The sequence below is a fragment of the Gouania willdenowi genome, chromosome 12 (genome assembly GCF_900634775.1).
Source record: "Gouania willdenowi chromosome 12, fGouWil2.1, whole genome shotgun sequence".
In the NCBI taxonomy this organism is placed as follows: domain Eukaryota; kingdom Metazoa; phylum Chordata; class Actinopteri; order Blenniiformes; family Gobiesocidae; genus Gouania; species Gouania willdenowi.
The window spans coordinates 20,097,046-20,148,106 of record NC_041055.1 but is presented as its reverse complement, the minus strand read 5'-3'; the positions used below and the strand labels follow the sequence as shown (position 1 = coordinate 20,148,106).

Sequence of the window (51,061 nt, the reverse complement as noted above, 5' to 3'; positions counted from 1 at the left end):
TTTTAAACGTTACTTACTACAACAACATTCATGCATCAGCAAAGGTGGCATGTGCATCCACTTTTGTAATGTAACTGACATCACATAATTTCCCACAATTTCTACGTCACGCACCAACATCCGTCTAGTTTAAAGGGACTTATAAGGAAATTTCATTTATTTAACCTTGAGGACTCTTGGTTGTAGGATATTCCTTTATCTAACCTGGTTTGATTGACACATATCAGGGAAAGGTTTCACTATACAGATTAAATCTATGATATTGGTCCTCATAGCATTACAAACACCTGGATGAAACACATGCAGATGCACACACCCACATGCACACAGGTATAAAGGTAAGCGATTGTGGAAGTACCTCAGTCTAGAGACGACTCCAGTTACCTGAACGGTTCTCGGCTCTTTACTTGTGGCAAAATGACTGAAGAGTTTTCCAATCATGGACAATCTTCCTATTTTGGATTTGAGACTTTTAAAAGTAGATCGATGAACAACACTACTGTGGCCCTGAACAATCCAGCTGATATCTCTGTTATTGTCATTTACTTTGTGGTTGTCTTAGCTGTTGGAATATGGGTAAGTTGTCCCTTTTTTTATTCAAACTTTTACTTTTTTCTTCTATTAATATTATCAATAACTTGCTGTTGTTCAACTTGTTTGAGTATTTCCATTAGAGCATTAGTTGCATAATGAATTATTAGTTAGCAGAAAGAAATGTACTTGATTTATTTATGCCTATAGTATGTGTCACTGTCATTTTTATGGTAACAGATGGAACAGTTGTGTGAAAGTGTTGTGCACAGTGTTACAGCTTTTTTTTCCTGGTCACCAGGCTATGGTACGAACCAACCGATCCACTGTGGGTGGCTTCTTTCTGGCAGGCAGGAGCATGGTGTGGTGGCCGGTGGGTGTCACACACGTTCACCTTCTTTATCGCTGACGCTCAGATCTGACTCACTATCAGCAGTCTACCTGCATTTGGAGACACACCGATAAGGATTTACTGTTTGTGGAATAATGAGAAACATAAAATATGAGACAGTGGTTTTATTCATTGACAGGGTTTCATTAGTCACCAGCTGTAAATCTTCATAATTACATTTTAAAGTTTGAATGTGAAATCAGCTGGAAAGCTAAATACAGACTTCTCTTTTAACCCTTCGATTATACATTTTGACCCCATTCAATGTTTATCATTCAAAAAACAATAGTTTGCTTCATATTTCATGGCTTTTCCTCATTTGATTTGTACATTTGATTAAGCACAACATTATCATGATTATATTTGTTCCTCGCACTGAACACATATTGCACACACAGGTGTTCTTCTGGGGTCAAATTGACCCCAAGCTGTTTTAGCTGTGTAAAACTTCTGTCTGTGTATTGCAATCTGCATAATCTCGCTCTCTCTTTTGCAACAGCTCTTTCACAGTGAAAGTGACATAGAGGAGAATGTGTCTGAAACTTTATAGAGAATAGCTGCAAATATGTTGCAAAAATATATATATATTTAGAATAATTAAATAAATAAATTCATAAGAGGAAAGGGGTGGTTGTCACCAACATCAATCAATATGGTTCATTCTGTGAGAGTCATGAATGTGCACCCCAAGTTAGAAAAGATTTGGTGGAATATTTTCAAGATTCGCTCTCTAAAACTGAACGTATGTAAGTTAGTTAGTTAATTAAAACAACATGCTAATAGAAAATACATCACTGATAGACGTATTTAACTTTTCATAGATTGGAGCGTCACTGTTTGCCAGTAACATAGGCAGCGGCCACTTTGTGGGCATCGCTGGAACCGCAGCCGCTGGAGGAATAGCCATCGGTGGATTTGAATGGAACGTGAGTAATCCGGGACCCGGATAAGCAAACTGCTTCTCTCGTCTCCTTTTTCGGCATGTACAAAAAATGTAAAAAAAAAAAAAAAAAAAAAAAAAAAAGTGAATGTAACCATGTCGGAAATAAACTGAATAAATAATAAATAAATAAAAAATAACTTTGTGTTTACCAGTTATCCCATTATCACGTCTTACACAAATGTATTTGTAACCTTTGACACTGGATGTTGGTTATCAGTGAAGGGAGCTGATGGTGTCCAGATTATCATGGGAGTGCCGTGCTGCAGAGAAAGATATTTCTCATTCATGTTTTCTGTTGTGTTTCAGGCTCTGATTGCAGTGATCATACTGGGATGGCTGTTTGTGCCGATCTACATAAAAGCAGGGGTAAAGACACAGACTACATGCAGGGTTCACTCTTTCTAAGTTATACACACATACATGTTTCTTGGATACAAAATGTGCTATATACAGTACATGATACACGCACTCAAAGCTTAGTGTCTTACATCAAAATATAACATACTGTATACTATCCACCCAACTTTTAAACTTTCCCTCACCAAAATGTTATAATCTGGTTCCAAATCTAGCACATGGCTGCTTCATAGCAGCACACAATTGTGTTACATCTCTGTTTACTGCCTGAAGTAAACGCAGACACAGAAAGAGCTAGAAATGTATAGCATTGCGCACAGTATGAACACCAATGCACCCCTTTGGAGTACACGCGGCCCGTGAACGGAGCTAGGCACTTCACTGAGCTCACATTGAGGGCAGCGGTAAAAAGTAAGAACATGCCGAGCGCAGCGATAGAGCATACATGTACATCAGAATCAGCATGGAGGGGCCAGAACTGATAGACTATGATGCCAGGACAGATGTTCAGCTGTGGTTCTCCCAGGGCAGGGGTCTGCAACCTGTGGCTCTGGAGCATCATGTGGCTCTTTGACTCTTATGCAATGGCTCCCTGTGGCTTTAAAAAAAACTATTGAAATAAAGAATAAAGAAAGTCTTTTTTTTTTTTACAGAGGCTATTAATGATTAATGACAAATAAAATCAAGATTTTACAATTTATCAACCTAAAAATAAATCACGTTGTGCAATGACTCGGCACCTTCCTACTTTACCTCCAGCAACATCTACAGACCATCAACTTTCCTGCACCTGTGGCAAACCTTAAGTTTTAAATCCCTGGTAAGATAATTAAACCAACAAAAACACTATTCTGGAAGAAAATAGAGATTTTAATTGTGTATTCATTCATTTCACCACCAATGTGCCGGTTAAATATGCATGTTTTATGTTAAAAAAAATCTTCTTTATATAACATTGTGTTTATGTAAACTGAGATGTGTATGATACCGTTTTATTTCTTGATGTCAATTTGTTTTATTTTATTTCAAACTGTTTTTAAGTTTCCATTTACATGATCAATATAAATCAAATCAAACATTGTTCTATATAATTTTATATAATTTAATACACTGTATTGTCTTAATTGAGAAGGTATTTTTTCAGCTCCAGGAGGACTTTAATCCAGGTGAGATGAGGTTAAATGGTTCCTTGTAGAGTAAAGGTTGCAGACCCCTGACCAGGGGAAGAGGGTTAGGAGACCCCACTATGAGAGCTGGACCTTCTGAATTTAATTCCATGGGGTGAAGCAATGCAGATGCTAAGTTGGTTATGCTACTGTTAACTTAATTCAAGTACAGCATTTCTGCAAAATAATAAAAAAACAGAATACATGTAACCTGTTGTTATGATTTGCTGTAATTTAAAAAATTGTTACGTCTTCTTTTCAAATTATATAAAATAAATTACCTGTTATTTCAGCCACTGCTTGTTGCAAAAAACTTAATATTGTCACTAAAACCTGAAAACATTTATTTGCGGGTGCAAAGTAAAATAGCGTGTGCAATTTCCCTGGTTTAATTGTAAGGGACATGCGCATGATAAATGTGTTTGTTGTTGTTTTTTTTTTTAACTCATTTTTATATAGCGGCCCCTCACACTGAGGTCAAAAGCTGAATAGGTTTCACTTTTGGGTAAACATGAATGTGCCGTCCGGGCAAAATCAAATTAAAATAAACGTTTTGCAACACCAAATAAGTCCAAAATAACGAACGCAAAAGTTTCAGGTCGAGCAGACACAGCGTTGGGGAGAAATCTGCACACACACACACACACACACACACACACGCATAACGTCCTTGCTTTTATAGAGCGATGAGCTAAACGTTCAAATGGCCAACTTTTTACATTCGGCACCCCCGTATAGTAAGGCCATTATGATGCTTGTGACTAAACTAGTAGCAGCTTTTTGCAACACCTAAAACACATTACTATTTTCATTTTAAATACAAAAATAAAAGAAGTGCTGGTTAGCCACATGCAAAAAGCTACTTTCACAACTGCATGACACAAATATGCTAATTAGTATTTACTTTGGTATTAGCTAACTTGTCTCTTTTTATGTACATATAGCACTGCCATTGTATGACCAATCGATATGCATATTAACAGTTGCTATATTAATCTTGTAATGCTAAAAAAAAATGATAAATTATCAAGGAGATTTTGCCGTTTATGCTTGTTTGTTGCAGTTTTGGTGCATTCCTTAATCCAGTTTACAGTCATGTATTGTGCAGTGCTCATAAATTGAGAACAGAAATCTCAGACACAGTTACTTCTATTGACTTTATGGACTCGGATTAATCCAAACTGAAAACTATTTAGCATATGTTTTATACGAGTATGATATGGATAGTGTGAGTAAATACACATGGTTTGGTTTCCAAATTAAATGCAACACTAAATTGTTTACAGACCGTAGGTTTCTTCTTTAGATAACTATTAGACCACAATTAGTTCATGGTGAGTCCTGAATTTATATACATATGTACACACAAAGTTAAATTGTTTTGTCTATATTGTGTGTTTTGTATTCCTATTGGATGTGATGACTGGTGTCTTCTGTAGGTGGTCACGATGCCAGAGTACCTAAAGAAGAGGTTTGGTGGACATCGGATACGCATCTATCTCTCGGTGCTCTCCCTATTTCTCTACGTTTTCACCAAGATCTCAGTAAGTCAGTAAACTTGGTGCTAATTATCAGGAATCTTCATACTAACGTTGTGTAGCATTTACATTTCAACGTTTAAATAACTCATATACTTGGCTACAAAAATATATGTACGTCATTATTCCGACTCAAACATAGGACGATGCTGTGGGAGCGACATTTATTCTCAAAAGTTTACATATCCCGGCAAAAGTAATGAAATATCACCCAGAACATGGAAGTGTCTGAATAATTAGCTTTATATAACATAAATGTTAGTTTTTTAAATGTGATGTTTTGTTTTTTTTTTTTTTAGTCAGTTATTTTATTATTGTTTTAATTGATAGAAAAAACAATTAAAAATGTGCACATTTTGCAAATACTGCCAAGCATTGTAAACATATCAACACAACTGTGTCACAAAACAGCTGAAATCCATTTTGTTGAATTCTAATCCTTTTTAGTGTTAGATTGGTGTACATCTAAATGAATAAGAGACTGTAATAAACACACAAATAAGAAAATAATGTTAAAACACTGTTAACTCATGAAGAAAAGCTAGAACACGTGCTAATTTCTGATTCTCTGTGTGATTCTACATATGGGAAACAGAAAACAATAGTCAGCACCAGTTGGCATGAAAAAAACTGACCCATTTATCATTAACCAAAGGGTTAAATACATTTTTTTTTACCTTAAACAATTGAATAGAAAATAATCTCAATAAATCATATAAAAACATTATGTTTTATATAGGAGAATTTAAATGCAGGTCGTTATAATCCAATACTCGTTTTGTTGCTGATATCGGGTTAATATCTGATATCCATATTGGACTGAGACACCTTATTTTCATTGACAAACTGACGTAAGTAACTACCGGTACTTTCTTTTCTCTCTCATCTCAGGCAGACATGTTCTCTGGGGCCATTTTTATCAACCAGGCACTTGGTTTGAACATCTACCTCGCTGTCATCATGCTACTACTGATCACTGCGCTCTACACGGTCACAGGTCTGTCTGTAGCTTTATGTCACTTCCTTTCCCCCTGAGCCCCCACCGATTCATCCTCACAAAGTCTTATCTGGCTCCATGATGGGGGTAAAGTCTTCTTCAGCAGTCCGCTCAGGGGAGTTTATCACTAATGTGTTATTTATTATGGGTCATCACCCATCGACTGAGATAAGGATGTACTGGCCTTCTGTTGCTGTAATACACATCTGACCCTAACATTTACAGGATGAAGACTTACACAACACACTAACAACATGTTATTTTCTGTCTAACTGGCTAAATTCCATGTTTTATCTCATGATTTGTCTCAGGCGGACTGGCTGCAGTGATCTACACAGACACCCTACAGACTATCATCATGATTGTTGGATCATTCATTCTAATGGGATTTGGTACACATTAATTTCTGTCTTCTGAACCCTCGTGGGTACCTTTGGGGACCAAACGTGTGCTTTCTGCTTATTCAGTTTTTGAAATTCTCAGCATCTCATTCAGTTTATAGACTAATTGTATGAACTTTGGCCAGGAGTTTTCTTTTAATATCATGTTCATAAGTCCACGATCACTTTTATTGCAAGATGTATTAAACAGGAGATATAAAATGTACCGACACTCTTTGTGTTCGTGACCGATTTGGTCCCATTGACTCCCATTACAACCACATATTTTGGATATACAGTTTTCCTGACATATCAGTGGTTCTCCCATAAAGACCTAATAAATATAGGCCTCCACCTTCAAAATCCCAAATACACCTAATTTTTTGGGGGGGAAAATGCATAATTTGTGTTTTTGTCATTGAAAAAAAAATGTTATAACAAAAAGGGCAAAAAATAAATAAAATGTATTATTTAATGAAAATCTTTATATTTATGGTTAGGTCTAAAGCTGTTGGAAAGATCTTATCAGGGAAAAAATATTTATATGGCATTCTGAAGACAATTTTATGAAAGGTACCGATTTGGTACATGAACACAAAGAGTGTAGGTTTTTTTTCAATAAATGCTCATAGCTCTAAAACGAATAATGCCTCAAAATACATGTTGCTATCAATTATTGACCTAGTCAAGGCTGTAATAACTTCATACCAAATATTCCAACTTTGCGCTTCATTTTTTGAGAAAAAAAAAATGCATATTTTGTGTTTTTTTATTGAAATAAAATTGTGTTTTTATGACAGAAAGGGCATAAAAAGGTTAAAAAAAATACAAAATTATAATGAAAACATATATATATATATATATATATATATATATATATACACGACCATTTTTACGACAGTTTTGTGAAGTTGTACCATTTTGGTACCTGAGCTCAAAGAGTGTAATTTTTTTTCAAAGGTGCCCTGAGGGTTAAACTGAACTTTTAAAAGCAATATTTAATTTCTTACTGTCAAACTGTCTACAAATGTTTAATTGTGCACATTTTCAGCCTTTGACAAAGTTGGTGGCTATGAACAATTCCAAGCACGCTACATGACTGCTGTCCCGTCCATCACGGGAAATATCAGCGCAAAATGCTACGAACCCCGAGCAGACGCCTTCCACATATTTAGGGATGCCATTACGGGGGACCTGCCGTGGCCAGGCCTGGTGTTTGGGCTGACTATTCAGGCCATGTGGTACTGGTGCACTGATCAGGTCAGTTTCATGTCAGTTTAAGTCAGTTTTTTTTGCTTGTTGAATGGTCGCCTTCCCTTACCAACTTCATCAATTCAACTTCATAAAAGCAACTTATTGATTCTGGTATGTTTGCACACACATCTGCATGCCCTTATCTTGTCGGTTTTAAATACACTCACTCAAGCAGTCTGAGGTGGTCTATGGAGAGAAGATAGCCATGCTTTTAGCAAGATAACAAGAACTAAAGCTGGCTTTTCTCTAGGCGCTAAATCAAATATTGACCTGCCAGATAGTTTTTTTTCTCCATCTATTTGTGGTTTGCTTGTAAGTCTTAGATAACGTTCGCACATGGCTGGGGGATAAAATAGTATATAATGGATTAAATAATATTTATCCAATATTTCAAGCTGGACTTTTTGTTAATTGTAAAAAACCAAAACAGAAAGAAGTTTAGAGACAGGAGTTGGAAATCTATTACAAAAGTAGTTTTTTTTTAAATTTTTAATCCATCACTTCTGTAGGACCTTGGTCAATTCTCTCACATTCAACATGCATTCTTGTGCATTTTCAATGATTTCCATCATAATACTTAAATAACTTGAGCACCCTAAACTCAGCCTCATGCTGCTCCTTTCTCTTAGATCCTTTGTCTTTATACTAGAGATGGTGAACTTTTATAGCCGCGAGGGCCACGAAAATGTTCACGTCTGATGCAGGGGCAATGTTATCAAAATTCATGCCAGAATTTAGAATAATGACCAATCTGGGCAATAATACAGGAAATACTAAAGGGTTTTTATAGTACAGTATAGTATATTTCTCTCTAAATTTGTGTGTTTTTGTTATTGTGTTGTGTATTTATGGAGTTGTCATTTTCGAGTTGTTGTCGTTTTGTGTGTTTGCAGAGTTTTTGTTTTAGTTGTGGTTTTGTGTAATTCTGGAGTCATTTTGTGAATTTGTTTATAGTGTCATTACCTCCGTCAAAGATGTAATATCATTCACTGAGGTTGATCTATTTCCCATATTGGTTTGTTTGTCTGTCAGCAAGGCCTATGTCAAAAGTACTTAATGGATTAGGACAGAATTTTAGCCAACGATAAACATTAAAGCTGCTATGCAGAATTTCTGAGAAACTTCTCGATGTCCCGCCCTAAACAGCCTCACTTCCTCCCACTGCCTCTGCCAATCTACCAGAAGCCACGCCTCTACTTTTCTGCACGCGCATCGCGGAACATAACAAGGTCGCATCGGGTCGCATTGATATAGGTCACGGGTGTCGAACTCCAGTCCTCGAGGGCCGGATTCCTCAGACTTTTAGATGTGTCCCTGCTCCAACACACCTGAATCAAATGAATGGCTCGTCATCATGCTTCTGCAGAGCTTGATCACAACACATTGGTCTCCACCAGGAGTGTATGAGTAGGGACACATCTAAAAATCTCAGGAATCTGGCCCTCGAGTACTGGAGTTTGACACCCCAGGTCTATGGGTCAGGTAAGAGCTAAAACCATATTTACCTGTTTGCTGTTGTGATGCTGTTGCTTGTTTCTGTGCACCGTTCCGCATTCACTTTAATTGACAGTCTCAAAAACAGGAAGTCAAAGCCTATTGGCTGGGCACTGTCGGCGATCATTTCCATTTGTATAGGGGTCTATAGGACAAAGGAGGGACTCATACATGTATATGAATGACCACCAGCAGTAGCCCATAGTAAAAGACTAGTTAGGTATTTTTTCGCATTTCAAAAGAATCAAGCATAAACATATTTTTCAGAAACTCCAGATACCAGCTATAAACCACTGAAGATTCTGGGATCAATATACTGATTCTGGACGAAAAATCAAACAATCCGAAATTTAAAAAAATAATATCTCAGTTCATGAAATTTGGCTCAATTATGTTGGGGCCATTCCTCAAATACCGCAGTTTCGTTTGAATCGGACCCATTTAAACACAAGTTTTGCCCATACATTTGAACCTACTGTCATTATTAATGGGGATATAATTTATTATAAGTGTGAATGATCCTGGTACCATTATCAGGATCACTGATCCAGATAACTGCCAATATCTGGCAAAAAGGATACTGTATTTGGCACTTGGCGGAGGTTTCTTTGGGTGCTCTTCTTATGTGTATATTTGGTGTCGTTTTGAATATTTTTATTGTATATTTGTAGAAATATTGTCTATTTTTGGAGTGAAATAGTGTGTTTTTGGAGTTATTTTGTGCATTTACCTTGGGGGCAGCATTCGGCCCACAGGTGCCAAAGTCTGCATTCAACTAAATCTAAATCTCGACTCTATACCTTGCATATTGACATTTTAGGATGCAAGGAGCCTTGTAGTGCTGTATCTGTGAGTTGCCTCATCATGTGGCTCATTATCTTTTTTCTATCTGTAGGTTATCGTTCAACGATGCCTATCAGCCAAGAACCTGTCTCATGTCAAGGCTGGTTGCATTCTTTGTGGCTACCTGAAGATACTGCCCATGTTCCTCATGGTTTTCCCTGGAATGATCAGTCGGATCCTTTATGCTGGTGGGCATGTTGTGTTTTCAACGTATAAATCAGATGTTTCAAATTGACCCGCAAGAAACACAACCACTATGTTCAATTTTAATCGCTTTTCGGATGTTTTATCTAGATGAGGTGGCTTGCGTAGATCCAGATGAGTGCATGAAATACTGTGGAGCCAGTGTGGGCTGCACTAACATTGCCTATCCCAAAATGGTGGTGTACCTGATGCCCAATGGTAGGTAGTTTGCCTTTGATGTGCAATTACAAATTGTCACATCCTCTTTAACCTTTTTGCCTATTTTTGTCATCCTGTTAAAATGTGTGTATTTCAGGTCTTCGGGGTTTAATGCTGTCTGTGATGCTAGCATCGCTGATGAGCTCCCTTACCTCTGTCTTCAACAGCTCTAGTACTCTCTTCACCATGGATATCTACACTAAGATCCGTAGTACCGCTAGCGAGAGGGAGCTAATGATTGCTGGCAGGTAAATACTGATTTCAAGGGAAAGGTGTGAAGACATAGTTTACCATTACACAGTACACACTGTTCCTGAAATGCTTATTGGTTATTTAACTCATTCATTGCCAGCCATCTTCAAAATTGACAATCTGACATCTTCTGAAAGATTAGACTCTCGACTTTCATCAGAAAAAAGAATTTTGTTTCGAGCTTGTTTCATTCTTCTGTAATCAGCAGTTGAATAGAGGCAAGTTCCACACAAATCGCCAGTTTGTGACAAACAGCTGAGAAAAACGGCTTTTTCTGAAAAAATCTATTAGTGACTTTGAAGCAATTTTTTGTGTTTTATTGACACCTCAACATTGGTTTCCTTCTATAAAATGACGAAAACAACACTGAGACCGGGCTTTTGATGGCAAGATTATTATTATTTTGCTATCTATGTCAGAATTGAATGGTTTTCTTACTGTATTTTGTCCGTCCTCCAAGTCTCTCCCCCGTCATTCTCCCCACACACAACTTCCTCCTCCTCCCGGACATGACGAGTGTCAGCGCTTGCCCCGCTTTTTGATCGTTTTATCTCACCATTGCGACACTCTCAATAGTCCACTTAGGTTCCACACATGCTCTGGTCGAGCTGCTGGGAACTTCAGCATTAACTCTCGTAGTGCCACTTTCTGTCTCGTAAACTCCTTTCCTCTCCCTCTGAGCTCTGCCCATAATGGGTGATCTCTCATCCAAAGCTGCAGTGCTGCCACCTACATGTCACCAGTTAGTCACTACATCATTGTACATGAAGTTAGATATTCACAGAGGAGCTTTGTCACACTGTCTGCTAGCAACCCCAGCCGTAAAAGGTAGTTGTTTGGATCAGTGATCCTGATCGTGGTGCCATCAGGCTTGTAAGAAATGTATATCCCCATTAATAATGATACAGCAGGTCCAAATGTATAGGCACGCCCATCTCTTTGAAAAATCCAAATTTAATACACAATCCAGATTTGATGATGAAGAAATTTGGTGGGGTAATTGAAAAACCAACCGGATACAACCAAGTCAAATTTCACATTATGAGAGATATGGGTTTATCGATTTTTCAAACTAATCCAGAATCAGTGTATTAATCTGGTTCCAGTGCTGGGCGATATGGACCAAAACTCATCTCTCAATATTTTTTCTTAAAATGGCAATATACGAAACCGATCTCAATATTTTTAACTAAATAAAGTCTTGCCAAAAATATAATTCTGGGTTAAATTTGTTGATGAAAGATGTCACACAGGCACATTTATTAACAAACAGCTGCACAATATGTGCCACTTTTGGCTTTTTCTCTTATAAGAGACAGCACGTGTGAGTAAGTTCTGTAGTGTAACTTATTTAGGGGAAGATCGGGTTAGGACACACTCAACAATCCATCCATCTGAGCTTTTCATGATGTTCTGAAATGTAACAAAAGCACCAACATCTAAAATGAGTATTTTAATACAAAAAAAGCTATAAAATATCTCCAAAATATGGAAAAATTGTGAAGGACACTGTTTCACCATACTCTATGAATAACATTAAATACTCGTATGATGTGATTTGTATTGTGATTGTATAAATAAAAACAAGCAAAAAAAACAAAACATAGATCTCGATAATAGCTTAATTAATCGATTAAAATCAATTATAAAAATAGTGGTCAACTGATTTAGTCATCGATTAGTTGCTAAATAACTTATTTGCAGTAAGCAGCTCATTTTGTGCATATTTTAAATCCACGGTGACCAAAGTGGGGCAGAAATGAGCCACTGGAGGTTTTACTCAGCCAGTACAGCAGGCGAAGTAGTGAATAGTCAATAGCTGGCCTCGTTTTAGGTTACTCTGCAGCATTCAGCAAGATGGCGGAGGTAAGCCGCAGTGGAGTAAGTTCAAAGAAAAAGAAAAAAAACGGAAGATAAAACTAATCAAACTAAGTCATCCAAAGTGTGGGAACACTTTACTTTGAGCCTTCAAAAAAGAAGAGTAACCTGTAAATTCTGCACAACTGAACTGGCCTGGCACGGGAGTACTACGTCTCTCCACGAGCACCTTAAACAAAAACATGTGTTTAGAAGCGGAGGACCAAGCGCCGGCACGGTGAGTTTACTCAACGCAAAAATACTGATGAGTTACTGTATATAATGTATCGACACATGATTGTCGTTTTGTAATATAACGCCAAACAGTTTGAGTAATATTGGTGCCGATTTGTTCATAATTAAAATGAAAATGTTCATTTTGGTTTTAAAATCATACTGATTCTGTCATTTTTTTGTGTGTTTTAGGAAGAAACAAACCAATATTAGTGATTTCGTGTGCAAAAAGAAGATACTCACCCAGCAGCAATGTGCACCATTGACAGACAATGTTTTAAACATGCTAGTGAAAGACATGAGACCGCTCTCGATGGTGGAAGGAGCAGGCTTCCAACAAATGTTAAAGTCATTCAATCCAGGTTACACGATCCCCTCTAGAATGCATTTTGCGAGGTTGTTGGACAAGAAATACAATGCCACAGTGGATCAAGTCAAATCAAGAATCTCAGCCATTGACAGCAAAGTGGCTCTGACTGCAGACATTTGGACTAGTGTAGCAACTGGAAGATACATGGGAATCACATGCCACTACATTGGAATCGACTGGCAAATGGAGTCAATTTGCCTCTCTACTATGCCACTGGAGGAGAGACATACTGCCCAAAATATTGCAGGGTGGCTGCAAGAAATACTGGACAAATTTGAAATTCTTCCTGATAAAATATCTGCTATTGTGCATGACCAACATCGTGGCTGCTGCTCGACTACTACGGTTGGGCCTCTCTCAGATGCACAGGTCACACATTGCAGCTTGTTCTCACCTCTGCTCTTAAACACCAGATCATTGCCAAAGCAGTTGGAGCTTCACGATGCCTTGTTGAGCATTTTAAAAGAAGTGAACTTACTCGGGCAAAAACAACATCAAATGGGCACACCTGAACACGAACTCATCCAAGATGTTAGTGCTAGATGGAACAGTACGTATCACATGATCAATCGTCTGCTTGAGTAACGGTGGGATGTTACTGCCAGACCTAACTGTGACAAAAACAGGCAAGCAATATTTAGACTTAAAACCAGACCAATGGAGCCTACTCAAAGAGCTTTCCACAGCCCTGAAGCCTTTTGACTGTGTCACAGAGTACATGAGTGGTGAAAAATACACTACAATTTCCTCTTTCACCATTGGCAAAAGCACTGGTCAAGTCAATGCAAGGTATGGATTTTGAAACACCAAGCGTTCCTTCACAGAGTTGTAGAAGAGGTTGAACAGCGATGGAAGAATGAAACCACTTTCTGTGACTCATCATCTTCACATAACAGTGTAATCATTAGTTCTTCCCTGGATCCACGGTTGCGAAAACTACAGTTTCTGTCTTCTGAGGACAGCTTCAAAGTTCAAGTCAAAGTCCAAATGAAGGCAGTCAAAATGGAGCAGCTACAGCCACCCTGTGTCCAGCACCTGACAGTACACCTCCTGTTCTTGAAAAAGTTCCTGTCTCCTTAATTGATTCCCTTCTTGAGTCCGAAACCAGCAGTGAGGAAGAAGCCAAGGAAGGAGAAGCTGAGGAGCTCACTAGGAAAGTCAGGCAGGAGGTGCTCACGTACTTTGGTGAGAAACCCATTTCCAAGGGGGAAAATCCGTTACAGTGGTGGAAGTCGAATGAGGTGAAATATCCCTTTTTGTAAGATTAGCAAGGTCCTACCTCTGTATACCAAGAACTTCCACACCAGCGGAGCAGCAGGAAACATAGCCTCTAAAAAGAGAGCAATCCTAAGCCCTGAACATGTGGACATGTTGACATTTTTGCACTGCAATGCAAAGTTCTTTCTCAAATGAGTGAATAGTGCTATGCCTCATTTCCCACAGTTAGTCGGATTTCTGTCAATTAAGGCATGAGTTGTTTTATTGAACATTTTATTGTTTTATTACATTTTTAATATTTGCACTGTTATGAGGATTACATCTTTACATCTCACAGTTGGCAAAGACTTATTTGTGCAGTACATTATTGTTTGCAAATGTTTAGTCGTAAAAGCTGTTTAAAGCTTTACAAACATGTTTGTTGTTTACCAGTTCATATTTCAGTCTTGCAGCCTAGTTATGACTGAATGAGAGAAGTAAATATTGAAATCGTATTTAAAATGCACTTTTTCATTATTCACTGCTCTTTTTCAGACAGCAGGTTTCCAATTTTTTTCTGGACAACCTTCTGATGGATTTTAGTTTAAATTTCACTTTAAAATGTAAGTTCCATTCAGGCTTCATGCTATTGGCACTTTATTTGAAGGATTGTTTACAATTTCACAGCATAAGCTATGAAGCTGTTTCCCATGTATAAGGCGTGGTTACAGGAAAAAAAAAATAATAAAATGTAATTCACTGCAATTTTATTCTGTCTTATTCTTCTTTGTGAAAATATGTTCTGAAAGAGTCCTTAATAAGCTTTGTTCAGGATTTTAAACTACTTTAGGAGCCATAAGGACTGTCATGGTGAAAACCTCATTGGAATTCTCCTTGTGAAATTTGCTAGAGCATGTATGGGTCAGTGTTTTGATTCCAGAAGAGTTCGACAAAGGATTACTAACACATAACTAAATAAAACACAATTCCAGATATGATTTTGATGATATGACATTAAAAAATAGTTAAAATTTCAAAAGTCTATGTTGAATGATAAAGGCCCTTTGTTAATAATTTACTTGGGAAAAAATAGGCAACACTAAACTGTAAGTAAATAAACCGATTAATCGTAAAAATAATCAACCGGTTAATCGATTATAAAAAAATCATTAGTTGCAGCCCTACTCGATATAGGCGATATCATTTTGTATAATGCCAAAATAGATATATCTTGAATCACGATATATTGACCAGCCCTATCTGTTTCCCCTCCAAAACTTGGTGTATTTTTTCTTGGCATATAAGGGTTTATCTATTTTCTATTCAAGAAAAAAAAGTGGGAATGAATAAGTAAAATATAGGTTTGAAGCAAAGCAGTCGGTAAAAACTCGACTCTAAATGGGATTCAGTTTTAAATTATACAATCAGATGAAATGTCATTGTGTAGAAACAAAGCATCCACAGTTATAAATTCAAACTGCTTTACAATTTATAGCAAAATGCATTTCACTTAGAGTGCTGTCAATAAAACCTTTAGTTTTCCAATTTAAGATGCACAAGGCCAGAACACATCAGGATGACAATTTGAATAACTGAGTAAAAACAACGCGTTTTACAAGTTTGATGCTCCGTGCATGAACAAAGAATCACACTCCTGAAGACTAAGTAGAGATGTTCTAAAATTCTCTGTTGTTTGTGTGTACAGAGTGTTCATCTTGGCCTTGATTGGTGTGAGCATTGCATGGATCCCTGTGGTGCAGTCAGCGCAGAGTGGCCAGCTCTTTGACTACATCCAATCCACTAGCAGTTACCTGGCCCCACCAGTTGCAGCTGTCTTCATGTTGGCCATCTTTTGCAAACGAGTCAATGAAACTGTAAGTTGCCTTTTTTTGTGAAAAGTGAAAAGATGTTCAAAATGATCATCCTGTGACCTGTGCAACAACTACTTTTCTAGCTTGCTAGAATCCATCACAAACCAGGACAGCAGTGACAATGGTTCAAAATTTCATGAAAAAGTACAAAAATGAGTTACAGCACAATGTTGTATGTCAAGTTGAGCTTTTGTATATTCAGACAAGATTTTTCAGGACATTTTAATCTCCCGAAATTAGGGATGCACCGAATATCTAGCGACCGAATATATTCGGCCAAATATTGCAAAAAAAGCAATATTCAGCCTTCGGTGGAATGAGTTAAAAGCAAGGCTGAATAGTAGTGTGTGAAGCAATGACGCAATCAAACAACGTGCTGTGATTTTGAGTTGGAAAAGTGTGTGCGCGTTGCTGCAGAACCAGCAGCAGCAGCAACAGCAGACTCTTTCCTTTCCGTTTACCGCTGTCCGTCACCGCGTTAAAGTTGGAAGCGTCCAATTCCACAACCGAGTTCGTTGTCAGCGCTGTGAGCCACAAATCCGTAAACATCCCCATCATTTCTTCCTCAGTTCACAAGCAATGTCGGGTTTCGCTGCATAGGCTGGTGTAGCATTTATTACGGAGTGCTAACAGCTGATGTGTGTAAACAATGGCCGTGGCTCCAAGCAGTGACTCCCATAAGATCAGCAGCAGAAAAACTAGTGCAGTTTGTATTTACATATATGGCAATAAAGTATAATATATATTCTATTTTAAACAGCAGTGTTGTTTTAGCTGTTGGATAGTTGGAGGGGGAGGAGCTCACATTCTAGGAGGCATGTTAGGTGACGTCACCTGCCAACGTGGGCAAAATCCAACTCGCCCATTTAAAGCTGACTTTTTACAAAATGTGGAATAACAAGGGAGGGAGGAAACAGAACTTTTTCAACTACGGCCCTCTGAATAAGGCTAAAGGGATGTATATCGCTGTAGCAAAACCAATATAAAGTGATTTTTTCATCATACCTCCCCTTTAATGCACTTTAGGTTTTTTTTGGAATGGATGTTTTGATTTATTTGAAGGCCTAATATAAATGAAAAACTTTGTTGTGCTTTTTTTGAAAAGCAAAGGCTACTGGAATATTTAAAAAATGTCATAATATTCAGTAAACATTTACTTTCTTTAAAAAACATGTCTAAAAATGTATTCTAGGCTATTTATGCACTATGGCTTCGGCTTCTAATTTTCATTTCGGTGCATCCCTACCCAAAATGTTTCGACTGTCAACTGCCAGTCTTCGTCAGAAGAGTCCTTTGATGGTTCCTTTGAAGTTTCACTTGAATTCCATGTAATAGTTGCAGCGAGATTAATTTTGTCTTCTTTTGGAACAGTATGTTTAGTTGACGTTTTCTTTATTCAGACAAGGTTTTTTTGTAAGGAATTTTTTTTATCTCCCGACATGTTTTGACTGTCAACTGACATTCTTCGCAAAAATTTAATAAAAATTTCCTAAAAAAAACCTTGTCTGAATAAACAAAACCTCAACTTGACATACAGTTCAAAAGTATAAAATTAATCTTATAATGTTGTGTTGCATTTGTTATGCTCTAAAACCAGTACTTTCTACAGGTATCCCAAAGAAACTGTTTGTGAACACCAAATAAATCTGATGTTTGAATTCAATACTGTAAAACTATTCCCTTAAATCATAAAGTCCAGCTCTCTGACAGTTGGAAGATAATGAAAACACTCTTATATCTAAAGTTGTGTTTTTTTCCTGTCCTTAGGGTGCCTTTTATGGACTCGTCATTGGCCTGTTAATCGGCCTGTCCAGGATGATCACAGAGTTCATTTATGGAACAGGCAGCTGCGTTAGCCCCAGTAACTGTCCCACCATCATATGTGGAGTCCACTACCTCTACTTCGCCATCATTCTCTTTGTCACATCTTGCGTCATCATAATGGGAATCTCACTCATGACGAAACCCATTGAGGACAAACACGTATGTAGCAACTGATGTAATCATGTCTTTTACAAGACAAAAAAAACACTGATTAAAGGTCTCTTGCATTTAATTTTCATTAAGTACCTTTGTAATTGTTCAACTAGCTGTATAGACTCTGCTGGAGCCTGAGGAACAACACAGAAGAGAGAGTGGACATTGACCAAGACGACTGGGTTAATGCCAAAGATACCAACAGTCTGGAAATAGAAGGTGAGTGTAGAGATTATGTTTAGAATCATATATTATACACATGTGCATCATGGTTGTTTTCACTGCTTTCTCTGCTACAGAACCCACAGAGGAGCCTGGGTTCTGTAAGAAGGCCGTGATGTGCTTCTGTGGACTGGAGGAAAGCAAAGCTGTCAAACTGACTCCAGAGGAAGAAGCAGAAATGCAGAAGAAGCTCACCGACACCTCCGAGGAGCCTCTGTGGAGGAACATCGTCAATGCTAACGCCATCATTCTCCTGTGTGTGGCAGTTTTCTGTCATGCCTTTTTTGGTTGATAAAAACCTCGGGCAAATTTGATTCTTTTAATTTATATGTTTTTAACAACAATTGATAGGAATTTGATCTGTGACCAAAGCAGTGCTTTTAATCAACAGAATGAGATGCCACACTTGTGCATTTTCTTAAGTGTTATTCCTGTTCATATTCAACAGTATTCAATGTTGCTTTAGGAATCACAAATGGAGAAGGATGCCATTCAATTCATTGGCTTTGAGTATGAATATTTACAGATTTTACATTTTCACCATGTTTTTACTAATAAAAGCATTTTCTTAAGTTTTATTGCTATCAATATTCAACAATATTAAATGAGAAAATGTATTAGCAACCAAGCCTGTAATTTATTAAAACTTACATTTGAATCATTAAAATATGTTGCTTTAGGAATCACGAGGGAATAAGGGTGCCATTTAAATCATTGGCTTTAAATATGAATACAAGATAGGATGTGGTAACTCTAGGATTTTTCTTAGGGGGGCCACCAGGGGGCCAATGATATCTGTAAGTGGGAAAACAAAAATGGTGTTTGTAAATTTCTCTACTGTTCTGTGTGCTATGCATGTACTTACATTGTATTACTTAGTATAAAGATATAACTTAAATAGGTCTAAAAATGTTCTGCATATTTGTTCTAAATTGAATAAATAATAACATGTAAAACAAATCCAATTTGCAAAAAATATATTCATCAGGCATGTTTCTAATGCATCAGTCCGTGCTGATCTAAATGTAATCTTTTAAAACAGAAAAAGTTAAAATAAACAGGTAACTCATTGAATTTGATACTGAATGAAATATACATTAATCAGCAAATATTAAAAAAACAGAAATGTGGATACAGCCTGGTACAAACTTTCTGTTTTGTGTCGACATAGTAGAGCCAAAGATATTTACAGATTTTACTCTATGAATCAGAAAATACTACCAAAGGTCCTAAAAAAAACCATCTAATTCTTCCCATGTTTTTACCAATATTTTATATATGTATATGAAATATTATATATATATATTTATATATATTAGAGATGTAACGATTAATCGTAAGGCAGTTAAAAATCGATTCATAGGTATCACGTTCACATCGATACTGTGAAAATTGAATCGCAGGACTTTTTTTAAACAGCAGAGGACGCTATATATATTTATCCTTCTCTTGTCCAGAAGTGTTGGTGGCAGGCGGAATCTGCTACTACTTTCTTTCTGGCCTCCTTCTACTATTAAACATGTTCATAAATGATTCCTTACCCCTTTAGCATCAAAAGAATATCTGTAATATTACGTGAATATCTGTAAAAGTCACGTTTTTCTATTAAGTAAGTAAGTAAGTAAGTATTTATTTATAAAGCGCTTTTCGCAGATAAAATCACAAAGTGCTGTACACAGAAACAATAAACATACATTTACATCACATGTGTAGCATCATAAAAGGGCAGTAAAAATTGAAAATAAAATCTTGTTAACTAAAAGCATTTTTGAAAAGCGAAGTCTTCAAATGTTTTTTAAAAGTGTCCACGCAGTTCATCTCCCGGAGAGACTGGGGCAGACCATTCCAGAGTCTGGGGGCTGCAGCCTGGAACGCCAGGTCTCCTCTGGTTTTAAATTTGGTTTTTGGGAACCTTAGTAGACCCTGACCTGCGGATCGAAGGCTGCGTCCTGAAGTGTAGGGACACAACATGTCTGAAATGTATAGAGGAGCCTGGCCATGTAAAGCCCGGAATGTTAGAACCAGTATTTTATATTCAATCCGGAACTTGACAGGGAGCCAGTGCAGGGAGGAAAGTATCGGGGTAATGTGTGATGTCTCTGTCTGCTAGCGCACAGCATCTCTTCTTCACTGCTAGATTAGCTGCATGCCCACCGACCACTGGGTTACCAGCGCCCTCTGCTGGTCCAAACAAATATCTGACCTAAATACAGTGCAATGACTGATTTTTTTTTTTTTAAGTCCAATTGTTAAGGCACAAAAAACATTTTCAGTTGCACTTTTATAAAGAAAAAGAACTATTATGCAGTTTTGCATTGTTTACTATAGAACTAGAATTTAAATGAATAGGCTACTTCTTCATTTGTATTATTCCTTTATTTATTTCATTCAAGATTTATTTTTAGTTAAATTGCATTGTTTTGAATAGTTTATCAAGGGATTCTTTTGACAATGAAAAATAAAAGGAAAACAGTACAGTATTTTCTAGTTTTTTTTTTTCCCCAAAAAAATAAAGGAATATTTTTCAGTCATCATTTGTCTACAGTCTCATTTTGTAAAATAAATCGTGAGAGAATCGTATCGTGAACCCAGTATCGTGAATCGAATCGTATCGGAGTTGAGTGAATCGTTACATCCCCAATTTATATATATATATATATATATATATATATATATATATATATATAGAATTACGCAATAATTGTAATTAATTATGAAAATTACGCAATTAAAATTATAATTGACCCCAACACTTGTCCATAGATCAAAACATCAAAGAAAACTGTAGTCTGAATTCTTTCATGCAGTTGATTTAATTTATCTGCTTAAGTAAATGTGAAACTGGATACAGTATGTGATGTCAAAAAATAAAAAGCCTAGTGCATATTTTCACACTAAAATATTAATAACCGGTTCATATTGGTTTAATAGTAATTAGAAATGGTATGGAACACAATGAAAGGTTGTCAGGCCACTACAAAGACACACAATTAGAGTCACTGTGTATTATGTATGTTTGCAGAGGCAATTTATTAATTATAATTTTTCCAGATCACAATACAGTTCACCGGTCAACTATAATGTAACTATGTTGTGTCTACAACCTCTTTTCCACAACAAAGCCACAGCAGCTTCATAATGGGACTGTGTCTGTTGTTGCTTTGCAGCATTTGAAATAGAACCAAGCTGAGATTTGGCCATTGTGGGACTTTTCATAGGCGGCGTCTTTGTGCAGAACTTTGACAAGAGGCACAATGTGTGACTGATTAGAGTGGGGTTTTTTTGCAGATTCACATTGTGCCAACTCACTTGTTCGCTCAGACAACACGCCTCTGTTCTTTCCTCTGAAACTGGAATAAAGGGACGTCAGAGGTGGGAAAGCTGCTCCTCTGCCTGTTTATTATTCATGAAAACGCTCGACTTGAAGTTAAAGCTGTATCGGTATAGGATTACGTTATTGTAAAGTAATGGTTTGATTAAAAATACATTTGATTAAACTATACCTGTAATATATACAGTACCTCCAGAAGTATTATTGGTTAATAATCAAATCTAATTATACATTATACTATTCTTTTGGTGCAGTTCACTGATTATAAATCAATGCATTCTGTATATGAAATCCATCATCATGTATAGGAAGCAGTGACGTGCCGTGACCACTAGGGCTGGGTAGGCACGTTGCAAATCGAGACCACCAATGACAATTTCATGTTTCTGCTGTCAAGTGTTAATTCAATTCAAATCAATTTTATTTGAAGAAAGCAATTTCCAACAAAGTCATCTCAATGAGCTTATCAAAATATAAAATTCATAATAAGAAAGAAAAACCCAATAATATCCACATGAACAAGTGTTTCGCCATCTAACAAAATCAACATCATAAACACCATTAAAGAAACATAAACAATTATTTAATATAGCCTCCATACTCTCCAACAAGATATATCTCATGACACGACAGAACATCTGTTGTTTGTGTTGGAAACACAGAAACACAGAGAAAATGACAACTGAACAGCCTCAGTGAGGAGCATCCACAAAGTCAATCCTTCCTTTTGTACCATTCACTGTGAAAAGTATGAAACGTGTTCTGACCTTACCTTAGCTGAAGCTCTGGTAACTCAGGTGTTGGTCTCCATCTTTTAAAAGCTGTCGTTTTTCCTCAAAACAAAGTTTCTCTATCATCTCTATCGCTGTCACCCGCCCACTAGTTAAAGAACGTAGCAGCAGCAGTCACGTGTCATCTATTCACTAATGTGCTGTGAACTTACGTATAGCATTTAGCATAGCGCAGTTACGTGCAAAGGCAGCTCTCTACGCTGCCTTTACGCGTAAATGGATGTAATATTGGGGACCTGACTGCGCATGCGCAAACACGTAAAATCACGCAATGGGAACAGAGGCAGAAGAGCGACGTGCCTTGGGAGGGGGCGTGGCCTCCCTCTGCCTTACAGCGGAGCGAAAAAAAAAAAAAAGACTGTGCAGCTGTTCCAGGAAATAGCGCTGTTTAGTAATTTGGGCTAAGAAACGCACAAAATGCAGGCACTTTCAAACTTATAGGTACTGTAGGCTATTGGAAATGGAAAAATAAAAAATTTATAATTAAAAAAACTTAATTATAATTAAATAATCAAAATATCAATTCACCCTTGGGTAGGCACTGCCTACCCTGCCTACCCTGACGGCACGTCACTGATAGGAAGTAACAGTAATGTTGTAATGAATTATAGGGTGATAAATGTTTTTTAAAGCTAATATTTGTAATTTTTTCCCCTTGTTTTTAGTTTTTGTTTGAAATAAATGGAAAAACAATCTAATCAAATTAAAATGGTCTTGTATCGATGGATAAGGATGAAGCACAATCTAAAGTATTACATAATAATCAACCGGAAATGCCGATCTTTTATCTTTACTTCTTAGAAGTGACTTGATGTGCATGAAAGACGTGCACTGTAGATCAACGCCCATTTATCTGTGTTAGCTTGGTTATCTGCTAAGACAGATTAGTTTTATTGCTTTTATTCATACCAGCTATAAATGACTGGCAGTAATGTTATTGATTTGCAATACGGAGCAAAGAAAACCAAAGTTCAACTTAGAAGCTTGTCTATTGCATATTTATGGTTTAAAGCATTGAAAGGCAACTATGTATTGTGAAAAATCACTCAAATGACAACTATTCACCTCCCAAAAATGTTGTTATGTTGTTCACTCTCTAAATTTCAATATTAAGTCTAACAACAAGGGTTGCCAACTCTCAGAAATAGATGCTCCTTATTAAATTTTCAAAGAAAAAATACCAACAAAATCCATTCCATAATATACACACATATATATATATATATATACTGTACACATATACAGATGGGGTACCTGCACATTTATTGATATTTTCTTAGTTGCTCTGCGGTTGATTTCCTGCAGGAGTGATACAAGTCCTTTTTTTTACGAGGTTGACTCATATTTCCATGTGTTCACTGCTTTATTGTTTTATCACACGATGCAGATTGTAAATAATAATAATGAACAGAATGAGAAAACGATGGTTGGTGACGTTCCTATCATTTTCAGAGTTTAACACAGCTGCCATGACGACTTCCCTTTGTAGTGGAACGTGCGGTTTTTCCACGTGTGCCAATCCCAATGTTTACAGGGGTTTAGCAATGTAGCCTTATCATTTAACATTTAAATTTAGCATTTAGATTGAAATGTAACATTGCAAATAAACATTTAAATTTCACATTTGACTTTATTTTCATTTCATTTTTTATGTCTTTTTACATATAAACATATTGTTGACAATAACATATATCATGTTTTACATTAATTTCTGTCTGAAATGTGAGGAAAGTGAGGGAAATATTGAATATATAGTTAGAAAAGTGGATTTACTCTTTGGTCACAGAGCAGGAAAAGGCTGGAAATAAGTTAGCGTAACATTTTTCCAGCTAAAACACGTAATTTTTTTAGTCTATTTATAATTTTAACAGAAACATAGCACACAATGCCTTCTATATTAGTTCAATAAAGGACAATATAGGACGATTCTATATTTTAACCCTACACTCACAAAAAATTTCAGGTAATAAATGTGACTTCACTGATAATGTTACTGATTTTAAACATTAGGGAAAACAACAAACAAACAAACAAACAAACAATCAAACAAACAAACAATCAAACAAACAAACAGGCTTGTACTGATTTCAAAAGGTGCAATGTACTATAAAATAATCAATACCTGTACCTAATACCATTTGTCTACAACACTAGAGCCTCCTTCTGGTACATGTGTGTCACTACATAAACATTATCACCTTTTTCAGAATTCAACCTTGGAACTATTTGTTAAAGCATTTTCTTAAATAAAGCAACAATCTATTTTCTTTTTCCTTGAAGCAATGTGAATCAAAGAAAACTAAATTAAATGCAACAGCAGCACATTTTTTTTGTCTGATATTCCTTTCATTAGCACAGTTTTCAAGACTAATGTAAAATGTAATGTAATGTAAAAGACAACTAGAACTGTAGATGTAGCATCAAATGCTAACAGTGAGGTCGAACTGTTATTTGTTTTAAACTATGAGAGAATACTATGTTTATTATTATTCTCCTGTGTGTCAAACTTATATTATTAGTCAAACAAGTCAAATTAGTGCCCATAAATAAATATTACCAAAACATTTTTTGGCGTTAATGCCGCCCCGATACTGATAACAGTTGAATATCGGCAAAAAACGAGAATTGGATAATCTCGGCTAGCATCTAAAATCTCCGATATTGTACTTTTTAAAAAAAGAATATATATATATTTATTTAGGTTATTTTTCAGGGTCTTCTACTTTTTTATTATTGTTTTATTTAAATTGTAGAATATGAAAATATTATTGTGTTTAAGGTTAAAATTCACGTTCCGGTAACCCATTGGCTAATAATAAATTGCTCAGTACTTCTAATACCTACTGATGTTGACTATTGTTCGCTGAATAAAAAAAGTTGATCAAACTTTTTCTAACATCTAACAAGTAATAAAAGTATGTATGATTTATGCTGATATCATATCTGATCGATATCGGTATCAGCCAATACTCAAAGCGGCAATATCAGTGTCAAAGCTGGAAAAAGTAGGACCAGGACACCCCAACTACGGTATTTCCAGGTTTTGTATATATATATATATATATATATATATATATATATATATACACATTCCACCTGACAAAAAAAATAATTACAATAACTTTCCACCTATACATTGTCATTTTTGCTGTGAAATGAGGTCTCCGTATTTTTAACCCATTTCCACCACTGAAGGGGCACCTGGGAAGCTGTTTTGGGGTTGTTGTTTTTGTGTTTTTTTTTTTTTTTTTTTTAATACAAATTTACAACAGTTCAGAAGTGTTTACACTATATAAACATACAGAGAGGGGACAAGCCAGCAAGAATCATACATACAGAACTGAAAAAAAAAAAAAAAATAAATAAATAAAAGGGGCAAATCAGTTTTCATGCCACTTCAAAAATATTGTTGTATATTGTCAGTTTTAATGTTTTTTTTTTTTTTTTTTTTTTTTGCATTAATAAGGGATAAAGTCTTGATATATTCTTTAAATTCACACAGAATACAGTAGTAAAATAAACTTCCTCTTTCCTTTAAAAATGAGGATAAAGATCCATAATCCTAATTGTGGGCATTGACCTTTAACCTCTTGCACTTTGGAGCATGTGCACTAATGCGGCTTCTCACACACTAGGAAATCTTGCTCTCGTTCAATTCCCGTGTGCAAGTTCAAAGGTCAAGAAGGATAAACTTGCCTTGGCTGACAACGAGTCTGACAGAAATTAAGATTATTTTTACCATTACAACATTGATTCCTTGAAAGATTTTTTGCACAAACGTGGAATCGGTTTCCAAGGCAGAAATACCGAGTTAGCTGCTAAAGCTAATGCTGCACACGAGTTGAAAATTCAGCTTTTTCCTGACTTTTCATAAACTCAAAGACACTTTACAGTTGTTAAAACAATTACACAAATAAATTAAAAAAAAGAAACTAACAAGATAAATTAGCTATTTAGCATCATTTAGCTAAACTTTTAAATGAAGTTAAGTAGCTAATTTATCTTAGCATGAGGATAGAAATTTAGCCAACACGTGTCAAAAAAGGGAATGAAAAATATCTCAACTTTGACCAACAAGAAACAAAAAATATAACTTCCTTTTAAAACAGTGAGTGAACATTATAAATATATGTTGATATGTAACAAATGCTTATTTAGTTTTAGTTTCAGCTCGTGGCCATGGAGTAAACACTCACAAAGTCAAGGTCAAACAAACTAAGAGAAAATAATTCCTCTATCTTTATAAACTCACCTTTGAACAGACACTTGTTGACTTGTATTTATCTTTGAGTTGAAATGGTAACCACCTTCTTCTTCTTCTTTGGTTCAATTGGTGGTTGGCAAACAACAAAATGGTGATGGTCTGCCACCTACTGGTGGTAAGGAGTATGGACCAGAATATCCGCCACTAACATAAAAGTAAAGCACAAATAAATAAATGAATTATCTCGATCAGTTGTGCTTGTCTAAGACAGAATCATAAATAGTACTGATATATCCTACTCAAGTAGAAGTACTGTTACTTGACTGAAATTGTTCACAAGTACAAGTAAATCCTACATAAATGAATGAAAGTACAAGTAAAAAGTACTATTAATTTTTGGTAATACATCTTTCCAAAGTTCCCATACAGTAAACATCTCATGTATTAACTTAAAAAGGAAGAGACCACATTTTGCACAATTGGAACAATTTTCCACAAAGGCATCTGTATGAAATAAAAGGTTTGTCAAAATGTAATATTATTTTTAAAATAGAATAACACAAATTAATTCAATTAAAAGAAATAAAAAAAAAAAAAAAAAAAAAAAAAACAGAGGAGTTTAGAATGAAGTGTGCCGTCTGCTTCCTCCTCTTATAGGAGGTGGGAGTATCCCTGGCGGACGGACACATTTCACCAGCCAATCAGGATTGGCAGATTGATGAAAAAATGCAAAAGGGCTGCAGATACGAGTGCATCCCATAGTGAGACATCTCACGAGATATTATAAAATAGAACATAATTTGAGTGAATTTAGCAAGGACTTTTTTCAAAAATAAATTCAAGAAAACTATGAAAATAGAGTTTTTTCATGTTTGAATAGCTATGATTTGCAATAAGGGTAATATTTGCCAGCCAAAGCAGAAGTAATGCTATGTGGAAAACTGAACTTTAAACTGTGGCGGTTATATCGTAACTTTCTATTTTCATCATGTCTCATTCGTATCCTGTTTCACATCAAGTGAAAGGAAATTACATCAAAGGCGACTGCTTTGACCTTTTCACCAAGACACCATTAGATTCTTATGCTATGTGGCAGTTCTCATCACCCATACTAACTATTTTGAGTTTTTTTAATTTCATTTTGAACATGACAAAGAAAAATAGATGAACAGAAAACATCCCACGTGTTTGACAAACACAGCAGTGACAGTGTATTCTACTAGATTAGATTAAATAATAGCACATACTGCTAAAGCCCTTTTGTATGGTTGCCCTTCTTCTCTCCATTGCCCTCATCACATCATCTTTAATATTCCATTATGTGAGTTTATCCCTTTTATGTTGATTAAATATTCACATCACGTTTTTGTCCCTTTGATCAGGGGATTACTTTTTGGTTAGTATTGAAGTCATTCTAGATTCTGCAGCATTGTGGTATTTGTGTGTCAGACAGGGGTGGACTGGCCATCTGGCATACCCGGCATCGTCCCGGTGGGCCGTTGACACAAAGTGGGCCAGTCCGGTCCGCTATGTCTTTTTTTGTTTTTTTGTTTTTTTTCTGACAAATGAGTGGAGACAGACATGGAAACAGGTGGCCAAAAATGGTCCAAAAGTGGCAAAAACATGGCGAGAAAAGAGTGTAAAGTGACTCAAATGGGCCAAAAGCAGTAAAGACTGGTCAAAAATGGTCAAGTAAAGAGGAACCAAGTGGTACGTAATGACAAAGGGTATCTTAAATGGACAAAATGTGGCAAACAATAGTGAAAAAAGGGCAAAATGTGGTGAACAATAGTGAAAAAGTCCAAAAGATGTGGAACAAAAAGGACGAAATAAAGGGGAAAAGGAAATAAATTGTATTTATAGCTTATTTGGATGAAAAGTGGCCAAAAAATTAAAGAAAGGACAAAAAATGGATAAATTATTGGCAAAAGGTAGCCGAAGTCTGAAAAAAGTGACTTTTTTGAAAGTGGGACAAAGAAGTTTTCTGGGAGAATAATATTTAAATAAAGACATGTTGAGCATCACTGACTTAATGCTGCAGTATGTAAGATTTCTTCTGTATCATTTGGTCAAAAATCCATAATCATTTTTGAGCATATCGTAATCCAAAGTGTTCTGACTGGACAGTTAATCTCTTCTCCTTCTCCTGGCTCTGTAAATTAAGTTTATAAATCCAAGAGCGTGACGCTAAATGTCAGCCAATCAGCAGTCTTTCTACAAACAATAGTGTCGGGATAAATGATGTGTAAACCTAAGAGAAGCTTATTCAAGGTGAATTAATTTTACAGTCTGGATGCGGAGTGATGGTTTTCACTCTGCCCGGAGGCAGTGTGTGTGTGTGTGTGTGGCGGGGGACGACCTGACGACAGCAGCCACTGTTCGAGACAATAACTACAGAGTGATACGTACATTCATGTCTCTAAAACACAAGGAAAATCTCCAAAGACAGAAGATAAAGTCTGTAGATTTGTCACTAGTCTCTATTGAGCAAAAAGTCTCTAAGAGGGTTCCCAAAAGACACCGGTAAGGGAGGATAAGTTTTGGTTTTGGTTTCAAAACGAAGCGGAGAGAGGATTCTACATACTGCAGCTTTAAACGGCTTCTACATGGTGTCCTCTGATAATCTAGTGGACTGTTCTGGACACAACAGGGCTGGATTTTTGTCCCAGTCCACCCCTGGTGGCCTTAAATGTCTCATTTCTTTATTTCTACATTTCATAGAAACTTGACCCCTGTCAACAAACATGAATAACACACGTGTTAAGATTAAAAAAGGGATGAATTTAGTGGTAAAACTCTTTCTTCTGCCGTGACGATTACAGCCATACGCCACTGTGACTAGACGTCTTGTAGATGTGCTGTGTTGTGTACATTAGATTCATTAGATTCTCTGACTTCCTGTGCTTCCTGTGTGCCAGGATGTGTACTCACATGAGAGCCTGTGCAATGTGTGTGTATGAAGGATGATTAAGTCTTTTAGGGGGCTGTGTGGCTAGTCATGGTGTATGTGTGTGTGTGTGTGTGTGTGTGAGAGAGAGAGAGGATAGAGTAAAGACTGGATGGCTACTGGCAGTAATATTTTCTCTGGCAATGAGCAAACATGATGCTGTCTGCAAAGGCACTGCAGTGTGTGTGCTGCAGGGAGAGAGCGAGTGAGAGAGAGAGAGAGAGAGAGAGAGAGAGAGAGAGAGAGAGGAGGGTGTGGACATCCATAAGGCGAGAACCACAAGCACTGACACACAGAACAAGAGAGAGAGTGTGTGTGCGTGTGTGTGTGTGAGAGTGTGAGGGTGTGTGTGAGTACTGCGCATGTGTGACTGTGAGGAGCTCTGACTGGAACAGCTAGGCTGAGGAGGAGAAAGAGCAGCAATGAACGGCATCCGAGCCCAAGAAGAACGATAACATCAGGAGGAGAGAAGGCAGCGAAGGAGGCGAGAGGTCGAACCGAAAGGACCAGCAGGACGAAGGATTCCAGAGGGAATGGAGAGAGTGGGAAGAGGGAATGGAAAGAAGAGGTGAGGACAGAAGAGACCTGAAGAGAAGAGCAGGGAACCGTGATGATGATGATGATGATGATGTATCCATCTCGCAACAGCTTCCTCCATCTTACATCTCCTCCATCTTTTCCCTCCTTCTGCCGTGCGTCATCTTTCTAGAATGAAACAAGCCATTGGATGAAACACTGCTTTTATCATCACAGAACAGAACAACACTGGCAGCAAAGACTGGAACTGAAGCCGTGCGTGCATAGACCAGGTGAGGGTGAGATATGAATCTGAAGACGCTGAGGTGTTCCAGATTCTGGGGGTTGTACCATTTATACTCTATGTTCTCCATCGATGAGCAGATGATGTTGGTTTGTTCCAGATTTGAGCCACGATGACAGAAGCTGAAGTGCCATTTTTTTTTTTTTGCTTACTTGTGCTTAAGCTGGGATTTGCATGGTTGTTGCATCATGACATCCATTTTACACACACACACACACACACACACACACACACACACACACACACACACACACACACACACACACACACACACACACGGCTGCGTGAGTAATGACACACACAAGCTCCCACACACACACACACACACACACCAGCTTTATCCAGACTATAGGATGCGGATGACGATAGTGGGAACACTGGTTCAGGTGTTTGTGTTACCTTGAGGGTTTTGTGCAGACAGGCAGGTGGGAGTGCAGCTGGTGGTGGGGGGGTAATTGCATTGGGTAGGCGACGCAGCATCATAAGGACAGGAAAGGAACGGCCTGTTCTGTTGTTGTCAGCATCTCCATGTCGCCCATACATTGGCACTGCAGTGCGAGCACTCACTATAACATTCTGCTATTGCATAACATCCCCCCCCCCCCCCCACAACCACCACCACCACCCCTCATCCCCCCACCCCCCACCCCTCACATGGCAACGCAGCGACCCTAAAGCCGCTCCATCTCAACACAGTCCAAATATTTTGGTGCCAGCTCGTGTCTCTTCCTCAGGTACTCACTGTTTCCTTACGCAGCAGCTGATAATGCCGTCCACCGTCTTCCTGTGTTGCCTTCGTTCTTCCATTCCAGTCTTCCAATCCGCTGCCTGTATCGAGCCACCATCTGCATTGAAGAGCCGAAAAGCTCGACTAGATTTTTGCTCTATAAATCTTCCATGAGGTGTGTGTCAGGAAAGAGCGGCGCTGCCTATTATTTGCCTGTGGGGTTTTTTTTTTTGCCCGTGTGCAGTTCTGCCATGTTGCTGAGGAGAGCTACGGAACAAAGAGCACTTAGCTGTAATGAATTGCGATGCAAAATGGCCGATGTTTGCCAAAAATGACAGTGAGTTAAAACATTAAAAAACAATACTATATCTCGTGTTTGTGTAACTTTGACACAAGTACCATGTAGTGGAGAGCATTGTTAGAGACATGGATGCTCTCGTACTACAGAACAGGGTTGGGGTCATTTACATGTTTCAGTTACAATTACATTTTGAATTACCCATGATCATCTACAATTCAATGACGATTACATTGACCAGCATTTTTTCCCATTACAACTCAATTACATTTACATTCTCAATTACAATAAATCACAATCACTGAACCTGAAATAACCTAATACAAGTTAACCTTAGCTTTCTGTTAGCATCTCTTATGGTGACGGGTCCTAAATCTGCTGTAAAATCCACTAAAATATAATATCTATCATCTATTTTTTTTTTCGTATCCATTGGTTACCTTGTTAAGCTTCCTAATCAATAAAAACATAGGTTTTAATATTTTGGTGTGTGGGCGTCTAAGCCTATTTCGTGTCAGTTTAGCCCTAGATTAAATTTCTTTTGAATGGTAAAATTTGGGAAAGCTTGATATGAGACATATTTGTATAATTGTTAACATAGGTGTAGAACTGTACATAGAACTGTAACATGGTTCCTCAGTTTTGCGTTAAATTATTATTGACAATTACAGTTACAAAGAAAATTATCTAAACTCAATTACAATTTCATTACAATTACGACAGCAACAGATTTTTAAAATGACAATTACAATTCTAATTGTGCCATAATTGTAATTAATTATCAATTATAATTGACCCCAACTATGCTTTAGAAAATAAACAAGAAATTATTATCAGGGGAAAAAAATGAATCTTCAAGCTTTACAATAAAACGTCAAACAAGAGAAATTAGAAACCACCGGCAATGATACGGTTAATACGTTCTCATTAATCTGTTTGCATTGACTCTATTTAATCAAATGTATCTGAATGAATCTGCAGCCTGAAACCTACAGTAAATATTTGGAGGATTATAAAGTCATCATACTTATGTAATCAAAATACAGCAACAAACTCCACTCAGGTCCGAGTAGTGATAGGCCGATGTTTCTTTTGTCAGCCGAGGTTCGAATGTGGATAGAAATCTCCACATAGTTGGCATACCTGACATGCTGATGGTATGTGGAGTAGGGGCACCACATAAAGGTCTGGTGTAGTGTTCGATGTACGGACAGAGGGACTGGGACATGTGGATGGTTGGACATATAGAGAGAAGCTGTGCATATCTCTATGACTCATTCAGAACATGGTGCCCTGCTGCTGAACAGGTGGAGTCTGTGTATGAAAACTGTTTGTGCTGCATACGTCAGTGCGTTGTTGGTTTATTTGTGAATCCACAGGAAATGGAAAGGGTGTTGCCTTGTACTGTACGTGATGGGAAAGTCATTTGTAGGTGAGAATGGCCCCATGTTTGTGAATGCAGCTGTGTGCGTGTTTAATGGGAGCAGGAATTTGCTGTCGAGGCAGACTCCACTGCATTCTCCTGCGTTTGCTTGTGATGATGAGGTCAAACGCCTGCCATCATTTCATTAGGAAGAACATCCAGAGCTGCACACACTCAGACAAAGACGCACACGTACACATTCGTACACTGTGTGGAGACCATGGAGATGTGCAGTAGTTCATTCCGTGTTAATACAGTAGCAGGGTGGAGGATGAGCTCCTTACATAACCACGCAGAGGGCTTCGTCGATTAGGAAAAGCTGGCCCTTCAACAAGGGCTGCATCACCAAACGCTTTGCCCAAATGTTACTGCTTCTTCTGCAATGTTCTTGTTAGCATTAGGCATCAAGTCGGTCTGATTATCTCGACCTGTGGGACATCGTTTGATCCCTATAAACACTAGTATTCACAATTCTTTATTTTAAAGTAAGGCTGGGCAATTTTGCCTAAAAAAAAATTCCAATTTTTTTAAAGAAAAATTTCATTTTCGATTTGATTTTCCATTCGATTTTCAATTCGATTTTCAATTTGATTTTCAATTCGATTTTCAATTCACTTCGATTTTTTTTTTTTTTTTTCCGATTCTTGATTTGATTTTTGATTCTCGATTTGATTTTCTCTTTTTTTAATGGACTTAAAAATGACTACAGACATCAGATATAATGTCAAAATTGCAACTTTATTGCTGATAACTACATATTTTATGACATTAAAATGAAAAAAAACAAAACAATAAACTCTTCACTTAGCATCAGTGCGAATAAAAAATTAAACATGCCTGTGGCACACATATAGCCTACTCGAAGGGTAAACACATGTAAACAAAGAGGGGGCGGGCTCACATCCGAACACAAAAAAGTAAAAAAAAACTGTGGTGGGAAAAAAGAAAAATATTTAAAAAATATATATATATACACATTTACATATATATACACATTTTAAACTCGAATTTGCAAAAGAAAAATAGTTTTTATCTACAAATTTGATTAATCGATTAAATCAATTTTTTGCCCAGCCCTACTTTAAAGTATTACTTTAGTAGGCTACTAGAGCATTCTTCCTCATTTGTCTCTTTTTATAGCAATAATTATGAGTTATGAAATAGTTTCTCTGTAGTTACCTGTGATGTAAGAGCATTTTCAGCTTTGTTTGTCCACACATAATAATCTGTTTAGTGGTATTGTGATATTGCCATATTCCTATCAGATTTAAGTAAATACTTGACTATGGATATGGAGATATTTATACTAATTGAATGATCCAAGCAAAATAAAGGTTAATATAAGCTGTAGAGAGGCCGCGCTGAGCATCATTAATCCATCTTCCAAACATCGGCGATGTCTCTGCGACGTGTGCCCAATGAGCAAACGCAGTCCATAACACGTCTTGCCGATGCAACTTTATTCATCGTGCCGACGTCAGCAAGATGTATGTGTGCTATCAGGGGAGCTTTATGATAAAGATGATTTGTGTTTTTTTTTTTTTTTTTTTTACATATGTTTTATTCACTAAATAAAACAAATTATTATTATTATTATTCCTAACTTTGAGTTGTTTAATCTACACACATGCAAGCTCCTCCCCTCCGCCCCGCCCCTCTCAAAGCCAAAGCTAGCCTTCAGGCCAACATGAGGAAAGTTGTTGCCAGTGGTCTTGAAACATGGCAGGAGAAACGCAACAAAAACTCTTGATAAACAAGTGACAAGTTAAATTCTATGATATGGGAACACTTTGGGTTTGATGATGATGACCTAGCGCAAAGACATCACGTGCAAGAAGTGTTTTGTTTTGTGCAAAAGGGAACATAGTTGATTTTAGTGTTTGAAGGATTTTATTTATGTTTAAAGAATATTTTTATGTTTTTTTGTACAAAAAATAAATAACTTTTTGGTTGACAAACAACTGTTTGAAATCAATAATTGTGATTTTAATTATGACTAAAATAATTGTGATTTTTATTTTTTCTATCATCGAGCAGCCCTACTAAAATGTTCTTCAAATAAAAAATAATAAGAGTTCATAAAAGACAAAAAAACGTAAAAGCAACCAAGTAATCCAGATGAGATCAATTAGCTAAAACAACAACATACTGATGAAATCAGTGTTGCGTCCCAAATTATTTTGGATGTATCAACTTTGTATGTGCGGGACTGGAGTAAATACTGTAGATGCATTACTGTAATAGATTATCAGTTTATGTAATTATGTCATCTTTTCTCTTTTATGAAAAATTTAATTCCTAGAAACATTTTCGCAAAAATTCCTACTGAGAGGCATCTAATACATAAATAGACAGACAGACAGACAGACAAACAGACAGACAAACAGATAGATGAGTCTTATGAAATGCCATGAAATGTTAATTTCATGCACATTGTGTGCACAGGAGGTAAAATAAAAACAAGGCTATTCAGGGCACAGTGGTGCACAGCTGCAGTGCAGATGGACACATTTGGTGAGATTTCCAGTAATGCTGGCTAATCTGTTTGCACAGTGCACACACGTATGAGCTGCACCTTGGTGGAGAGAGGATGAAAAGGAAATTCAGCTGTGTGGATGTTTTCCCATATATGGTTCAGCATGTCACGTGCAAGTAATGCCTTCATCTTATGCTTATTAGGAATTCACACAAGAGACGCACATAGTCAGATAATGAAGCAACCATAAATAGAATGTATCTCTCTCTTCCTCTATGCAGGTCAGCTCCTCTGTTCATTTTTTTTCGCTCTAATGAATCATCGCCTACGACAGCCATTCAGTAAATGAGGAGCGATGTGTCATCCTCCCACCGCTATTGTTTAAAAACTGATCATCGAGGGTAAACCAGTTCTCGAGTCCAAACCCACACACAATACAAACAAAACACAAAGCACAGTGTGTAACCTGTTCCCATTGTGCAACACACTTGTAACATCACAGAATGACAATAGTGAGAAAGAAGGAAGACAATAACAGTGTCTCAATCACCTGTTCAATGCCTGTGACTTTAATGAATTCTTGAAGGAAATAATGAATCAGTATTTAACTGGTGGTACCACTAATTACTGTATGTGCCTAGTACAACACCAAAAGGTATCTAAGATGAGTTTACAGCACAAAGCAAAAGAAAGTGTCTTTTAAGACATACTGTCAATCATCAACTTTTGTTTCTACTATTAAAATGTGATTTTTGACATATTAATCCGTCTTGTTCCTTTATCTGCTACTTTCTGGTAATGTTTACAATGTAATGTATAATGATTAAGAGACAAATTTCTACTAGAATGATCATGCTTACAATAATACTTTATTGATCCAACACATCGTTTTGCTGCTACTTCTTTAATCAACCAGGAACTTGGCCCACAATTACATTTAGTATAGCATCTTGAGTCAAAAATGTAATAAACTTTTATTCATAATGATAATATTCCAAATTTTGACTACTCAGTAGAAAAGTGGGGAGCATCACCGCCTTTAACAAAGTAGGCTGTGGGTTTAAACCCTCAACCTACTAAGCTCCAGTCTTAAGGGTCTCTGAAGAGAATTCTCACCATTTTGTTAAAGAAATAATCTGGAAGCTGAACTGAAAAACTAACAAAATAGGGAAAAAAAAAACAAACAAAACAATTAAAAACCAAAACCAATAAAGTAACCCATTAACCATTCTCTTAAATAGTGATTGGTGGTAATTCGGAAATTAGGCACACCTCAGGGAGGAAGGAATCCTTCTCATTCTCTCTGCACATATACATATAAACAAGTCATGATGTTAAATTGTCCTTTTGTGCCAAAAGATGGTAGTAGCATGAGGTTTACCATTTGAGAATAAAGTGAGAGCTGTGTGTCACATATGGGAAGGATGTAATATTTGGCACGCAACATCTGTAGTGTTCCTTTGAATCAGGGGGTGTTTCGGCCTTTTTAACACTAGACACCCTCATCAAAAGTGGTCAGCTACAGGGTGATCAAGCCTGAGCTTGCATCCCATAACTGTTTCCCACTCTCTCCTTTCTGCAGCTTTGGGCCCTTTCACACTCTGTCTTTGGCCTTTGATTTGACTGGTTGCTTCGTAAGAAGTACTGGTCAATACGATTCCCTTGCAAAGATGGTACTCAATATATATTTATACATAAGACCAACAAAAGCAGAAAAAGACCAATTAAGGAAGACACCACTGGCACTGCATTAGTTTTCTCCCTCTCAGGCTCAGTTCATTATATTCAATATATTGTAAAAGATAGGGGAAGTCTGAACTGGTGGCAGAGATGTTGATTTTGGGCATGTGCAGAGGCGAGATGATGGTAATATTGGACAAATTATGTCGCAGCAATAAAAAAGAGGAATATCACAGAGAAGTCTTCTGGATGTAGGGAGGAAGGACAAAATGATGGTTGATGGTTGTTTGGTTAAAAGAGATAGGAGAAGATGGGCGGGGGATGACTTGCTGTGGTGACCCCTAAAGGATAGAATTTGATTCTGTATTATTCAATTTTATAAAAGCTTTTGTTTACCTCTGAATATTTTGCATCGTCAAGTTAAAAAAACCTCTGACACAAATTCTTCTTTGATCTGTTCTTTAACAGATAGATGGACCGGAATCCTACTTGAACTGCTACCAACCGTCATCCCTCCTGCTCCGATGGAGGTCTGAACTTCCAAACATTCTTCACTCCCACCTCTGAGGAATTCAGGAGCATTTGACGTCTGGAGGAGCTCCTCCAACAACAAGAAGGACATCCTCCCTCATTCCTACCAACAGGGGTCACTAGGGGTCATCTGACCAAACTGGATTGAGAAGGTTCTTCCTTCTTTTCCGAGCACTTGTGTTTGCCAAAAACAGAAAGATAATCATCTTTCTGAGAGGATAAGAGAAGAGTTTCCCTTGACAGCTGTGAACTCTACCTTTGGGACCTTAACTTAATCTTCTGTGAACAAACCTCCTACCTTGTAAATGCAAACATCCATCACACCAACACCCTGAGTGTATATGTCAACATTTGTGTGTGCATATGAGATTATTTATTGGTGTTTTCACTGAGTGACAACAAATCTTTGTGCTTAACGTCCGACTGATCCTGTGCAGCTTTATGTGCTGCAAGTTGCCATTGATTTGAAAAAGATCCCTTTAGATCGACAACACTGGTCATAAGCTGGACTGTTAAATCATCTGTGCATAAGAGCAGTGAACATAAGAGGTGCTGATTGTGGTGCTCTGGCTAAGCTCCTTTATCTGTGTCCACCTCATAAAGACTCAGGCTGACTATATAGATCCTACCCTGAGGAAATACTGAAGGAAACATGGAGGCAATGATCCGTCCTCATGTTCCCTGTAATGGCTGACTTTTGAAGGTGCCTGATCTTTCTCCCCTTGATCAGAACCAAACAGGGGCGTCCAGCACTGATTCAAGCCACAGCTCCCTCTCTATCCTCTGACTCTATAGTTGTACGAATGTCCTGCCTCAGGCGTCAGCCCGTCACCATCCCCATGGACACCGTCAAGATCATCCAGTCGGAAAAGTTCTCCCGGGAGTGCCCTGTTCCCGTCACCCAGCCACGCTATGCCCCGCCCCCTAGAGTGGCATGGGATGGCGGAGGCGAGGGTGAGATTATTGTCAATCAGGCCTGCAGCGACCTGACACTGGACATGACGGGTTCTTCCAGGCCTAAGGTGTCCTCGCCAGCCCCCATCACACGCAGAGAGCAAAGCTTCCTAGCTCAGCGCAAAACCAGTGCCAACGAAATCTGCTACCACCAGTTCCACTACAAGATGGAAGATGTCATCGTCAACCAGTACGTGCTGCGTTCGTCCTCCACCTCGTCCTCCTCATCCTCTTCCTCTGGGCCCATCATGCCCTGCGAGCCTCTGGATTGCCCCACCTGCGGTCACACCTACAACTTTGCCGGGAAGCGCCCACGCATCCTCTCCTGCCTGCACTCGGTGTGTGAGGAGTGCCTGCAGATCCTCTATGAATCCTGTCCCAAGTACAAGTTCATCTCCTGCCCCACATGCCGACGTGAGACAGTGCTGTTCACCGACTACGGATTGGCTGCCCTTGCCATCAACACCAGCATCCTGAGCCGCTTGCCCTCTGATCCCAACGGGCCCGTGCAGTGGGGCGGAGAGGCCGACCGCAGCTGCTACCAGACTGTGCGTCAATACTGCCAGTCAGCCTGCACCTGCCAGATTGCCAACCCATTGTCCTCCTGTGGAATCATGTAAATAAGAGGGCTGCTACAAGGCATGACTCCACCAACACCAACACCAATGTTTTCGTCTATAAGCTGGAACCCTCTCTGCTACACCTCTTTCTCTCACACAAAGAGTGAATCAATCCCTCTATAGGTGTTATCACTATATATTTAAGAGCACAGACGGTTGCTGTGTGGGACTGACGGCTGGCGGTGGATTGGTTCAATAAATAGTAAATAAATGTATTTTATGTATGGACTGGAATATAATTCACCCTCTCTTGTTTGGTTGGATGTGTTTGTCATTGACATGTCTTTACATGGGAATGCCAGGGGATGTCTATCCCCCAAACATAGGTGAATAAAGATCAAATAAATAAGAAAAAAAATCACTCTCAGGCCTGTAATTGTTATTTTCCTGCACAGCTGTCTTAATATTTTATGGTGTGTCATGTCTCTAATACAAACTTAAACAGAATGTTTTCCATCCTATACCAAACTGAGCTTTTGGCTAAAGAAATGTTATATGTGGAAACAGCACTAAGAAAATATATGGCAGCTCTCATGTATAATGATGTTTATGATATAAAGGTTTATGTCTAAGTTGTATTTTTGCCAGACAAGGAGGTCATTGATGGACGTATAAATATCCCCCATTGTTTTTACCGCAACTTTTATTCAGTGAAAAAAAACACCAGAAATGTGTTGGAAAGTCACTTTGGCAGAGTTATTGGGGGCTAACACAACAAATGAGAGAAAGATGGAAGTAAAAACACTTCTATGCATCCATCTACAGGACTCCACATCCCACAATGCAATGCGCAAAACTTTTTCAGCATGTCAACAAACCGACTGTTTATAGTGGAGATCAAAGTAGGCTTTTGAGTGTCAATTTTAACCTTTTACATCCGTTTGTAAGTAAATTATTTTTTTTATTATTATTATTATTATTATTGTTCTATGACACTACGTTGTCTTTAGCAGCTTTAAAAATTAAAAAAAAATGCATAGCTACAACTTCAGATTTTTCAAAATAAAAGCATTTACGTTTTTAATACATGATTCAAAGCCATTTAGCAGGCTTGCAAAGCATAAACCTATTGTTTTATTCAGTTCTTGAAACTTTAGTTTTTTTTGTTTTTGCATCATCATCTCACAACGAGACGTTCTTGGGTTCTGGTTAGTATTGGTGGAACTATTTCTTGGGGAACTGTGGTTCCCACCTATTACTGTAAAAAGTAAGCGTCACATTGTGTCATTAAATTCACCAAAACAGTAAATAAGTGTCTTAGTCCCCTAATGAATTGGTAGCTTGTCTACGGCCTACCTGTTAGTAAGCTATTAAAGTAATCTGAGTAAAGAAGTTCAATTTTTTCCTGAACTGGAACAACAGGTATGATTGAGTGAATGGATAAATGGGTGTGTTGAAAACCTTTGTTAAGACAATAACTTGCCAGGACAAAATAAATAACAGCATGAACATTTATTATAATAATGTGTATGTAATCTCATATTATGCTCTATAAATTCTTTTGTGACTTTTCTTTAGTGACAAAGAGTTTTCCGAGAATCCGGTTCAGCAGCATCAGAAACATCAGGTTTGGTCCTCAAAAAAGGCATAAAAAAATAAAACATAGATGGATACTCTATTACATTACACTATATACACTAATCCTAAATAGGAAATGGTCAAATATGGTACAGAAACACATGACATAAAGTGCAGGAAATAAATAATGATGACAAAGTGCAACAGAAAGCACAAAACTGGATACATTTCTTATAAAATATGTAAAAAGGTTTGTGTTTTTTGTTTACAAAAACATATCTGATTAGAAGAGGATGGATGTATATATTATTTATAAAAGCTGTTTATTTATTTAATCTACACAGACAGCATTTCATGCATATAAAGTTTACACTTTTAGTGATATTTATTGTTGTTACACTGTATTTACATTAGCCTATAATACACTTTCATTTTCATCTACAGCTGGGTTAATGAAACAAATAAACTCTACTCCCAGCACCTATAATTTGTCCCTGTTAAGAAACATCAACATATCAGATGATGAGTCATGGTTGAGACTTTTTAAATGGAGGAAACGGTCTCAGGGTGGAAACCTCAGCAGTAACGGGAAGCATGACGCTGACCTAAGCAGGAGTTTTCTTTCTCTTGAACAGCTGGCTTAGTCGTCTCCGGGCAGAGTTTTTCTCAGGCGACTGCATCCGTTGGCTTTGGAGGAAAAAAAATTATGAAATTTAGGGAGTAAAAAGGTATTTTTGAGATTTTTTAATGGTTGCGTATGAAGCTTATTTTATGAGGAAGAAGGTTTTTCATTGATTGTTTGAGTATAAGAGATAAAAAGGTTGAAAATGTAATTCCTCCCAAAGTCACATAATGTACATTAACTCTGAACCACTGAAGAAACAATAATAATAATAATAATAATAATAATAATAATAATAATAATAATAATAATAATGATAATAATAATAATAATAATAATAATAATAATAATAATAATAATAATAATAATAATAATACATTTTATTTTAAAGGCACATTTCAGGCTACCCAAGGACACTTTACAATAAAAAAACAACAACAAAAAAACAGTGCAAGACAATATAAAACAGAATAATTTTTTTAAAAAAAGAAGAAAAAACAACAAAGAAGGAGAAATTATGGAATAAGATGAAAAATTAATTTAGTGTCGGTTTCACATAATTTAACATAGACTGTCTGAGAAGAAACACTGAACAAAAAGTGCATAAAGTCAAAGTTAGGCATTTTCAAAAGTCAGATAAGCTAGTAGGGATGGTTTTTCATCATAGTAATTCATTTCTTTATAATGTGTCATCAAAATCTAACGACATAAACTCAGGTGTAGCACTGCCCTGCCTTTCTTGACACTGGCTGGTAATGGTCACAAATATGCAATATAATACATTTACACATGTATTAATTGCAATATAAAACATGCATAGTTTTCACAAAGAGACTGTGCAACATGTATTGTCAACCTAATACAAGAAATGCAAACAAAGATAAATAAATAAATGGAAAATCAATATTTAGCTTCTATTCAGCATATCGATTATCATATCACACGTGGAAGGAGGACGATTATCGTCGACCCCTGAAGTTCAACTTAGTGGCAGGATTTAAATGAGATGATTTTGGATGTTACAGCGACCAAAAAGTCAAACTCACCTCCTTGTGGGGATGAGAGATGACTCCACTCTTCCGATAGAGCCCAGTTTTAGCTTCCAGTTCTTGAAAGTCGTCTTTCTTGGCATCTAGAATGATAACATATAAAAGGTTATGGAAAAAAAAGCATACAGTATACAAAAGTCACTCAAACCAATAGAGTTCAAAACATCTCATGAGATTTACCTGATCGTCCTGATCGTCCCGTTCGTCCTCGTCACGCTCCAGCAGGTCGTTTGTACTTATACGCTGCGCTACGCCCTCAAAATCTAGTTTTCCTGTAACACATGGAGCAGCTTTTCACACCATGTTGAAAAATTACAATCATCAAGGTGGTATATACATGACAATATCATTTGTACTAGGGTTGGGACAAAAAATTGATATGCGATAATCGTCCTCATTCAATGTGTGATACGAGATCGATATGCTAGCACTAACTTTCATTTTGAGCGTCACCAGCCCTCCCTAGTGCTGCGTTCACATCGGATGCATCTGCCGCATGAAACGTACCGCAGGGTCCGCAGGATCAAAAAATGTCCCCAATTCGCTTCCATTCGCACGTCTGGAGCAAAGCCCCGCCCACCAGCGACACATCCAACTCGGTGAGTTTCACTGCCTGCTGAAGCGAGGAGCTGCGCTCCTTTTTCTCCTCTCATAAACATAAACCACCAGTGAAAAAAGCCGGTGTGATTAGCGACTAATGCTATCCTAGCTCAGTGCCGACTTTCAAAGATGAAAACTACAGAGAGAACTTTTACCTGCTACCACCACCTCCTCGCCTATTGTCCTCCACGCCAAAACCTTCCTAGTCCAGTCCTGGTTATAAAGACCGTGTCATACAGCTCCAGGTGGTCACACACAGCTTCTACTCCATGGTTGAATGGGTGAACAGACCGGTGTCCTTGTTGACGGCTTGACGTCATCGTCAACAAAGGCTGATTGGCTTTCGTCATGCGAAACAGTCGCAGGAGTTCAATATTTTCAACTCGTGAATGTGCGGATATGCGTGAAATCGGGAGCGCTCGCACGGCCAACGCTCTCGACGTGCGGATCGGATCGCACCGCCACACAGGAAAGATTTTGCATCTGGGACGCATCTATCCATTGACTTTGTATGTAATCTGGATGTACGGACATTTTGTGATGCATCCGGTGTGAACGCAGCATTAGAGGGGGTGAGCTAAACTTTGAAAAGGGAAAAAGATCTAAAAAGAGAGGGCAGTGTTACAACTGAGTGAAGGGGAAATAAAGGGGTAAAGGCGATAGGGTCGACTTTATGCACTTTGTTCAGTTTTGTATCATAATCTGTGATAAATTCTGTGAAATTTACTCTAAATTGTAGGATAGTTACTATTATGGAGACAGATACATCGATTGCGATACATTGATGTTGTTTTTCCTTTTTTCCTGATCAGTTATGGACTATCAATGAAGATGTAGATTGTTTGTTTGATTATTTTAATTGATTTTTAGATGTACTTAAAAAAGCAAAGTCGGTAGTGCTTGAAAGGGTAGGATTGAATAAGTTTACACTTGTTCCTACTCCTTTTCGTACATGTAAGTTGAAAGGTTTTAGTGTTTTTGGATCATAACAATGGTCTATTTTTGCTGTTTTTCACTTTTTCTTTTCTAAGCTGTTGTTGTTTCATCAATCAATACATCGATTATCATAGAAATGCTACAAGGAAACATTATCGGCATCGTTAACATTGTGTCGTATTGTGAGGTACCCTGTGATTCCCACCTCTAATTATTGACATGGATCATAATGTTTTGGCCAATGAGTATAGACATGTACACTCACTTAGATGCAGAGTGGAGAGTGCAGTGTCAGACATTGATTTCTGCCGTATATGTTCATATTTCCTCTGCTGTTGACTGGAAATCTGTTCTACATTTTCCATGTTTTCAAGCCGCTGACGTGAAGAAATATCCTCCTGTGAAGCTGTAGAGTCGCTCTGACAAGTGTTTGACACCTAAAGGGAAATCAAGAGACAAAACACAGTGTCAGGTTAATATATATACGAGCCCTCAGGGCCGTTCGGAAGACGTGTTGTCAATGCTTTTTGAAAAGAGACAGCGGAAAGTGTAACACATTCCTAGTACATAAATACGTTAGACATCGATGTTATCATCCAGCTCACCTGCTCGTCTTTTTTTCCCCAGAGGCCATCTACCTCCGGCTGTAATGATTGGTTGTACATTTGTTGTCTGGCAAAATCCTCCAGCATCTGACACACCTGCTTTAAGTAGCTGAAGCCAGGGCTGAGTTCTTCCGTTTCTGTAATGCCAGGGCCCTGAAACACATCAGCGAACAAGAATAATGAGGATTTGTGTAATATGTCAAGTACATTGTGAAAGCTTGCAAAATGTACAATACTCCATTCTACTAGTGTCTTCTTAACTGTTTGTTTCTGCTTGGTGATTGTAAATACCGGCTACAGTCAATACCATTGTCAGAGTTTATATAATAGACGCTTAATAGCCTGTGAAATGATGAAATGAAACTATAATAACATTTGTAACAATTGTAGGTTTCGCGTATGGGGCACTGATTGTAAAGTTGCGCACACATCTAAAAGTTGCGCATCTAAATATAAAAGTTAAATCCAAATACAATTGTTAAATGTAAATGTTAAATGTTAAATGTTAAACTGTAAATGGTAAACAGTAAATGTTAAATGTGAATGTTAAATGTGAATGTTAAATGTGAATGTTAAATTTAAATCTAAATGTTAAATCTAAATCTAAACGTTAAATGTCACGGGTGAAACTAAATATTTAGCTAATAAGCAAATTCTCTGGGAGTACCAAAACAAAAGTTCATTCCGGCGAATTTGCATATTAGCTAAATATTTAGTTTTACCCATGACATTTAGATTTAACATTTAGATTTAGATTTAACATTTAGATTTAGATTTAACATTTAGATTTAGATTTAACATTTAGATTTAGATTTAACATTTAGATTTAGATTTAACATTTAGATTTCATATTTAAAATTTACATTTAACATTTTTATTTAAATTTATTTGTAAAGTTGCACATGCTAAAATAAACAGCAACTTTTTGCAAAATTTAGCAACAAACCACATTTAAAAAACGTGAATTTTTTAAATATTATTTTTGAAGAGATTTACAGCAATGTTTGAGAAATTCGTGATATTTACCAGTATTTGACCTGTAAAAATATAATGTCAATTTAAATGTAAATGTTAAATCTAAATGTTAAATATTAAATCTAAATCTACATTTTTAATTTAAATCTAAATGTTAAATCTAAATATTAAATGTTAGATCTAAATGTGGAGAGGAATCACTCCATCTGAATAGACCACAGATAGCACTCGTTCGTGTCAATGAGATTTTTTTTTTGGTACTTCCTGTGAATTTGAATATTAGATAAATATTTCATTTCACCTTTGACATTTAGATATACAATTTAACATTTAGATTTACATTTAACATTTAGATTTACATTTAACATTTAGATATAAAATCAACATTTAGATTTACATTCAGCATTTAGATTTAGATTTAACAACTAGATTTAGCATTTAGACTAAACATTGACATTATATTTTTACAAGAAAAGTAAATACTACAACATTGTTGTAAATCTGGTCAGAAGTAACATAAAAAAGTCACATACGTGACGTTAAAAACGTATGTGACTTTGTTGCTAAATGTTTGTTGCTGTTTATTTCAACATGCGCAACTTTACAATCGGCACCCCATACTCTACATATCTTTGAAGTGATCCCCACAAATGAAGTTAAATCAATCTTGAAAAACTTCCTCATCAATAATAAACTATTTGCAGTAAATGAAACTTTACAGTCTTGTGGACTACTTAAGTGTAACCTTGCACATTTACACAGGCCAACAGATAATCCCTTACTGAAGCTCAGCGCGCCTTTGCACAGATGTTTCAGATCTCTGTGTAATGTGTCAGTAACAACCTCATATCTTAACCCTGTTGCTGAGGGTAGTGCAGCAAACACTGGTAGTGTGAAGGAAAGTCCAAGAAGTGTTTAAATTCTTGCGATGATAAAGAAAACAGCTTTTTCATCGGTATTTAGAATCATTTGACCAAACCTCAAAAGGATCCCTGGTAGAGAACTTGAGGTAAAACAAGAATGGGCTAAAAGCTAACTTTGAAGTATGGGTTTTTCAAGCTGTGATAAAGAAAGTTGGTCTATTCTATGCATTAAAAAAAAACAAGTTTGGCAAAAACTAAAAGCAAGAAAGCTTGTATAAATCCACTGATGAAAGGATTTTGCATATATTTATGTCGGGGAGGAATATTTCAGCATAATAACAAAACATCTCGTCTCTTTAGCAATACCTGCTTATCTTAGAGTTGTAGGTATAGCTAAAGAGACGAAATATTGACAAAGATGTTGACAGAGACCAATTGCGGGCCAGCAGTCAACCATGACATTAGATATTCTTAATTTTCATAAAAGTTATTTCATTACTAACCTAATTTTGTTCAAATGTATTTCGTTCTCAAACCACAAGTGTTTAATTTTAGTAACATTCTGCCTGTTTTAGATTTAAAATTTAGATTTAGATTTAACATTTAGATTTAACATTTAGATTTAACATTTAGATTTAGATTTAACATTTAGATTTATAATTTAGATTTAGATTTAACATTTATATTTAACATTTAGATTTAGATTTAACATTTACATTTAGATTTAACATTTAGATTTATAATTTAGATTTAGATTTAACATGTAGATTCAACATTTATATTTAAATTTATTTGTTGTGCATGCTAAAATAAACAGCATCTTTTCACAACATTTGGTAACAAACCACGTTTAAAAAACATACGTGAATTTTTTTAATAATACTTTTGAACAGATTTACAGTAATGTTTGAAAAAAATTTATATTTACAGGTACTTTTCCCATAAAAATATAACATCAATTTAATGTAAATGTTAAATCTAAATGTGAAATATTAAATCTAAATCAAAATTTTGAATCTAAATCTAAATATTAATCAAGTGTTTAATTTTAGTGATTTCTAAATTAATAAATGTATTGAATTATTAATTAATTTGGGCTTTTTGCCTTTATTAGTCATATATATATGTTGGTACACATACATTGAAATTTGTCCTCTGCATTTTAACCCATCCCTGGGGAGCAGTCGGTAGCCATTTTGCGATGCCTGGGGTTAAGGGACTTACTCAACATCCTACAACGATGGCCCAGGTGAGGTTTGAACCGGCAACCCTCCGATTACAAGCTGTTCTTAACCACTAGGCCACCACTCCCCATGCAGTACTAACTTTAAGGCCCTCCAAGAATTGATTCTGCCTCACTTTTCACACAGTGACTGAGCTGTAATGCTTTCAATATCTCACTAGTCAATATTTTTCAAATAAGAGCCTCAGATATAGTACATTTAGTTGTAATACATGGATAATGTACACAATTTGGCTATGTAATATTGACAATGTAATATACAAATGCTTTTGTCACAGCGATAAAACATTTTTTAAAAAATCTTACATATTTTCTGGTAACTTAAAATTGTAGTTCTAGTTATTAAGCAAACTAAAAAGTCATCTTAAGGTTACTACAAATTAAATCATAGAATCAGAATAAAGTGGACTTGTAACCACATGGTTGTTGGTTCAAATTATTGGCCCTTGAGCAAGGCTCTTTACTCTAACTGCTCCTGAAACAGTTCAATTAAGTTCATTCAACTTTTTTCCTTTTTTTATTGTGCTGTTCCTGTAGTAATTATGAAAGAAAAACACATGTTTTTACTAAGCATTTAGTGTTAGAGGTTAACACTACAGGAAGTGCAATCTTTTAAAGACAGCAATGCATGTTTTGATATTGCAATTAAATAGATTAATTTATTTTATGGCATAATTGTGAAAATCACCAGCCGTCCTTTAGGAAGCATAAGAAACACTTTTATTAAAGGGTGGATATAAAAAGAAAGGGCAGTGTAGCATCTCCGTGAGGGGAAGGGAACAGGGAAGAGAGAGTCAGGGTGGGAAGTGGAAAGGGTGGGGAAGGATTGACTGTTTTAAAGTGAGAATGAGATGTGATGTTATTGTTGTTTAATCTGTTCAGCCAGTCTGGGGACCAGTGTGGAGCTTAAGTATAATGGTGGTGGCTGTGGACAGAGGGAAGGAGTGAGTGGTTATACTTAAAACTGGTATTTGGGATCATTTGTGTCTAAGTGCCAGTGCATCCATGACCAAAGCTTGTGTAAGATCCACTTCTACAAACCCAGGCGCCGCCCCGGGCCCGAAGAGGCCACCAAGCCAGCAGAAAGAGTGGGGGCCAAGGTGGCCCAAGCCACCCCCCCCCCCGATCCCAGGCCGAGAGGCAGCCACAGCTCCCCACATATATACACCTGGGAAAGCCCCAATTAAAACACCTTAATTAAAAAAATAATAATAAGTGGATCCAGAACAGGCTTTAGACGTGCAAGATGTCTGCTGCCAACTCTCAGAGCAAGACAACTTAATAAAGTAAGACTATCTGTCATGGGGACTGATTAACAATGAAAAAAGCACACAATTACAATTCCTTAATTATAGTTCTGAACAATTTTAATCAATTTCATTGTGTATAAATTATTTTGTCGTGACTAATAAGCTGCACATACGCACACACACATACGCAAGCACACACAAACACAAACACACACTCACGTACACACCTAGGGATTAAGACAAACTCAGAAAACTGATCGCTTGCAACACTCAAAGTGTTTTAACTTCCATGTGTGAAGTCAGCATCTTTTGGTCATTATGTGTAGACAAATAAAACAATTTTTTTTTTAAATGTAATGTCAAACTATAAGGGATAAATGTCACTTTTTACTGTCAGGGTTACTGTTTTAATCAGAAAAAGCCCAGACAGATTAACTTGCTGCACGTCTCCATCCATTTCTTCCATGTCTGTCACCTGGCTTGACTGGTTCATGATCCCTCGAGCTGAAGACAGACTTGTGAGGGGTTGCGAGAATAAAAGTGTAATGACATGACCTGTTTAACTTTAAACTTCAAAGCATCTTGGGAGGATTGCCCCTTCCAAACCTGTAACTAAAGTACAAGCATTGGCCCTTTTAAAATGTGTAGACTCTCTGCAAGGTTTTCCTTTCCACTTTAAAAGCTCGTGTCGTGCAAGACCAAACATGTGGCTGTGACTAACCGATGCAATGCTGTTACTGGTTTGACGAAAACCACAAACGGATCCTTGTGAGCCGTTTGATTATTGTAAGCAAAGGTGTGAAGAGTACTGATATATCCTACTCAAGTAGAAGTACTGTTTCTTGATTGAAATTGTACTCAAGTACAAGTAAGTCATACATAAAATACTCAAATACAAGTAAAAAGTAGCTCAATTAAATAGTACTCAATGTAAAAGTTACTCGTTACTTTCCCCGCCAACATTTATTTTTGGTAATAATTCTTCCCACGGTTTCCTGCTCAGACTCCGCTCCAAGTATAGATACATTTATGAACTCGAAAACTGAGAAAACAACCTCCATTCAATGTCTGTTTTGATGCGGTGCATTACCTTTAATCGGATTAGTCGGCTATGATGTGATGCATTTGATTGTTCTCTGGTCATTTCATTGTTTGTAGTTTCACAATGTCCACTGATCATTTTAAAAACAAAAATATACTATTTACTCAGTAACAGCTGGGTGTAGAAATGTACATAATTACTTAACTACTTTTAAAACGTACTTAAGAACAAGTCAAATGACTGATTTAGAAATATACTCAATTACAGTAACGAAAGTACTTGTGATCTGTTACTTTCACCTCTGACAGTAAGTAATGAAATAATTGTCTCACCTCTGATCTTTGTTTGTTATAAGTCATGGACTGTGGTCGTCTGCATATCTCTGACATCATCCTGGTGGGAGTTGGGTTCCCAGTCGTCTTTTGGACAAAATTCCCATTCGTTCTTATTATTTCTGAAGCGTGCCTTTTGGGCAGGCAAGAGGCTTGAGGCCTCTGGCTAAGCTCCCCATCCCCTGTAAACCACTTGGGCTTCTCCTTGAGTTGCATCGTATCAGTTCTTTGTAGAGTTTGTTCTAGTTTTAGTTGCAGAGCGGACGGTGTCTTTGCTGCTCTGCTGGGGAAGACGTGTGAGGATGAAGAAGGCGAGGATGAAAAAGGAGAAGAAAGAACTTGTTGTGGTGAGGTTGATGCTTGGGAGAGGAGTCTTTCTCTTTGTGGTGGCAAAAAGGAAGTTATGTCCACGTTATCTGGCGAGACAGGGCATGACGTGGATAAAAAAGTATCACAACTGGCCGTCTCCACTCCTGAGTCCACAGATTCTGAGCGCTGGCTTGCTCCCATGTCATCGAACACTGTCAGGGAGTCTGGTTTTCCATACCAATCCAAGTCAGGACAAGGGTCTTCCTCAGCTACCCAAACCTCCATGAGGTTCCCAAAGCTTCTGTAGAGATTCATGTCTCGTGCCTTTGCTGCTGAACTACAAAACAGAAAATGAGCGAGACAGACACCAGTCGAGACAACCTAGACAGTCATTAGCTGAGGTAAGCTGGTGATGTAGAATTCAAAACATGCCCTGTGATCCGCCTCTACCTTTACCACGCCCCTCCCATCACAGGAAGGCCCTTGCATGTTTGTACCTGCTTCCTGCAGTCTGTCAAAGCATTCGGGAAAATGGTGACTCACCTACATTTTCCTCATATCTGTACGACATCATGAAAAGGACAAGCCATGACAGGATTGCATAGATTAAACATGAACACCGGGTAGTGATGTAGTCAG

General features: G+C 37.2%; 4 protein-coding genes across 5 annotated transcripts; 3 read left to right on the top strand and 1 right to left on the bottom strand.

Moving 5' to 3' along the window:
- Window positions 1–363: 363 nt before the first annotated feature.
- Window positions 364–19,236, top strand: slc5a1 (solute carrier family 5 member 1). The gene is made up of 15 exons (XM_028462567.1): window positions 364–576; window positions 833–904; window positions 1,744–1,848; window positions 2,172–2,231; window positions 4,828–4,932; window positions 5,818–5,923; window positions 6,235–6,315; window positions 7,355–7,563; window positions 9,947–10,082; window positions 10,189–10,296; window positions 10,394–10,544; window positions 15,912–16,080; window positions 17,845–18,060; window positions 18,168–18,273; window positions 18,354–19,236. The coding sequence occupies exons 1-15, from the start codon at window positions 418–420 to the stop codon at window positions 18,566–18,568; spliced, it is 1,998 nt and encodes a 665-aa protein (XP_028318368.1). The 5' UTR covers window positions 364–417; the 3' UTR covers window positions 18,569–19,236.
- LOC114473152 (zinc finger BED domain-containing protein 4-like) lies at window positions 11,755–14,889 on the top strand. The gene is made up of 2 exons (XM_028462568.1): window positions 11,755–12,643; window positions 12,832–14,889. Exons 1-2 carry the CDS (start codon window positions 12,609–12,611, stop codon window positions 13,592–13,594), a joined length of 798 nt encoding a protein of 265 aa, XP_028318369.1. The 5' UTR covers window positions 11,755–12,608; the 3' UTR covers window positions 13,595–14,889.
- A 10,576-nt stretch (window positions 19,237–29,812) lies between the features above and the next one.
- rnf208 (ring finger protein 208) lies at window positions 29,813–39,439 on the top strand. Of its 2 annotated transcripts, XM_028463530.1 has the most exons (3): window positions 29,813–30,117; window positions 30,259–30,358; window positions 37,442–39,439. In XM_028463530.1, exon 3 carries the CDS (start codon window positions 38,308–38,310, stop codon window positions 39,076–39,078), a length of 771 nt encoding a protein of 256 aa, XP_028319331.1. In that variant the 5' UTR covers window positions 29,813–30,117; window positions 30,259–30,358; window positions 37,442–38,307; the 3' UTR covers window positions 39,079–39,439. The 2 variants fall into 2 exon arrangements, with proteins under 2 accessions (XP_028319331.1, XP_028319330.1); XM_028463529.1 differs by having other exon boundaries at window positions 29,813–30,358.
- A 1,076-nt stretch (window positions 39,440–40,515) lies between these two features.
- On the bottom strand, window positions 40,516–50,849 carry LOC114473325 (uncharacterized). The gene is made up of 6 exons (XM_028462878.1): window positions 50,114–50,849; window positions 44,409–44,561; window positions 44,069–44,240; window positions 42,448–42,539; window positions 42,265–42,350; window positions 40,516–41,283 (listed from the first exon to the last, which is right to left on the bottom strand). Exons 1-6 carry the CDS (start codon window positions 50,735–50,737, stop codon window positions 41,202–41,204), a joined length of 1,209 nt encoding a protein of 402 aa, XP_028318679.1. The 5' UTR covers window positions 50,738–50,849; the 3' UTR covers window positions 40,516–41,201.
- Window positions 50,850–51,061: the final 212 nt, after the last annotated feature.

Coding starts and splice junctions, on each gene's coding strand:
- slc5a1 (XM_028462567.1), top strand. CDS start 418: ATGACTGAAGAGTTTTCCAATCATGGACAATCTTCCTATTTTGGATTT. Junction 577..832: donor TCTTAGCTGTTGGAATATGG/GTAAGTTGTCCC, acceptor CCTGGTCACCAG/GCTATGGTACGAACCAACCG. Junction 6,316..7,354: donor ATTCATTCTAATGGGATTTG/GTACACATTAAT, acceptor GCACATTTTCAG/CCTTTGACAAAGTTGGTGGC.
- LOC114473152 (XM_028462568.1), top strand. CDS start 12,609: ATGTGTTTAGAAGCGGAGGACCAAGCGCCGGCACG. Junction 12,644..12,831: donor GAGGACCAAGCGCCGGCACG/GTGAGTTTACTC, acceptor TGTGTGTTTTAG/GAAGAAACAAACCAATATTA.
- rnf208 (XM_028463530.1), top strand. CDS start 38,308: ATGTCCTGCCTCAGGCGTCAGCCCGTCACCATCCCCATGGACACCGTC.
- LOC114473325 (XM_028462878.1), bottom strand. CDS start 50,737: ATGAATCTCTACAGAAGCTTTGGGAACCTCATGGAGGTTTGGGTAGCT. Junction 42,540..44,068: donor ACTCTCCACTCTGCATCTAA/GTGAGTGTACAT, acceptor CATGTGTTACAG/GAAAACTAGATTTTGAGGGC. Junction 42,351..42,447: donor GGGACGATCAGGACGATCAG/GTAAATCTCATG, acceptor TTATCATTCTAG/ATGCCAAGAAAGACGACTTT.